Source organism: Castanea sativa, chromosome 5, assembly GCF_040712315.1.
Source record: "Castanea sativa cultivar Marrone di Chiusa Pesio chromosome 5, ASM4071231v1".
Taxonomy (NCBI): domain Eukaryota; kingdom Viridiplantae; phylum Streptophyta; class Magnoliopsida; order Fagales; family Fagaceae; genus Castanea; species Castanea sativa.
The window spans coordinates 19,866,280-19,938,368 of NC_134017.1; the positions used below are offsets into that span (position 1 = coordinate 19,866,280).

A 72,089-nucleotide genomic window follows, 5' to 3' on the forward strand; every position below is an offset into this window, starting at 1 on the left:
TTTTATCAATTTTTAGAATTAACAATTCTTGTTTAAGATGGTCATTATCATGTTTAATAGTTTTAACATCATTTTTTAATTGAATTATTTCTTATTTAACAGTTTTTATTTCATGTTGAAGATCGTTAACAGTTATCTCTTTTGATTTATTTTTATTAAATATTTTCAGAGTTTCTTCAAAACTTATCGTAGAATTAGGTCTTTTAACCTTATCTTCTTTTGTTAAGTTTTTCAAAAACTTGTCAAGATACTCTTTCTGTAAATTGGAGTCTTCAATTTTTCTTATCATTGTTAATAGTAAATCATCATTCTCTTTACTTTTGGTTAACATTTTAACAGATTTAATCACATTACAACAAGAATCTCTACAACCAAGTTTAATATTAGGAGATTTAGAAACATCACTACGGGATTGATAATCAGAATCAGATGAGGAGGAAAAATTCTCTTCAAAGGAATCAGTTGAAGCAGCAGATTCAAGAATTTGAAATAACTCATTTTGATCATTATTATTAATGTTTAACATGTTCAACTTATTTTTCAACTTGCCAGGCTTTTGGTTACAGTCTTTACTGAAATGGCCAAATTTACCACAGTTAAAGCACTTACCTTTACCTGATCTCTGTTTATCATGTTTTCAAAAAGTAGATTTGTTTTTAGTATAAAAATCATTGGGTTTAACAAAGTGGGTTTTGTATCTTTTATGCTTTTTATGGGAATAACTTTTGTAAACCTTATCATGTTTACTTTTTCCCTTTTGCCTGGAAGGGGCAATAGGGGGTAAACCATATTGTTCACAGAAATTACCCATTTCATATTTAGCTTTCTTTTTATTTTTTAATTGTTGTTTTAACCATTTTTCATCATTGCACATATTAATTCCAATTTTCTTAATAGTGCTGAAAATATCACCATAGGTTAAATTATCAAAATCAATAGAATCATTTTTATCAATTAATTCATTTTTTACCTTATGAGCAAAAATAGGAGGCAGACCGTCAATAAACTTCTCTTTCCAATAAGGCTTCGTAGAGTCTTTTCTAAGCATGACTCTGGAAGTAAATACATCTTAGTACCATCTGTAATCAGACATAGTAGGACATCTCAAATTATTCAAATAATCAGAAATTCGAGACGAAATATTGGAAGGAGTACCAACAAAATGTTTAAGAATGGTGTAAACCAAAGTATTAACACCATCAAGAACACCACGATTAATATTTTCATAAAAAATAGGCATACCATCAGTATCTCTTTTAATAGCATGTTTAATAGATTCTCTGGATTCTTTTGTGAGATGTGAATCCCACCAACCTCGAAGACAACCAGTAAAACTAGATGCAAGCAAATCAACAATATCAGGGTGATCAAGATTGTCATGGTTATTTATGAATGCAATACCAACCATAGACATGTGAGCCATTTTGTTAATAATTTCTTGTTCAGACAAACCATCAATATTCCATTCATAATGTTTATCAGCAGAAACAGAAAATTGAGTTTGAGAAGATCTTTCTTCAAACTGTACATCAGGAGGAGTAGGTTTAGAATACCAATTTTTTTGTAAAAGACGTGGGATTGGCTTAGTTATATAAATATAACTAAGTTAGATATTAATAGGATGTGGAGATCTGACTCCTCTGTTAGCTCTAGGACTGGTTGTCCTCCTGATATTGTAAATGAAGAAGACCTCACTGTTGGAGAAAGTGAGTACCCAGATTTTAGAATATGGAATATTCCTAAGGTTTCTACTAAATCTGTTTATGATCTTAATTGGACTGAAAAATGTATTTTCTCTGAATATATATCTAGAACTGTTGAACAAACCTTTTCTATTTCCAAAACTCATGAAAAATGTTGTTTATTTTCCAAGAAAAATATTAACGAGTTTTTATCCAAGAAAAAACTTAAATATTTACACATTGGTTTGGTTCAAGTTGCTGTTAAACCCTTAACAAGAAAATGAATTGATGCTTCTGTGCTTATGTGTTTACATGATGCTAGATTTAAGAAATTTAATGATAGCATTCTTGGCATGATTACTGCTTCTTTGTATGATGGTCCTGTTTACTTTGACTGTTATCCTGATCTTGCTCTTGCTCTTGATGATCCTAATATTATTAAAGCTTTAACTTTGAATATATTGACATCTGATTATGATATGGATGATGGTAGTAGACCTTTTATTCTTATTTACTGAATTTTTTATAGATTGCTTGATTCCCAGCTAACTCCTCGGTTTAGAGGACGTGATCCTGCTGGAAAAACTATGTTGATTCAATGTTCATTTTTTTATTACGTTCAAGTAATTGGTATGAACCTCATTTCTTGAAACATAATAATTCTCAAGGTAATCAAAAAACAAAATATGTTGTTTTAACAAATTCATTTTTTCTCTCCATTTCCTTTTGATTCTGTCTTTTTCAGACTGAGCAAAAGTACTTTGGTAATACTTTCTTTTATCACGGTTTGCTTTAGAAAAGAATTCATTACTTAAAGCAACCATATCAATTTGAAAAGCAGGGGTTTCAACATCCATATCCATCAAATTTATCACACGCAGATGTTTGAAAGGAGGAGGAGTTTCAATAGGTGGAAAATCAGATCCAGAAGGAGCCTCAGATTTTGCATCTTCTTCTTCTTCTTGGTCATATTTTGGGAGAAATTCAGGTTTAGTTGAATAATAAGTATTGCTAACCTGGGAATTGTTGCTAGCAACTCCTTTTAGCTTTAAATCAAGTGGTTCAAAATTCTTTTTCAAAAACTTATGCCATCATCAAAAGCATTTTTAGAAGATTTTGAAGATAATGAGTCAGAATTTGTGTCGTCATCAGAAACAATTTCTTTCTCATTTCTTGAAATAGCACAAGCAGCGCTTCTAGAAGTAGAAGTTTGCTAAGGTTTAACTTTTAAATCAGCAAGCATTTTTTCAATCTTTTCAACAGTTGATCCTTGGGAATTAACTAAATCAAGAGTCTTACTCTGAGAAGTTTTAAAATCAATATTTTTTCTTTGACTGGGTAAATCAAACAAAGGTTTCTCAGGTTTTGAAACAGCAGGTTTTTCATCAATTTTTTCTTCAATACGGTCAAGCTGTTGACCAATAATATGCAAAGATTCATTAGTGAAATTGTTTTGTTCAATAATGGCAAAAACAGGAGTTTTATCATCAGCAATTTTGAAAGGGGAGGCTTTCACCTCAGTGCTTTCCTTATCATTTTTGCAAGTAATCAAAACAGTTTCAAGGGGTGGATGACTGGATTTAACAATAGTTTTATCATGTTTAACAAAAGCATATTTTTTTATTACGTTCAAGTAATTGGTATGAACCTCATTTCTTGAAACATAATAATTCTCAAGGTAATCAAAACACAAAATATGTTGTTTTAACAAATTCATATATATATATATATATATATATATATATATATATATATATATATTACTATGGATCGCTAACGAATGCCCTTAGGGCATTGGTTAACAATCCATTTTAGGAAAGTTTTAATACCACCTTTATGAGAAATGAAAAAAGCTGTCAAAATATTAATTACTTTATTTCATTTTCTCATAAAAACTTTCTTTAAATGGATTATTAACGAATGCCCTTAGGGCATTCGTTAGCATTTCCCTATTACTGTTTAGATAAGTGAGATAAAACCAAACAATTGTAAGCAATTGTTTCTCTTTTATCTTAAAAATATTAATACATCAACATATAATAAACATGATTATCATATATATATAACATTTTTTTTTCTAAATATTATATGATATTCATTAAAAACGATAATGATATTAATTTGTTCGCTTAATTACAATGTTATATATTTTATTATATAAAATTAATACAGAAATGTAAAAGGATTGATAGCCGCACGTTATTTTATTTTTATTATTTTAAGTAACTTAAAAAAGAAGCCAGTAATTGAAAGTTAACAAACTTGTTAAAAACATGGAAAAGTGATACAGTAGTACAGCTATTCCACACACAGCATTGAGCACACACAAAGGTTCTTGTTCATCTATCAATTCAAATGACTTTTTTTTTTTCCTTGATAAAATGAAAATTTTCCTCAAATAATGAACATTGGAAAAGCTAATACTGAATTTTTCATTAAGATTATCTCACACATTTTCCACATTTTTGTCTTAGTTTGAAGTCTTGAATGAATGAGATTATATTATGCAATTTCACATCTTGGACTACTATAAGGTAATTTCTAATACTTTTTAACTTTCAAATCCTTAGTTTATGTTCTAGATTTCTTAAAATCTAGGGTTGAGTTTATTTTGAATGGGGTTGAGGAAAACTTAATTTTTGTTCAATTTGTTGATTGGACTTAGTCCCATTTGTGTTTTTGTTGATGATGTTGGCCCTATGTGGCAATATGAACATGTATTGAGGGTGAATTTCACCATGTTCATGCATTTTATCATATATAGGACGTTAGTGTGCATGCTAGGTGTTTGATGAATTGTCTCTTAGGCATTTACTCGCTCGTTTGAACTCCAATGAGTACCAAATTTTGGGGTTTTTCATGTTTACTCATTAGGAACATGTTTGGTTCATTAGTTGTATATTTTACACACCTTGCCCCACATGTGCATTTCTCATGCCTTGTTCATGTATTGCATATAACTACCTTTTGTACAAACCTTTGCTACCCTTGCCATGTCTTGCTCAATATCTTGTTTCCACATCCTTACATGTCATTTTTACTTTATGCTTTGTAGTATTTTATTTTGTCTTTTGTTTGAGTTTCATTTCTCATTCATCTTATATCCTATATGCATCCTTATCCTTGTTCCTATATTCCTTTCTTTCCCTTATTCTTCTTGGCCCATTTGTCCATTCGTGTCAAAAAGGGGGAGAGTATACTATAGAGAGTATATCGGAGAGTAATTTGGACTCTCATGCACATTTATAGGGAGAGGAATTCTTAGGGGAGATGTATATTCCAAGCGGGAGAAGACTTTTTTTTTTATGAGAAAACCTTATTTTGTTTTATTTTTCATTGTGTTTGTTTTCTTGTTTTCTTTATGGTGTTTTGAGTTACTTTTATTATCTATACTTTGTTGTTCTTATCGCGTTGTGTTTATATGTTGGACATGCATACATCCTTTTGCTTTGTGCTTTAATGACTGCATGTTTGGTTGATCATTTGCTTTGCTAAGTGATCATTGTGATCATTTGCTTTGCTAAGTGATCATTGTGATCATTTGCTTTGCTAAGTGATCATTGTGATCATTAGACTATCATATGTTTGATCAAGTTGCTCATATGTTTCACATGTTCTCTACTTGATCGCAATTTATTTGTTACTTTATACTTGTCCTTTATTACTTGCTTTACCTTGAGAGTCTAATGTGTTTTGTGCAAGTGTTTCAAGAAACAAGTATTTTGTTTCAAGTTCTTCACAAGTTTTAGATTTAGGTGTGAGTGAGTTTTATCATTATTCTCAAACTCACGTTTAAGTACAGAGTTTTTTATAGGGTGTTTTGTCATAGAATAGCCAAATGGGGAGATTGTTAAAATATGGTTTTTCACATAAATTTTTTTTTGGCTATATTTCATGACAAAAAGTGTTGTAATTTCATTAATTTATTTCCTTGTATTTTATGGGATTTAATTGTAATGGATTTAGTCTTAAGTGGTGAAGATTTGATCAAGACATTTGAAGGTCACATGAGGAGTACATGCTGGAAGTGAAGAGTCACTGTATCTCGTGAGTAATCTCGCGACTTGGGCAACTTGTGAGATGACCTGCAAGATGCACTGACAGCTGGGATTTTAAGTGTGACTTTTATATCCTTCACTCATACTATATATACTCTCGTTACCCACAAAATTGTAAGGGAGGCTAATCGGATAGAGAAACCTAGAGAGAGGTTTCTACAACACCCTCCATTACAGAGAGAGCTACTTATCCTCAAGAGAGAAATCTTTGTAGTCTCTTCTCATTCCCCTCTCTCATTGTCATACCTTAAGAAGAGATTTGTACTCAAACACAACCCATACCCATTCAAAGTGTAGAGTGTGTTTTGGAGCTTGGGAAGTATTGGGTCTTTGCCAAAATAAGCCGGTGAGGCTTGGAGGTGCAATCGGGTGGTATTGTAGGATCTGGGAAGCTAGTGAAGATAAGACTCCTAGAAGTCCGTTGGTAGCTGGAGCTTGGAGGGCTCTTCGATAACACATCACTGTGTTATCTTGGGTTTGCTATTCTTTTACCCATTGCCCTTTCCATTTTAGCATTGCACTTATTTGTTCATCCATACAATTGTTGAATGCTTTAATTGATTAATTTTCTAATCACATATATTCCGCATTAAGTGTGTTAAACCTAAATTAATCAAGCCATAATTAAAATTGGGGCTCTAAACACGCTCTAGGCATTTACAATATCGAGCTTTCAACACAAAATATCAAAATTAATGAATTACAGATATTAAATTGTAGATTCTATCCTATACTAGCCGACAACTTATTTAAGGTGTTGATATTTTAAGAATTCCAACCATTCAAGAAATTCAATCTTAATAGGTTTTTATTTATTTATTTATTTATTTTTCAATTCAACCATTTAAGGTGTTCATCTTATTTTTTTTTTGTAAAATTTCTAAATTTCAACTATTTAAGATGTTCATTCTCAATTTTGAAATTTTTTTAACAATTTCTACCATCTACAGTGTTCGTTCTTGATATTGTATAATTTCTATGAATTTCAAGTATCTACAACGCTCGTTCTTGATATTGTAGAATTTGTATGAATTTCAAATTTTCAACCATTCAAAGTATCTACTGTTGATTTTATAAAACTCCTAAATATTACATCATTTAAGATGTTCATTCTTGATTTTGTAAAACTTATAAGAATTTCAATTATTGAATGTGTTCAAATATGCCGGTCAAAATGGCTAGGTACCATCTTTGGCGGCAATATTTGGCAATCTACCACTGTCTGCAAAATAATTAAGGATTTACCACTTTTTTGAAACTCGAGTTTGCCGTGCAACTCGAGTTCCAGATATTCGAGTTCCATGAAAAATAGCCATCAATTTTTTATGTAACTTGAGTTCCATAAATGTTAGGGTTTTATGTGCTTTCAAAGCCGTCTTAGGGTTTCTAATTGCCCTATGTTTTGTATTTACTATTGAATGCATTGTAGCCTTCAAAGACAATTTAGTTTTTAGACTATTATCAATAAACATAGACTTTTGTCAATTTTCTTCTCTGGTGGATTCCAGTTTTATTACCTTGTGTATTCAAAGAACCTCTCGTAGATTTGAGGTTTACTACCCAGGAACTAATAGTTTAGTTTCTATTCATTATAGAGAGCACTGTGTGTGTTTTATTCAGGCTTCTGCGACATTAAATTCTATCATTTTTTTGTTATTTTTTCCGAATTTTCACTCTCAAATATTTCCCTCTATATTTCTCACTTTCTCACATTCTTCTCTTCACTATTAACAATCCTTTTTTTTTTTTTTTGTGACTGTAGTTGTTAATTTGTCAATCTCTAATCTCCCTCAATCAAGATTGTTTCATACTGGCCATCATTTCTCATTGCATTTAGCCGTCAACCTTGATGGTTGTTTTGCAACATTCATCAAAACATCGGCCAAATGGGCAAATGCCCTTTTCGCGCAAAAAAAAAAAAAAATAGCATTATACCCCATTTTCCAAACTTATTAGGGAAATGCCCATCTTTCGAAACTTGATTTTCTTAAAATCGAGTTAAACCCTATAGTGGCGTTTTAAGGAGCCTATAGTGACGTAAGGACCTATAGTGGCGTTTTGTAACTCGAGCTCCATGAACTCGAGTTATAGGTAAAAAAAAAAAAAAAAAACTTGCATGGAACTCGAGTTCATGGATCTCGAGTTACAAAATGCCGTTATAGGTCCTTAAAACGTCACTATAGGCTCCTTAAAACGCCACTATAAGGCTCCGGAATTTTTTTTTTTTTTTGAAACTCGATTTTGAGAAAACCAAGTTTCAAAAGAGGGGCATTTCCCTAATTAGTTTGGGAAAGAGGGCATTTGCCCATTTTTTGCCTCAAAAACACCCGTAATTTTTGAGTTTGTTTCTACTCAAATTTATATATATATATATATATATATATATATATATATATATATATATATATATTTATTACATTTTAACTTTGTTAAGAAAAGTAGTGAAAGTTTATGTAATATAAACAATAGTTTGAAGCTTCAACTGCTCATTTATTTTATTTGTTTCAATTTGTTATATCAAATTTTATTTAGTCATATATATTATATAAAAATGACTAAAACAATGTTCGTAATTCTATATATATATATAATCAATATATGATAGTTTGTTTATAAAATTTTTTTAATACATTTTTAGACTTCATGATTTTCAAAGAGATATTAAATGATGTAATATTTATTATTCGTGACAAAAATGAGTAGTTTTGGTTATGAAAGTAGTCATGTTGCTAGGGGGAGAGTTAGTCTAGTGACAGGAGAGAGTGTTTTTCATATATTTCGTGAGGTTTTTGATGTATAGTTCTCATTGCATGTACCTTAGTCTTGTGACCTTTTTACATACATTGTACTTATGTTATATATATATATGATGTATGCTTTTCTTCTTTATCTCACATGTGTTGTTTCTTTTCTCGCTATACAAATGTTTCTTATTTTATATAACTTGTCTATATTTCACACTTGATGCCTTGGTTGATCTTGTTTAAGTGTTTCAGTTAAGATAGATTGCAAGTCTTTCATGCCACGATTTCTCTTCTTGCAAAGTTTTTCAAGAGTTCATAGTAGTAGTTAGACTTATGTACTTTTTGTGTAATAATTACGGAGATTGTTGTTTTATACTTCTCTCATAATTATGCTTGTGGTTTTGTCACAGATTGACAAACGCACTTTACATGTAATTGGGTAGATCTAAGTTGGGTTTAATGTATCAAGAAATATGTTGTTCAAACATATCAAGTGATTTCATTAAAGACATGAAAATTGATCCAATAAACAAGCGAAGAAAAACTAGTTCGTTAACTCTTGACACTAGCTCGACAAATATTGCTATCAAGGATTAATGGAGAAGCTCGACACAAGCTCGAACTATTAAGATCTATGATTTCAAAATTTCCAAATCTTAAATTCAGCCCATGATGACTTGTTTCATTAGGGTTTCTTTGCTCATAATCCTAGTCATATATAGAACTTATTTTAAAAGTTATCATACATGGAAACAGAAACTTATAACTCATATACTTTGTGCGAAATTACTGCATTTGTGCGCCCTAAGGTTTTGTAAACAAGTGCTTCCTAATCTTCATCATTTATAAAGTGAAGAACTTTGCAGTCAATAACAATCATTCAAGTTGCTGAAATTAGTCATGTATTAGGATCCCTGCAAAGGAACACAGATTGGAGATTTGTGCAACAAAAGAAAGAAGGCTACTACAAGATTAACTCCAATTGTGTATTGGAGCGAAAGTTTAACTGTAGGTTGGTATTTTTGAGATAGGCCAGGGTAGCAGTAAGATTCCTCATACTTGTAGCTGCTTGATTATTGATTAGTGGATTCTTGGGAGTAGTGACCTTAAATTCATCCGGTGGAAGATTTTTGTCTCGCAAGAGATTTTCTCCACTTGTCAACAAATCACCGTGCTAATTTGATTTCCGCTGCATTTAGTTTTTTTTTTTTTTTGATTTGTTGGTGACTTCACGATTTGCATGTAACTTGGCCTAATTAATCAACTTGAGTAATTGAATTAATTAACCGGGGTCAATCTATCTTAACCCAAAAGTGGAGATAAATAAGTCCTTAAGTAGTGCCTTTAATGATGTTGAATTGTTTTTTCCAATTTCGTAAATGCTTTTTAGTAGAATCTGACTCAAAGTAGAAAATAATAATAAACAATTAATAAGCGTTGATTGACTTCATATTAAAGAGAAAAAATATAACTACATAAACAAATTTTCCTAGTAACGAACCTACTAAAGAGGAAGAAGTCTAAGCTTTTGTTGGGCATATTCTCATAGAGCAGTATTTTTTCTTTTTCTTGAATGCGAAATCCTAAAAGTCTAACAAGATTAGTATGTTGGAGTTTGGCAATAAGAATAGTTTCATTCTTGAACTCTACTAATCCCTTCCTTGAACTTCTTGAGAGTCTCTTTATTGCTATTTTTTCCCCATTAGGTAATTAACCCTGAAAATATATTGCATTAGTCATATTTTATTGACATAATTTAAAATCAGTTTCCACTCACATTATTTAATTTTCTGTCAAGATTCTACCTCATCATTGGGCTGAATTCTAAGAGCTAATTTATTTATTTGAAGGATTGGATTATCTATCTAGGCTAGGTCTAAGTTCAAATTTTATATCAAAAACATTAAATAAATAAATAAAGAGATAGGATTGGGTTGTTTCTCAAAAAAAGAGATAGGATTGGGTTAAGTTAAGGTGGTAGATTCAATTGTTATTGATGAGCCAGTGGGAGAGAGAACTAACCTTATAAACTGGTCCAAAACCACCCTCTCTTAATTTATTTTCAGTTAAGAAATTACTTGTAGCAATAGAAATGCTTTCAAGGCTGAAAATTTGCAACTCGTGGCCATCTTGCCCATCCTTACCTTGTTTCTTCAATTTGTCACGTATAGTGGAAGGAAGTGCATTACCTCCAAGTTCTGTTATGAGCATCTCTTGTTTCTTTTTTCTCTCTTCTGATTAACATACATCGCAAATATAATTAGAAAATTTATTACTGCTTAATCATCAATAATATATCTAAAGAATTTATAGCAGCAGCATATATTACCTTCTGCTTTGATTTTTTTCACCTTTGCATAGCTTAATAAGCACAACAAGGTGATGATAATTCCCCCTACTTTCATAATGAGCCATATCCCCCAACTCTTTTTGACTGGCTAGTACGTTTCTTCTACAAAGTCTGGTAGAAAGCCATTGCCAAAGATCTCCACTAGAGGGGAAATGCCATTGAAAGACACATGATCTCATCCCTCTGAACAAAGGAATAAAGTTCATCCATCATTAATGCAATATTCTCCTCGGATCAGCTATCTTCATAATCACAAGTAGTACATGATTCAGCTGCACAACACATATGATATAGCAACCTACAGCTAAAACAGTAGTCCTCTCATACCAACACCGATCTTGCATCCAACCATGAAGCTGGAATGTTTCTTTACAATATCTCCAAATACCCTTGACGATCAATCTTTTCGAGAGCAATGACAATGAATTTTCCGCCATGAAGTAAGAGACCATAGTTAAATATCCAACGGTAACAACAAAAGAGCAAATGAACAGTATCAAAACATAATTCCTTCTAGCAGTATTAGCAATTTCAGATCATAATTGGAGATTTTTTTTTTCTAAGGAAAATCATGAAGATATGGCAGAATCACAGTTGGAACTCTTCAAAAGCAGTCTCTCCAGCCGTAACAGAATCTATAAGGCTTTCGTCAATTGCCATTATGTCTTCAACGGCAAAACCTGAAGTGAAAATGCATCAGCAGTAAATATACATGATAAGAAAGAGGGAAGGGGCATAAGATTACCGAAGTCTATATCCGTATCCTCAAATCCATCAACATACTTCCTCCGCTATGTCTTGTAATTATCACCAAGCTGCTGGAACCATAAGGGCAGAAAAATGCATGGCCATGAATGAAGACAAGGAATAGAAGAAAAAGGAAAGAAATGATGTAAGAGGATAAGGAGTTCTTAAAGAAACCTCTTCCATAGGTTCATAAATCTCCATCCTACCAGCAATGGTCTTCCCCAAAATTGCTTCATCATAACAATTGGACTTACGGAACCAATAGTTGGGTTAACAAAAGTGTCAGTTTGATCTAAATAACCATCATCGGAGGGTCTAGATTCATCATCGCTGGAATTCTCACTAGATTAGACTTGGGGGCTTCCACACCACAATATTATTCTCTTTAATCCACTCATCTGGGCATCTCCTCCATAAACCAAACAACTATTAAATTCAGCAAGCATGTCTCAAGACTCTAGCGGCGCATCAAATCACGGTTACAATCTGACAGGAGCAATATCACATCCTCAAAATATTGGCTTCGTGATGGGATATGTAAAACACTCCATTAGCAATCTCTCAACTAGATCATCCATTAATGGGCCCACAAAGACCCATAAATTGAATGGGTGCTGACAGAAGCTTTTATCGCTGGATACAAAACATTAGTAGCGGCTGGAGCTTATGTAGTTTCGTCACTTGAATATCTCTTCATAGCACCCACTTTAGAAGTGCACTAATCGGATTATCCTTCTCAATTGCTATTGAAATGCTCGTATCACCTTGCCAGCAGCTCCAATTCCACCAACAACTAAAATCTCTTTAACAACTACAAATGCAAAAGAAAAACTCAATCAAGAAGAGTTGAATCAGAAAAGGAGGATGAAAGAAGTTTGGAATGAGATAAAAGGGTTCGTTCCCTTAGTCCTAGAAAAGAGGAAGAAGCTCTATCTTTCAAGCTCACCATCTCTCTCCCTCTTTTAACCCATGCAACACAAGCTTATGGACTCATTCAAACTTACATGTGGGACCAAAGGCAGGCTGATCACACAAACTCAGGGGGCTAAAAGGTTGAGGTACAATTTTTTCACTCAAGCCAAATGCTTTAATCCTATTTAATCACTTCTATTTATTCACCAAAAATACCAAGATATCACCCATATATTATTTTGGGCCTTCATGAATATTTCTCATTGGCCCACAAATATTTCCTATCTCATTGGCCCACTTTACGCTGCCATTTTTCAAAAAAAAAAAAAAAAAAACTCGCACCTGTGATCTTAATATTTTTCTTTCAAAAATTATAGTATAATTTGATCACACGTGACTCGGGGGGCTTTTTTTTTATTTTTTTATTTTACACAATTCTATTTGAGTGCCACCTATTTATACCACTAACAAGTTATTGGGGTTTCCCAAATATTTTTGCTCTATTATTTCATTAATCACAAATATTTCATATCTCATTATCTGAATTGGGTCACGATATAAACTATCACCAAAAATCCAAAAACTCATATTTTATCCAATTTTATTATCATTATTTAGCTAAGCCCAAAACCGGCCCTATGAACCCAATACACACATCATATTCTATTCAAAACCCAAGAATACTTATGCTTGGTAATATTCGAAAAGCTAATAATTCAAATCCATGGCAAAAAAAATTTATCAATGGAATTCAAATCCATGATCAAAGCCCATGATTTAAACTCATGGCAATATCCAAATCCCAATTCTCATTGGCAACATCAAAGCCTAATTCTCATTGGCAATATCAAAGCTCAGTTCTCGCTGGCAATATTTAAAACTCAATTCTCATTGGTAACATCAAAGTCCAATTCTCCTTGGCACTATTAAAAGCCCAAGTTAACTACTTGGCACTATTCTATCAAAAGCCCAAGGTTATTAATACTTGGCAAAATACTATATCATAATTATTGGAGGTCATTATTTAAAAAGCCCCAAAGAAAATATCATTTACAAAGTAATCCATAGCAAAAATTATGAGAAACTATACAAGTTATTTAAAGCCCATGGAAACTAATGCCCAAAATCTATCATAAATATTTATTAAAGCTCATGAATTCATTTTATTTCTACTAACAACTAAAGCCCATGAGGAGTAAAAAATCCATAGCAAAGCATGTTTTTAAAGCCCATTTTGTAGGACCAAAAATCTCATGGAGTAGGGAACAAGCCCAAGCAAAGAAAGGGCCATGTGGCCCAACTAAAAGTGCTGAAATGGAGCAAAGTTCCAGCCCAAAAAAGTCCTTAGCAAGAGGCTTGAGAGAAGGCAACCAGCCCTTGTTCATCCCTAACCAAAAAACAGCTAGAGACCCCAACAAGAGAACCAAGCCTTTGAGGATGAACTATGGGCTGTCCCATCAGTTTTCTGCCACCCTTTGCCTGATGTGAATAGTACCAGAGAGCTGTCATATCAACTGAAGTCTAAAGGGTGATCAAACTCCATCATCTTCATCAAAGCTGTACCTCCAGCAGAAGGGGAAGTCAAGTTATCCAAATTTCAACAAATTGACACTATAAATGTCAAAAACGTTCAAGACATGATTCATGTACCAAGCCCATGAATCCTAAAGGGGAAAAATTGGGGACATGTGGTTTGGAGGGCATAAAGGGATCTCCAGCGGAACCTCCTGAAGTGAACTAAGAATTTGACACTTGGCTTGGGGTGTTGAATCTTACTTCTTGGGGACCAAATCTCAGTTGCAGCATTAGGATTAGCTTTTGATACACGCCATAATTATATTAATTCAGCTCAGCCCCAAAAATCATGGCATTAAATGCAAAGCACTCTAAAATCTCATCATTACCCAAAGAAGCAAGGCAGCCCCTAAAGTAAACCATCTACTTCTAACCAAAAATCCAAGGAAGATTAACCTTGGTTTCCCACCTCTGATTAACCCTACGTTTTTTTGGACTCTTGTTAATTAATGCTTCCCTAAAGCCCCATTATAAAAGGATACACACCGCAGCCCACAAAGGGGGAGGCCTCTCTAAAGATTTCTATCATTAACTACATTCTGCAGAAATTCCGTCCCTATTAAGCTTCCTTTAAGCTTCCTTTAAACTTCCCCAAGCTCTTTAGAGCTCACTCACAACCTTTCCTAGCCTATAGTCACTATAACACCAACATTCACCACCTTGCATACACCTTCCTACCCCATAAACGTCCCATAATTGACCAGAAGACAACTACCCTCTCTGAAACTCTTGGTTTGTTTACTACTTTGCTCGTGGTTTAGCTTCCCTCAAGCTCACCACTCATCATCTTCAGCCCACACTCATCTAATCTCAAATGTTCTCTTCCCCTTTTCACACAAACACAGCCCATAAATGTCTCTCAACTAGTCATAAACAGACCACTCACAAAAAGCCTTGATCTTGGTGTTAATCTCACCTCACTCACTCAAAATAGCCCACATTCACCTCATTCATGCCTAATTATTATACACTCACCAAAATCTTAGTTTAATACTTGCTGTACTGAGCTGGGGATCTTTCTCTCCCTTCATTCCATCCTATTTTTCCTCTTTTATTTGTAACAATAGAGCTTTTAATCCTTGTTTATTATTATTATAATGAAGGATATAATGTATTTGTAACAATTGAATTTTTCCCTCACATTGATGTAATAATGACTGAAAGTACTATAAATTCCCCTAACCGAGACACATAAAGACCCCCAGGACTGAATACCTTCATAAATTTATTTAATCATTAAACTCTGGACTTTTAGGTGTAATTTCACCTTTACCGCTGGAGGACTGATTTGAACTATAACACTGTAAAAAGGACTAATAATATAACAAATTAACAATAGTAACGTATTTATTGGGCTTTATTATTGTCTTCTTATTAGAGTGTGGCCTCTATCTCTTGCTTGGGCGGACTTCCACAACACCGAAAGCCTTTGGGCTCTATTTCAAGGGTCCATCGTCGAGTCTCGACTTGGCTACCTCATATTCTATTTGAGAACATCAAAATTTTCCCCTCAATACATAGACAACACAAGAACAATTGTTCAAGCACTTGGTCTCACAATCCTTACGGGTCATGTTGTCACCTTCATTAAACTTTAGGCATTAGCTGCCATCGATCACCTTTGGTTGGAGAGAGCAATAGGATCCTCATCACAACTAATTATTCAACAGAACAGTCCTTAGTACAAAAGGTCAAAAACTGTATCATTGGTCAAAAAATATATAAGATAAGGGATGGAATAAAGCTTTATTATTATTATTATTATTTTTAAAAAAAGGGCTCTCTTAGTATATCTTCTTAAAAAAAAAAAAAAAAAAAAACCCTAGAAATTATATGCAGTTAGAGCATCCACAGCAGTGGTGCTAAAAAGTTAGCTCCACCTATAGCAGTTTGGATGCTAAGTTAAATTAATTCCATTGACTCTTTCACTCGGAAGGGTTGGTCTTCGCTGAATATTAAAAAAAAATAACATTTTTGGGCTTGATTATTATTATTATTATTTTTTGAGAAAAGGGCTGGATTAAACATGAATATAAAAAGATGTAAACTCTATTAATAGTCCATGAGATTCTTTTCTTTCTTTTTGAGAAGCCATGAGGTTCTATTTGATTCCCCCCAAAAAAAGGTAAAAAGTTACTTGATATCCCAGTAATTCCCTTCTAAAAAAAATCTCAGTAATCTCTAAAAGGAATTGTTAATTATAGCTGCAAAATTGATTTTGCCAGCGTCCACTTCAAATCATGGATGCTTTGTTGGCTTGTAGCGCTTTCTTCCTTACCTTTAACAATAGTCAATAGATTTAGGCCAGATTCCCAGCCTTTCAGAAAATCTTATTACATTACTCAGGTCCTCCATGGGCTTTTCACATTAGTGTCCAATCCACCCGTAAATAGGTAAATAACCTGGCCTTTTAACAGATGGTTCTAATGGGTAAGTAAAAATTAAATTTGCAAAGTGAATAATGTCAATGTGAATTTTAACTATAGTTACATTTGCAAAGTTGCTAAAATAATTTTGTAAATTTACACAAATAAATTCATTTCGCATATAGTTTTTTTTTTTTTGGTTTCTTTATGTATTCCAGGCTAAAAGAAGGCAATGGATGGTAATTTTTTTATGTAAAAAAATAAAAAATTAAAAAAAAATTAATATTTTCTTGTAATGTAGTGTAAAATAGAAAATTTGATGTGAGGTATTTTGATAAGTAAATATGTAAAATAGAAAAAGTAAATTTTTATATTAAAATAAACCTAATTTCTTGCGCCAGGCTTGCAGAGCCATCTATTAAAAGGGCAGGTTATTTACCTATTTATGGGTGCATTGGACGCTAATGTACGTATTTGGATAAGTTGATTGTCCTTAGAAAAAGAAAAAGAAAAAGAAAAAGAAAAAGGTATTTGGATAAGTTTTGCCACCCCATAAAACGTGAAAAGCCCATTGGAGCACTTGAGCAATGTAAGATTTTGTGAAAGGCTGAGAATCTTGACTAAATCTATTGACTATTGCTGAAGGAAACATACTGTTGGATTATAGATGGGCCGGTTAACTAATTCAATTATCCAAGTTGTTTAATTAGCTCAAATTATATGCAAATCGTGGAGGCACTAATAAATTATTAAATAAACTAATATGCAGTAGAAAAAAAAATAACACGGTCATTTATTGACGAATGGGGAAAACATATTGTAATGCAAAATCCCCACAGGGTAAATTTAGGTCACCACTCCTAAGAATCTACTAATCAAGAATTAAGCAGTTACAAGTATAAGGAATCTTACCACTACTGTGGACTATCCTAAAATACCAATCTACAGTTGAACCTTTACACCAATTTCTAATTGAACTTGATTTTGTAGAAGACTTCTTCGTGTGCACAGATCCTAGTATGTGATTAATTCCAAGCAATTGAAAGATTGTTGTTGGCTGCAAAGTTTTTCACTTCAAAGTACGTTAAAGATCTAGAAGCACTTGGTTACAAAACTCTAAGGCGCGCAAAACGTAGTAGCTTCTCAGAGAGTGTATAAATTCTCTAATTGTGCCTCTATATCTTTGATGTCTTTAAAATAAGCCTTTTGTATGGTCTAGGGTTGTAGAAAGAGAAACCCTAATCATCCAAGTCATCATGGAATTTCAGTTCTGAGATTTTTGAAATTGTAGGTCTTGATAGATCAAGCTTGTGTCAAGCTTCTTCATTAAACCTCGATAGATGCTAATGTTGAGACTAGTGTCGAGCTTTACTGAATAAGCTTTTCTTCACTTGTTTCTTAGACCAATCTTCATGTCTATAATGATATCACTTGTGCTGAGTGTGCAACGCACTTCTTGAAACATTAAACCAACTTAAATATACCAAATTACAAGCAAAGTGCGTTTTGTCCAAGGATAAGTCAATACATAGAAAATATGACCCTAACACATATAATCACTGGAGTAATAATTGATCAATGACTTTATTATATGAACACACACACACACACACAAACACATTTATAGAAATAAATTGTGCTTGCTTGAAATGCAATGTGTATGTACTATGTCCCTACAATTCTATTTATGTTTTCTATTGATCCTTTTCAACCCACAAATTCTAGTCATCCCAAAGTCAGATATTTTCAAATTCATCTCCTCATCAAGTAAAATGTTGCTTGCTTATAAGTCTCGGTGAATTACTTTGAGTCTTAAATATTTGTGGAGATAAACAAGTCCTTGATCAATGATATCAAGGATATTGAAGAGTTTTTTTCCAATTTAATAAATAATTTCTAGTAGAATCTAACTCATAGTATAAAATAATATTTAGCAAATGATAAAGATTCATCGACTTCATATAAAAGAAAAAAGAAATACATAAGCAAGTTTTTCTTGATAATGAACAAATGTCTTACCAAAAGGATGAACTCTAAGATGTTGTTTGGCATGTACTCGTAGATAAGTATTTATTTTCTCTTCTTGAATGCATACACTTAAAACCCTGATGAGATTAGCGTATTGGAGTTTGACAATAACTTCATTAGAGAACTCTAGCAATTATTGTCAAGAACTTCTCAAAAGTCTCTTTATAGCTATTTCTTTTCTAGAATACCATATACCCTGAAATAGTATTGTGCTAGTAATAGTTTACTCACATGATCTTAATTGTGACTCTATTTGCATGATTTAATTTTCTCTCAAGATTATACCTTGTCCTTGGAGGTTAACGCAAGTGTTAATTTATTGAGAAAGAGAATTGTAATAAAAAAAATTTCTTTCGAAAAATCAACAAACAATTTGCTGAAACAAAACAAACATGCTAACATTAATTTAGAGATTTCACATATTGCATAAAATTAGGGTTTTGTCATTTTGATCCTTACCCTATATCAAAGCAATGGGACTTGAGAGAGAGAGAGAGAGAGAGAGAGAGAGAGAGAGAGAGAGAGAGAGAGAGGTATTCCATTAAAATAAAATAAATGAGTCGAATTAACACGGATCCAAACCCATAGGAAAATACCCTATTTGAATTAACTATTCGAATTAAAGGACTCATCATAAAGGGGTCATTCCAAAGAATAGACTTGGACCCAGTAACCTAAGCCGAACTATGTGCTTGCTATGCTTGCTTTGTGCCACCTCATGTGGGTTTTCTTACTTTTGTGTGCATTTTTGCATCCTTGTTTAGGTGTTCATGTATATGTCTTTGTGTGCTTGTTTGTGTCATCAAGCATAGTTCCTACCCACAATCTCGTGCAGTTCACACTCGTCTTTGTACATGAGATCCCGAGTCCCTTTTAGGAACTTTGCTTGATGGCACATGTGTCGTCCATACTCCAATACAATGGCATTACCCACACCAAATTCAAACCTAAATTTGTCCTTCTAAGACACCCTTTCTTGTTTGTTTGTTTGATAACATGCTTGTTTGCTCATTTGGATGCTTCCTTTCCTTTGCTTGCTTGCCTTGTTTTTTTGTGAAAGCTCGGATTTGTGTTAAAACACAAAAACTTGTTCAGACCCCGAAATAAAAATTACAGCTGGATTACTTTTACTCTAACTTAGACTAAGTGCAGAACAAAAGTAAATAAGTGCAATGAACCGATAACTCTACCCTAAGTCATATTCATCTATTATCAACAATAAAATGAAAGCTTAAAGAGTAGAGAAGAAAGATGCAAATACAAGATAACACCGAGACGTGTTATCGAAGAGAAAATCGAAGAACTTGATGAAAAACCTCTTCGCGACCCTCTAAGTTGAAATTGATCCACTAGATAATAAAGTTGGAGTACACAAATAACAAAAGACCATTCAAGCCTAGTCTACCCCATGTACTTGAGCCCTCCAAGCTCCTGCTGCCAACTAACTTCTCAGAGCCTTGTCTTCTTGAACTTTCCAAATCCTGCAATTCAGCCCAATTGCATCCACCAACGAATGGCTCTTTCCAATACTTCCTAGCAGCACCAAAATCTCACTTTACACACAATATGGGTGTGGTAAGTGTTTGGGCTAGCAACCTCTCAAAGATCTAGAGATGGAGAGGTAGGAGTTGAGAAAAACCACAAGGAAATATGTAGATGATTGTGGGTATAAGAATCTCTAACTCTCAAGTGAATTTTCTAGGGTCTTCTCTTTGAAAAACACTCCTTATAATTTATGGGTAATGGGGGTATATACAGTGTGGGTAAAGACTTAGTAAAGGAAAACACAAATTTTTGCCAAATAGATACTTTCCTGGGTCCTTCACGGGTTAGCCCTTCCCACAAGACAGTTGCAAAAATGACAGCCTAGCACGACTCTTCATCTTCTAGTCATGTGCTCTACACGTGGCTCTTTCACAGGTTATTTCTCACGCTAGTTGCAAAATCCACTTGTTCAACTTTTGAAGCTTGATTCTTCACCAATCTCTCACACTCATCTCTTACAATTAAACCTGCATATATACAAGGAAAATGATTGAAGAAATTACAATCAAATTTGGCATGGAATTAAAGCCAACACAATATAGTTAGAAATCACGACTTTACAATTTGCTTAGTGCTCTCTATACTTGTTTCTTTGTTTGTTTGTTGACTTTACAATATATGCTGGCTTTGGGTTTTCTTTGTTTGTTGCATGTACATGCTTGGAGCGCGGGCATAACTTCCAAAACGTAAGCTAAAAAAGGCAAAATGTAAGCAAAAAGAGCAAGCCCAAAAAAGTGCAACGATTAGTAGATTAGGAGGCTTAGCCTCTCTGTGTGATTTTTTCTCTCTCTCTCTCTTAGCCTTTTTCTATAGAACCATGTCTATAGATTTCTAGACTAGGGCTTTCTTTCATTGTACCTTGCTTGGGCCACATTCTTAGGGTATGACTATGTCTAATCTTTACATTTCTTGTACCTTGCTTAGGCCATACCCTTTGGATGTAGGTAATGTCTAATTTACCTTTCCTGTACCTTGCTTGAGCCGTGTTCCTTGGGTATGGTGATGTTTAACCTTTACTTTTCTTGTCCCTAACTTGGGTCATATCCTTGGAGCGTTGGCAATGTCTAGTTTATTTTCTTGAACTGTGTGCTTTCTTTGTGGATGCTTTATATATATATATATATATATATATGTTTTCTTGTTTAGAGAGATGGTCATGCACTTTGTATGATGGACTCATGCTCTTGACCTTGGAGTGTGGGTGTGCATTCAAGACTTTTGTTGTAGATACATATTCATGCTATATTGTGTGTATGATCATTGTGGTGTGATTGTTTCAATCCATGTCAACTAGTGACATTGGTTTCCCCATGTATGTTACATGCATAAATGTGTGTAATGCCCTAATGAGCCTCGACTTGCCTTAGTATGAACATACTGATGCATGTTGTATATACATGTACAAACACTGTCGGTGTTCCATAGCACACCAAACGTGAAATTTAGCCGGATTTTCCCCGTGAAAATGGGGTATCCTTTTGCCATATTCTTACAGCAAAAGCTTGATGAGAATAGTATTTTGTGTGTTATGACACTCCTGACTCGAAAGTGTTGTCAGATTTCTACCACAAAAATAAGGCGAAATGCTAATGGATTTTTGTCGTGGAAATTTGGCAACAATTCCAAATGTGCTAGCAAAGCATTGATAAATGCCACACCCCTTTCCAAAATCAAAACTCAAAGTCCAATTCTTCTAAAGCCCCAAAAGTTAATGCCAATAGCTTTTTTTTAACTACCAATGTCCAAAATTAAGATTTTACCAAAACAAATGACTATTTTTGGACAAGCGTTGTGGGGTGCCTAACACTTTCCCCACATGTAACTAGACTTTCGAACTCAAGAATCAAGATTTTTACCATTTGTATTAGATTAGGAAAAACGACTATTTTTCTTAGCCTAGAACTTGTAGTAAAATCAAATAGAATTAGGTGACTAGTCACATCTTAGAAAAAAAACCCAATGATTGGTGGCAACTTCACTACCTTTGGAATAATAGATTAAAATTGACTCAATTCAGTCACACACCAGAGGTTACCCTTTTTCTAACCCTCTTTTACAGCACCCGAGCTGTGTTGAGGTGCGAGTGTCACCGTGGTGGGTGATCGACCGCCGTGAGGCATCGACAATTGAAAAAAAAAAAAAGGAACAAAATTAGAAAAAGTTTAAGTCAAGTCAATAGCCTCATACAGGTATTAACCAATCCTACTATTGCATATTGAGATCCCTAAGGATCCCACATCCAATCTCTCTTTGGGGTTAATTAAGGTGTTAGAAATAAAAGATAACCATTTGAACTACCGTGTGGTAGACATTTTTGTTCTATTTAGAATCCATAATTGTGTGGTATAAGGATTTTTGAATGAAAATATTATTTTGCTATTTCTTTTGCAAATTATCAAGAATATCAAACATGTAAAATAGAGGATGGATTTTTTATTCTGGTAGAAAGTCACTAGAAAAAAAAAAAAAAAAAAAAAACGTGTCTCAAGAAAAAAAATCCTTAAATTCACTAGGAAATTTCCTAGGAATTTACCAGACAAATAAAGGGGAAAAGACCATGAATTTTTATTAAACTGAAATCTATTGAACTTGATTGACTAGAGAAAGATGTTAAAAGAAAAACATGACTCTAATTTGAATAGAAAAACATTAATAAACGCATTTAAAATCATGAAAATGATAACCCTAAATTTAAAATTTTAAAAATTACATAAAAAATACTAAACGTGTGGACCCATAAGTGGGGTCTTGAGTCAATTTATCTTGACGACATATGAAGTAGACGCTTTTGAAATAGTAACAGGAAAGAACACGAGAGCACATTGTGGACCAACAAAATTCTAAGGGAATACAGCGTTCAATCAAAGAATAATAGGTCTTTCTCTTCACCGGCCCCCAAAGCAGGTAACTCTTTTAAAAGGATTACAATTAAAATTAAAATTGATAATTGTATATTTGTATCATTTGATTACTTCTTCTATTATTAATTATTATTTATTTATTTTTGATGAAACAGAAATATGCACTCCCTAGTCAGTAAAGTATATTTTCAAAGATGATTCATAGCATTTGTATAATATTATTGATGATTAAGTTTTTTCACCACGAAATTATAACCCGCACAATATGCAAATATACATTATTATTAACGTATATGGTTTTTATTATTATTATTATTATTATTATTATTATTATTATTATTATTATTTATTTAACATAATAAGAACTTAACTCAGGAAAACCTTTTTTTTATTTTTTGAGAAACCGGCCCTTTAGGCTAAATTAATTAAAAGAAGAAAAATTTGATAGTTAACAGTTATACAAATTCGGAGGAACAGACTCCATCCAAGCCACCAAAGGATACGACAACCTAGTTCTCTTAGCCAAGACATCAGCTAAAGCATTACCTTGCCTATACACATGAGAGAAAGAAAAGCTCTGAAAGGAGCTAGCAAACAACAAAATGTCTTGAATAATATTACCACATGATGAATGTAAAAAAAGTCTATTACTATATGAAATCTTAAGGAAAACCTTAAGTTTAGTCGAATCAAGATCAATGATAGATCAACCGCCACATGTATTGTTTTATTTTATTTTAACTATATGAAATAATCCTCTCTCCTTTTTTTTTTTTCCCTCCCCAATTAACCTATTATTTTTTCCCTTTACATAATACAATGCACAACGGAATATTGCATAATTAACCTCTTACAATAGATAATAGATACTTTAGCAATCAATTTATCCCTTTGTGAATGGTTCATAGTTGGTTTCAATATTTAACGATACCTGTACCAACTATAGCGCAATATCAAACATCTTTGACAGGACAAAGAACAAAGGAAATTTCTGTTCTCCAATTAAATTCATCGAAATTGATAAAATTAATTAGTGAAATTAGTGTAGTAATTAAACAATATAACCTTATTGTTGATACCCGATTTTGGTCGGGGGAGATCAAGCACACGTGAAGACGACAGGTGTTAGTGTTCCTCACACAGAAATCTAATTACATGTAGCCCCTAATAAAAATTCTAATACATTTGAAATGTATAGAAAAATAAATGCTACTATGTCTATCCCTAGATAAACATACATTTGAAAATGATTAGTGCATTTATCTAGGATCCATCCCTGAAATTGTAACGTCATTGATGGAAAAGCTTTCCTTCTTCATTTTGGCTACCATTGGCTCTTCTACGACTGTCTTCATGAAAAATGCTGGTTGTTTAGGGGTAGGTAGTCGGATGGTTTCATTGAAAAGCATGCAAATAACATCTTGCATGGCGGGTCTATCTGCTGCGTTTTGTTGTACACACAAGAGACCAATTTGAATGCATCTCAATGCTTCATTTGAAGAGCATGATTCATTCAATGTTGTGTCAATTAGCTCTATACCTCTACCTTCATTCCACATTTGCCATGCCTAATAGAAGTTCAGTTAGACAAAATGCTTACAATCATGTAAGACCAGATTTCAAACAATTTACAAAGTTTTATTGTTTGGATTGCTTACATGCCCTATAAGATTGAGTGGTTGATCTGAATGGTAGAGGTTGTTATTCTTCTTGCCAGTCAAAATTTCTAATAGTAGGACTCCATAACTGAATACATCAACTTTTGTTGAGATAATACCATTCATAGCATATTCCGGAGCCATATAGCCGCTGAAATGAGAAATGAAAAAAGAGCTTAATGTTTCTAAAAAGAGATTTAAATTCACCCATAATTAAACTAAATTATGTTAGGTTGAAATGTATTCTTACAATGTTCCAATAGGTCTATTTGTCCTTTGTTCTGATTCCTTTAAACCAAATTTTATAGCTAGGCCAAAATCAGATATTTTTGGATTCATCTCATCATCAAGTAAAATGTTGCTTGCTTTTAAGTCCCGGTGAATTACTTTAAGCCTTGAATATTTATGAAGATAAACAAGCCCTTGAGCAATGCCTTCAATGATGTTGATGCGTTTCTCCCAATTTAAATACCTCCTTTTTGTAGAGTCTGTTTCAAAGAATTATGTAATAAGTAAATAAGCAATTGATAAGCGATGACCTTATAAAAATGATAATAGCAATAATTACATATGCAATTATGCTAAACCTTGAGCATACCAAAAAGGAAGAAATCTAAACTCTTGTTGGCCATGTATTCATAAATTAATATTTTTTCTTCTTCTTGAATACAAAACCCTAAAAGTGTCACGAGATTAGTGTGCTGGAGTTTGGCGATGAGTATAACTTCATTTTTGAGTTCCATCAAACCTTGTCGAGAATTTCTGGAAAGTCTTTTTATGGCAATTTCTTTCTCATTGACCAATTTTCCCTGAAAATATTTCCCATTAGTTATATTTTAATGTGGTCTCAATTTACCTGTCAAAATTTTACCAAGCCCTTGGCTTGAGCTCAATCTTATTTCAAATTGTTCCAAAAAATGGAAAAAAAAAAAAAAAAAAAAAAAAAAAAAAAAAAAAAAAAAAGAAAGAAGAGAAGAGAAGGAAAGAAAGAGAAAGAAGCTTCATGATTTTACCTTATAAACTAGTCCAAAACCACCCATTCCTAGCCTATTTTCAGTTGAGAAATTGTTTGTAGCAGCTGTGATGCTTTCAAAGCTAAAGATTTTCAAATCAGTCGAAGTCATTGCATGTCCAAATTCTTGTACTAGCATATTTTGTTTCATCTTTTTCTTCCCTGATTAACATACATACTGTTACTATATTTGTTCGAGTAAAATTAAGAGAAATATTGTTACTCATTGATCTTTAGTAATAAAATACCTTTAAAATATAGAGTAGGAGATTACCTTTTGCTTTGTATATTTTCCATAATATAGCGATGCAAAACAGGGTGATAATAGTTCCAACTTCCGCAACGATTAGCCATATCCACCACCTGCTTGCTGTAATATTGACAATTTATACAATTCTAAACATGTTGTCTTCATATAAGCATGTAATGCATCAGTTAAATACATTTTTTAACAAGTAGACTTACGTACCTTTGGATTCAGGGCCGCATAACTCTCGCAAACCATCTGAACGATTACTTATAGAACTTGTATCTCTGCGCCAAATCTCACCCATGCCGGCGCGAGTGTCAAATGCATATCCAAAGTCAACCCAGGAACAATTGTTGTCACTGAAGTATGTTTTATTCTCATTTGAAATGAAGCCAAAATTAAAATACTTTTGGTTTGATAAACCATATGATGACCAGTTGGAACGCCCATTGAACCAAGGCCCAGTACTACAATGGATGTTACCTAGCCACAAGATGACCAGTTGGTTACTATTGTTAAGAGTATAGGATCCAAAGTCAGGGACATCACGGTTTCTCTTTGGTGTCGTAGGCCAAGAATGCGTGTCAGTAGTGTTTGGCCGCAAATCTCGCTTCACAGACCCATTTGAATTCCCTTCGTACAGTACAAAATTGCCAGCATCCACTAGAATAGCACTAGTATTACTTTCACCTTGAACTGAACATAGTATCTTAGACTGATACCCAATGTATGAAATTCTCAAGTGCCCATACTCATCTATAGTAAGAACACTACACTTGTCAGCAATTGGAGTGCTTCGATTAGCATCCCAAACTGGCTTCTCATTGTTTCTGTTGTACCATATTCCTAGGTAAGCTATTCCTGCAAGCTTGAAGAATCGTATTATAAAGTTTTCATTAGCTGAAACTAGTTCATCCCCGTCTTTGAGCTCTTTCCCATGGACTAATTTATCAGCTAGCTTTGAATAAGATGGACCCAACAAAGGTAGCAAACAGGAAAACACAAGGAAAAGGTTTCGTGCTCTGCTCGCCATTATCAAAAAAGTCTTCGATCATGTAGGAATGGAGTTAGGATTCAAGAATAGTACATCTGTATTGGGGCCTTTTTCCTTTTGTATTCTGGCAACTGAAGTGTTACTTGAGAGAAAGCGTCAGGCTGACTGTGGCGGAAAAAATATCTCCTTGTCCTTTCTATGAGCGGACCTCTAAAAACGCGGGTCACACATTTTGGATAAGCAGCGTTATCTAACGTCTGCGTTCTTCTTCTTCTTCTTTTTTTTTTTTTTTTTTTAATCGTGAATATTGACTTTTTTTCGTACCCACAAACATCACCATTTATGCCGCAAGTTGCTGTGTATTTTCTCTGCAAGAGACGGGAAGGCGAGGCTGACTAGTTTGCCAAGGAAATGTGAGATGATTAAGGATTTTGTCTTCTGCCAAAATTCCCACGCCAGCCAAGGAAAATTCTTGGGCATGGGCTTGGGCTTTACAACAAAATATTATGGACTTAAGCTTTGAACATACCCAACTAATTTTAAAACATACCCAACAACACATTTGTGTGAGGCTGATATGTCATATGCTCTGGTTTGATACATGGAGGAGTTGGCCTCGTTTTTCATGAATTCATATGCGAGTCAAGTGGAGTTGTTGAGTCTGAGTTTTTTTTTTAATCTTTTTTTTCCTGTAATGGTAGGAGTAGTTAGCTAAAGTTTGAATCTTTTGTTTAATTGTGTGAGGCTGATATGTCATATGCTCTGGAAGTCATATGCGAGTCAAGTGGAGTAGTTGACTCTGCGATTTTTTTTTTTTGGTTTAATGATCTGTAATGGTAGGACTGGAAGTTTGAATCTTTTGTTTAGTTGGGATAAGCCTTAGCTCCAATGTATTGGAGCGGACAAAATGTAGACACGTGGTAAAAACTACTAGTGACTTTGAATTATCAAGTTGACTTGTATATTCCGTTGATGAGTTACAAGTTTGAAAATAAAACTAAAAGACTCAAGTATTTAAAATATTTGTTTGGCATGGAATATTTCAAATCTTCACTATCAACTTGAGGACGAGTTTTTTTTTTTTTTTTTTTTTTTTTTTTTTTTTTTTTTTTTTTTTTTTTTTTAAGTGGAAGGGTATGATGTAGAACATAATTGACAATTAGATTGCATTTATTTATTAATTTTGGAATTTAATTTTTAATTTTCAGAATTTAGGCTTAGGGTATTTATTTCCTTGTCTTTAGGCGCTTTTAATGATTAAATTTGGTTCTTATTATGTTTAGGTATTAATTAAGATTAATTTTAGAATTTTTTTTTGTCTTCAAGTTTTACGGAGTCTTTAAATAGGTTTTCCTATTTTATGATGGGTTTTAGACCATTTTTCTTAGGGGTGTCAATTCGGATTAGCTTGTCGGGTTCGTGTCGTGTCGAGTTAAGAGTATTCGACTAAATGACTCAACTCTAACCTGACTCATTTAATAATTGTGTCATGATCCTTCAACCCTAACCCGACCTGTTTATAAGGCGGGTTGACCTAACCCAATTTATTTGACACGCTTAGTAAACGAGTCATATTGGGTTGGCACGAATATAACACAACCCATTTCAACCTACATAATATTAAATATAACATCCATCTAGAAATAAAATTTTTTACATCCCAAAAGCAGCGCATACACTTCAAGTCTTCAACCCACATTTAAAATAATATAGTTCAACAAAATTATAACATTCATCTAGAAGTAAGTTCTTTACACTCTAAAAGAAGTGCATGCACTTCAATCCAAATTCAAAATAACATAGTTTAACAAAAATATAATATCCTTGAAACTCACCAAACGCTAAGTATCAATATTGAAAGAATTTGAGCAAACAGTAGACTAATCCTGACTATGACTACGATTATCATCCATAAATTTTTTGTTGATGTCCAAATTCATAACATCTTCCACAAGCTCATCCAATTTTATTTGTGCAAGTTCTATGCGAAAAAAAGAAGAAGTATTAGTAGTTACAAAATATGATCATGCCTCAACAGTTTTAAAAGCAATACCCATCACATCTAGTTTATGAAGTATCTCAATAAACCCACTTGCAAGATATGCAGACGATGTCCAACACTAATACAAACACAAAAAGTAACACACGACACAAGACAAAAGTTACAACTATGGCCTTAATCAACAATTAATATATCTCATATATTAATAACAATACATGACTCTAAAGTTTATAGAACAAAAACATTATGCAGAAAAAATTATTGCAAAATTTTGAAATACCAAGAAAACAGTTTTCTTTAATTCTAAAACTCACTAAAAACATGAGAGAGAGAGAGAGAGAGAGAGAGAGACCAATAACCAGTTTGAGAATTGGGTGTGAGTGCATAAGATAGTAGAGTGAATAGTACAACTGAAAAAAAAAATTAGATACTTATAAGAAGGTTTAGAGATCTAAGATTTGTAAAATTTCAATTTCCAATTATATCTCTTATAAGTTTTTGTAATTACTCACTTTTTTTTAAAAAAAAATTATAATATATGTTGGATATAAAAGGTATTTGACAAATCTAAAATAAAATGAATATATATTTGTTATATGAGTTAAATGGGTTGTGTTAAGTTGATCATTTCGGATTGACACAAATAAATTAGCGTGTCAAATGTGTCTATTGCGGGTTATGCGGGTTGACCCGCTTATGACACATTTCTTACTATGTTGCTTTTGGGTCGACCCATTTATGACTCAAACCCATTAAGGCCCAACCCTAACCCACAAAAACCCGTGTCGGATTTGTGTCGTGTTCGCGGGTTGGGTCAAACATTGACACCTCTAATTTTTCCTTATGGATTCAACAACTTGTGTGAATTCGAGGAAACCTTACGCATTCAAGATTATTTTTTAGAAGGAAATGTGTTTTGTTTCTAATTTTGTAAAAGTTAATGTATTCTTCTTCTGGTCACTTTTACACCGGCATCATTCATGAAGTGGTTTGTGAAAAGATTCATTAGCAATCCGGCCCATTGCTCTTTACAGTCACATGATTCTCGACGCTCAACTATACCCACTATCTCTAATCAATCAAAAGGCCCTAACAAAGTCTAGGGGCGACGCAACTTATAAGTACAGCATAAAGGCCTACATTTTTTAAAATTCGGCATCTATGGCTAGCTAGCTAAGAGCATCTTTCGCCCTCATATGCTCTTACTCCTTTTACGGACCTTGTTTAATCTCACGCTTGGCCCTGCGTCTCTACAAGTGAGTTACTTGTAGAAATATATAAATTTATTCTCATGTGTCATGTGTTTACCTTGTTAGTTGTTACCATCAAAGGCGATAAAAAATGAGAAGTTACTACTTATGTGAAGTAGTTATTGTCTCTGTGTATAGTTGTTATTATTTGACGTGATTAAAAAGGTAAAAAAAAACAGCCTAAATTGATATTATTTTTAACTTTTGCAAGTAGTAATGTAATACATAATTTTTTTTTTAATCCAAATAGTAAAGGCATAACTAATTAAACCAAGGAAGTCAATACCGTACCGGAGGCTGTATCGGTTTGGCCAACGGTACGATATATTTCGGGTACCGGTCAATACCTGTGTATTGTTTCGGGTTTACTGCTTATATATATAAACGCACACTCATTAGGACCATAATAATTTATATATATATATATATATATATATATATATATTAGCAAAGAAAATTTATAAGTTTAAAGTTAAAAAAAAATTATCTAGCAAAGATATAAATTATAAATTATATATATATTAGCAAAGATAATCTATAAATTATCTTTGATATATATATATATATAAAAGCCCAATTCATCATTAGCTTTATACTTCTACAATGGCCAATCCATCACATATAAAATCTAAATTATTTAATCATTACATCAAAAAAATAAAAAAGAAACTCGGAACAATTGTAAAAGGGTCAAACTGTAAGGAGCCCACCAAACTCACGTGAATTCTGAATTGAATTCATTGCCTTAGTTTAACTCTTACCACAACCACACGTTATTTACAAAACGAATAAAGACAGCCACATGTTTTGAAATAGCATTGAGAAGCCAAACGCATTGAGAAGCCAAACGGTCAGGGACGAGAAGCCTGGTGTTAAGCGAAGAAGAAGAAAAAAAAAAAAAAGAGTAAGAACAAGAGATGCAGCTGTAGGCTCTGCCGGAACTTCGTCATTGTCTCAGTGTCACGGATCTACGGGTTTTCACAAGCAAAAATGATTTCAGACGGAAAATAATATTTCGGCCAGAATGACCGGAACTCCCCGAAACAGCCGAAATCACCCGAAACAGTCCGGCATAAAAGGCGGTACAAAATGGAGGGGTCACTTGTACCAATTTGGTTGCCGGAATGATATATTTCGGCCGTACCGTCCGGTATGGTACGGAATCAACTTCACTGAATTAAACAGGTAACCGGTTATGTGGCTTGTGCCTATTATAGATGATGACAAAAATTTTGCAACTAGGTACCTTAAAAAATTTGCATACTGTGGGTTCTAGTTAACTTAACTGGTAAAATCTCTGATGGTGTATAAGAGATCTCTGGTTCTGTTAGGTTCTAAATGTTTAGGATTAAATATTTAGATTTATATTTTTTATATATGTTGGCAAACCAGGATTAAAACATGTCTAGATTATGTATTAGACATTGCTTATGATAGTACAAATCAGGATTCAAAAACTTACAAGCTGTAGAAAAGAGAAGTTAATTTCAGTGAGATTCAACCAATAGAAATTAAGCTCCGACCGATCGAAAATCGCAGTTAGGATTTTTCAGCAAAATTCTATTTCAGTCTAAAAACTACAAAAGCGTTTAGGGTTTTAAGTGAAAATCTTCTTGGTATAGGATAACCCTAACTACGTTTTAAAACTTCTTGTAAGTCTTGTGAGTTACTCCTGTGAGATCTGAGAGATTCTATGCCTTCTAACTCAACAAGCATCTGCCAGATCAAAAGATCTATAATCAAGAACTGGTAGAATCAAGTTGTTACTACAAGATCAACAATGACTAGTGATCTGAAACCTTTGAGTGAGATCTCAAAGTCATAAGCGTTGGAGATTATGCTCTACAAATTCAAGAGAGAAGAGTCCATGGAGTCGGAGCTGCACATGGTCGGTTAATAAGTTCTACTAGAGGTAGCATTAGGTTTAGGAGTTCTATCTAGTGGATTTATTTATCTTGAGAATAGTTAAGCCAAATCCTTCTCAGGTTTTTATCTTGAAATTATTGGTTTCATTGGTTTTCCTAGGTAATCATTTTGTTGTTTTATTTAGTTTTCTGCACTGCATGATATGATTTATTACTATTTAACCTAGATCTCATAATTAACCTAAGTAACTATTTGGCTAATTCATTAGGTTAAACAATCTGTTTTTAAGGGGTCTAAATAGACAAATAGGTTCAATCTCCACCTACACAAAAAACTAATCGCTGTCTTGATCTGATGATAAAGAACTATCACCAAGAGTGGACATCATAGGTTGAGGTAGACAGCCTACATAAGAAACTAATTAGTGTTTTGATCTGGTAATAAAGAGCTATTAGAGTGGAACTATCTCAAAAAATCTGTACACTGTAGAACGACCCAAAAATTACAACCATGCAATGTTGCATAAGAAGGGTTCTAACCTAAAAAATTATCTATTGTAATTGTAGGATCTTGTCCCCTGTTGCCCCGAAAGGAATAAAACGAAAAGGAAGAGAAGACAAGGAAGAGAAGACAGAGCTGATTTTATTTTTAAAGAAGAATATGGATGTATTTGCTTGGAACGCGTATGAGGCCCCTGGGGTTGATCCGAACTTCATATGTCATCATTTAAAGGTCAATCCAACTGTAGTACCGAGGAGGCAACCACCTCGGAGGTCCTCCAAAGAACATTCCGAAGCCGTAAAAGAGGAAGTGCTCAAACTCAAAGAGGCAGGTGCTATCAAAGAGGTGTTTTATCCTGAATGGTTAGCCCATACGGTGGTGGTGAAAAAGAAAAATGGGAAGTGGAGAGTTTGTGTAGACTTCACAGATTTAAACAAAGCTTGCCCGAAGGACTCATTCCCAATGCCTCGGATTGATCAATTGGTTGACGCTACTGTTGGACATCCTCGGATGAGTTTTCTTGATGCTTTCCAAGGTTACCACCAGATACCCTTAGCCGTTGAGGACCAGGAGAAGACTGCATTCGTCACTCCTACAGGAAATTATCATTATAAGGTAATGCCCTTTGGTTTGAAAAACGCAGGGGCTACCTACCAAAGGATGATGACGAGAATGTTTGAGGCCCAGCTAGGAAAAACTATTGAGGTATACGTGAATGATATGGTGGTAAAGATTAAAGAAGTTTCTGCACATCTGGAAGATCTGAGCAACACTTTTCAGAAGCTAAGAGAGTATAAATTGCGGCTCAACGCCTCTAAATGCTCTTTTGGTGTGGGATCGGGCAAGTTTCTAGGATATATGGTAACTCACCGGGGGATTGAAGTGAATCCTGCTCAGGTTAAGGCAATAAACAGCTTACACCCACCTCGGAATCCTAAAGAAGTGCAAAGACTAACAGGTATGACTACTGCTCTCAACCGATTTATATCTCGGTCCGCGGACAGATGCAGACCTTTCTTTCAATTACTGAATAAATGGAAGGGTTTTGAATGGACCGAGGAATGCGCGGTGGCTTTCCAACAGCTAAAGGAATATCTCTCGCGACCGCCAGTTATGTCTCGATCGGAAGTTGATGAAGTTCTGTTTGCATATATTGCAGTGGCTAACCATGCAGTTAGTTTGGTTCTTATCCGAGATGACAATAACATCCAGAGACCGGTTTATTATGTAAGCAAATCTCTGCATGAGGCCGAGCTGAGTTATTTGCCAATGGAGAAAGCTATCTTGGCGGTGGTACATGCTACACGAAGACTACCCCATTACTTCCAGTCTCATACGGTTGTTGTTCTTACACAACTCCCTCTTAAATCAATTCTGCGAAGTGCAGATTATATGGGAAGAATTGCCAAATGGGGAACTGTCCTAGGAGCTTTCGATATCAAGTATATGCCTCGCACCTCTATAAAGGGACAGGTCATCGCGGACCTTGTGGCGGAATTTGCTGAGCCTTCGTTAGAAGACTATCAAGAAGGCATGGGTAAAAAGTCGGTAGGCATGATTTCGTGTGAAGGGCCTCCATTATGGAAAGTCCATGTTGATGGAGCAGCAAATCAGAGGGGATCGGGTATAGGGCTAGTCTTGATATCTCTAAAGGGAATTACTTTTGAGAAATCTTTGAGACTAGGATTCTCGGCCACCAACAACGAAGCAGAGTATGAGGCCGTCCTCGCAGGGATGAACATGGTTCATAAAATGGGAGGAAAGACGGTGCAAATGTTCTCAGATTCACTGTTGGTGGTAGGCCAAGTGGAAGGGAAACTAGAAGCAAGGGATTCCAGAATGCGAGAATACCTAACCCATGTCAGGTATATGCAGTCTAAATTTGAGTCTTTTTTACTATTACATGTATCCAGATGTGGCAATACCCATGCCGACTCATTAGCCACGCTCGTAACGTCCTCGGCACAAAGTCTACCACGAGTTATCCTTGTCGAAGATCTGTTGAAACCCACTGGGACGGACGGTAACTCCACTCAAATTCTCCAAATTAGGACTGGGCCTAGTTGGATGGATCAAATAGTAACATTTCTCAGAAATGACATCCTACCTGGAGAAAAGGCTGAAGCAGATAAAGTTCGCAGGAAAGCCACTCGTTTTTGGTTATCCGAGGACCAGAAATTGTACAAACGTTCCTTTTTCGGACCATATTTGTTATGTATACACCCCGAGGCAACGGAGCTACTTTTGGAAGAGTTACACGAAGGGATTTGTGGAAGTCACACAGGGGGAAGGTCTTTAGCTCACAGAGCCCTTACTCAGGGCTATTGGTGGCCAAATATGCAGAGAGAAGCGCAAGATTATGCAAAGAAGTGTGACCAATGTCAAAGGTTCGCTCCAAATATACATCAACCAGGGGGAGTCCTAAATCCTCTATCTAGCCCATGGCCTTTTGCTCAATGGGGCTTGGACATTGTTGGACCCTTCCCCAAAGCAACAGGAAACAGACGGTGGCTTCTCGTGGGAACAGATTATTTCACCAAATGGGTTGAAGCTGAGCCATTATCAAATATCAGAGACATGGAAGCAAAAAAGTTTGTATGGAAGAATATCGTTACCAGGTTCGGCATCCCTCATACTCTCATTTCAGATAACGGTTTACAATTTGATAGCAAAGCCTTTCGGAAATACTGCTGTGATCTGGGCATTACGAATAGATATTCCACTCCGGCTTATCCCCAAGGAAATGGGCAAGCCGAGGCTGTCAACAAAGTAATAGTGAGCGGACTCAAAAAGAGGTTGGGTGACGCCAAGGGGAGGTGGGTGGAAGAACTGCCACATGTCTTGTAGACGTATCGAACTACACCACGAAGATCCACAGGTGAAACACCCTTCGCTATGACTTATGGAGCCGAGGCAGTAATACCCTTAGAAACTGGGTTCCCAACCCTAAAGAAAAGCTCCTTCATTCCAGATAGCAATGATGATCTATTAATGAGAAACTTAGACTTAGTTGAGGAACGACGAGAAAACGCCATGGTTCAACTAGCTTATTATCAACATAAGCTCAAGCAGGGGTATGATTCTCATGTGAAACTTCGACCTCTTGGACCGGGTGACTTAGTATTAAGGAAAGTCTTGGGCACGACGAAGAATCCTGCGTGGGGAAAATTGGGGCCCAACTGGGAAGGACCTTATCGTATTACTTCGGTCGCAGGAATAGGGGCCTACAATCTGGAAGATTTGGACGAACGTGTTGTACAACGTCCCTGGAATGTAAATAATCTACGAAGGTACTATTACTAAATAAAAAGGCACTTCGGCCGTTTTTTGTTGTAAACTGCATTACGTTCATTATCTTCGCTCATCTAAATTAATATTCTTTACCAAGTGTTAAACAGAACCTAAGTTACGTCTGGTCCTCGGATCATCTACTTTGGGAAAATTAACATTTCAATTTATTCCTCTAAATATCAAACTGAAACTTGTTATGCCTAGATCCTCGGACCACATACCTCGTCTAAATTGATATTCTTTACTAAGTGTTAAACAGAACCTAAGTTACGTCTGGTCCTCGGATCATCTACTTTGGGAAAATTAACATTTCAATTTATTCCTCTAAATATCAAACTGAAACTTGTTATGCCTGGATCCTCGGACCACATACCTCGTCTAAATTGATATTCTTTACTAAGTGTTAAACAGAACCTAAGTTACGTATGGTCCTCGGATCATCTACTTTGGGAAAATTAACATTTCAATTTATTCGTCTAAGTATCAAGCTGAAGCTTGGTATGCCTGGATCCTCGGACCACATACCTCGTCTAAATTGATATTCTTCACTAAGTGTTAAACAGAACCTAAGTTACGTCTGGTCTTAGGATCATCTACTTTGGGAAAATTAACATTTCAATTTATTCGTCTAAGTATCAAGCTGAAGCTTGGTATGCCTGGATCCTCGGACCACATACCTCGTCTAAATTGATATTCTTTACTAAGTGTTAAACAGAACCTAAGTTACGTCTGGTCCTCGGATCATCTACTTTGGGAAAATTAACATTTCAATTTATTCCTCTAAATATCAACCTGAAGCTTGGTATGCCTGGATCCTCGGACCACATACCTCGTCTAAATTGATATTCTTCACTAAGTGTTAAACAGAACCTAAGTTACGTCTGGTCTTAGGATCATCTACTTTGGGAAAATTAACATTTCAATTTATTCGTCTAAGTATCAAGCTGAAGCTTGGTATGCCTGGATCCTCGGACCACATACCTCGTCTAAATTGATATTCTTTACTAAGTGTTAAATAGAACCTAAGTTACGTCTGGTCTTAGGATCATCTACTTTGGGAAAATTAACATTTCAATTTATTCGTCTAAGTATCAAGCTGAGCTTGGTATGCCTGGATTCTCGGACCACATACCTCGTCTAAATTGATATTCTTTACTAAGTGTTAAACAGAACCTAAGTTACGTCTGGTCCTCGGATCATCTACTTTGGAAAAATTAACATTTCAATTTATCCCTCTAAATATCAACCTGAAACTTGGTATGCCTGGATCCTCGGATCACATACCTCGTCTAAATTGATATTCTTTACTAAGTGTTAAACAGAACCTAAGTTACGTCTGGTCTTAGGATCATCTACTTTGGGAAAATTAACATTTCAATTTATTCGTCTAAGTATCAAGCTGAAGCTTGGTATGCCTGGATCCTCGGATCACATACCTCGTCTAAATTGATATTCTTTACCAAGTGTTAAACAAAACCTAAGTTAGGCCTGGTCCTCGGATCATTTACTTGGGAAGAATTAACATTTCTTTTCTTTTTTGTCAAGACATGAAATCTTTACATACCTAAAGTTAAAAGACCATATGCCTTATTTTTACATAGTTCAAATAGAGATCCAAAGTGAAGAATCAATTACTTAAATGCATCACTTAGATGCAGTTCCCGGCATAATTAAACCTTCCTGGAGTATCAATTTCAATCCAGGTTGTTGCTATTAAGTTAGGTAAAAAGCAAAAGGATGGTACTTTTTGAACAATATGATCAAAATAAAGCAAAAAAGTAAGAATCATCTAAAAAAAAAAAAAAAAAGAAAGAGAAAAAACAACATTCATTCTTATATTAGATTCCAAAATAGTACTTTTGCACCTATACTTAGATATTACACTTAGAGACAAAATAAATTAAAAATAAAGAAAGGAAAGACAACAAGCAGTCACTGTTTCAGCTTAATCTTCAGAGGGCCTTTGGGGTCTTGAGGAGATGGAAGCTGAGCCGAGGACTCAACGGCAATTCCTTTGCCTTTAGGATCATCTATCAAAGTTATTGGATTAGCTTGATCACCCAACTCATCCTTTGAAGATTCCTGAAGGTCACTTGAGGGCTGTACGTCTTCAAGTGCCTTTTCTTGTGCTGGATCAACTTGTTTAGGAGCATCTTCAGGAAGAGTTGAGTCTTCAGCCAAATCACCCCCCTTATCCTCAGATGATCCCTGGGCAGCTTCTTGGGCAGCGTCAAGAATGGAAGAAGCGCGAATTGCGGGAGGATAGTAGACACTCTCTGCTTTCCAAAGAGTGGAAGAGGCATCAACCCCAGCTTGGGAAAGTGCCTCATTCCACACTTGGAGGCAGTAGTGCCTACATACCTCGGGAACCTGAGCCTTGAAGGTTTCGGTGACCTCCTTCACGCCTATATCATAACCGTCTTGTTCGGCTTGGTCCCTTGAGATCTCGGCCTCTTCCTTTGCTTTCTCAGCCTTTTTCTTCTCCTCAATGGCTTCCTCTTTGCCCTTGATGGCTTCCTCTTTGCCCTTCTCAGACTCGTTCAGATCTTTCTTGAGATCCTCTACGAGCCTTCGTGCTGCTGAGAGGTTATTGTCGGCTTCACGGAGCTTTAGGCGCTGATCCTCGGCTTGATTAGTCGTTGTCTTCAGATCAGCCTCTAAGCCTGCCTTATCACTCTCTGCCTTGGCCAACTTTGCTGTGACCTCCTGCAGTTTCTTCTTGTGAAGGTCCGAGATCTTTTGGGCGGTTTCACGCCTAGCTTTCTCGGCCCTCAGAGATTTGTAGGAGTTGATGGCAATCTCCTCTGCCCTATGGGCAGATTGAACGGCCTACGAATAAAACATATAAAACTTAGACATATATTTATATATAGGAAATAAAAACAAAAGCCAAGGTTTTAGAGAAAGAAAACTCACCATTGCAAGCTCCTTCTTCAAAGTCATGAAGACGGTGTGGTCCCTTTTCTTTCTAAGCTCAACCATATCCTCGGGGAGTAACAGGGCCTGCTCCAATGCATCTGCGACGCATGCAGCTGTCCCTTCATCGAAATTTCTAATGGACGCATCCACGGTAATGACCTCGTCGTCCATAGACATGTCAGGAAGCCATACAGGGGCGCGCACGGCCACCTGTTGGTCGGTTCTTCTTTCCGACCTAGTCTGCATAGTGCGGGCCTGCTTTCCACCCTTTTCCACCCGGGCTCCTTGGAAACAAATCCCTTTCCTACCTCCACCACTTCCTTTCCTTTCGGCTGATCCCTTTTTCTTTGAGATCAGCTATGTTGGTGCGTTGAGTTTGGGAGGATGGGGGAGGAGGAGGAAGCCTAGCTTCAGGGCCTTTATCGGCACCCTTTTCTTGAGTCCGAGGGCGCACCTCTTTTGGAGGTTCTTGGACTCTAGGGCCCTTGTCAGCGCCCTCAAGGACATCCTTTAGGCTGGGCTTAATCTTTCGTTGAATGCCCATATTGTCAAGTTCTTCAGTAGTAGCCTTTGAGATTTGGGTAGAGGTGCCGAGGATGGAAGTTGAATCTTCAGGAGAGTAGGGTTGATTAAAAACCTCAAACTCGTCCTCGGAATCTGATACCTCAACTATTTCTTCTTCTTCTTCCTTTACAGTAGAGTGGGAAGACGCGGCTTCACCAAATGTTAATTTTGTGGAGAAAGGAACTGTGAGAATCCCAACTGGAACGAATTGTGGTGGTTGGATTGGTTGGGTGACCAAAGTACCTTGAGGAATGGTAGTCCCCTCCGGTAGCAAGAAACCCTCAACGGCAACGCTAATCCGAGGAAGACGAGGATCGTGGGCTTTAATCACGCACTTCGGCGCCTGAAAAGCTTTAGATATCGGAGTGTAGCCGAGGATCAGATGAGCCGCACGGAGTTGGCCGTCAGTATGCACGAAGATCTCAGCTTGTAGGATCCTATCCAACCGCCCGAAATCAACAAGATTAGGATGACGATCCGCTGCGTGTGGATCTGCAGAGTTATCCAAGTAAAAGTGGGTAAGAATAAGTAAAAAGACAAAATATAATAGTATGTAAAAGAAACTTCACCTGGAGTCTCTTCCCTTGTCGGACAGGGGAGGTCGTCGTGCCAATTTCCTGATACGATCAGGAAGTCATTTTTTAGGCCCTTATTTGATTCAGGCAGACATTGAATTAGCCCAACTTCAGGGTATCTAGACTTTAGGTAATATTCGTCTTTTTTGCTTAGGTAGTGGAGGTTATAAACCCAGTTCACGTCGTGGTGAGTGAGCCCTAGGTTCATCTTCTCATTTAAGGCATCTATGGAACCTAGGATCCTAAAGACATTTGGGGCGCACTGGGTGGGAGCCAATCTAAAGGCCCTAAGATAATCCCTAGTCACAGTTCCCATGGGGATTTTCATTCCCCCTTCAATGAACGCAATCATCGGGATTACAACTTCCCCCGTTTTTCTTTTTGTATAATATTCTTCCTCGTTACAGTACCTAATGGATACATCCGAGGGAATTTTGTACTTAACCTTAAACTGCTCTATTTTTTCGTTTGAATCGACCAGGGACGCAAATCTACCCATTTTCTTTGAAAAAAGGGGGGTGTAAAGAAAACTAACTACGCCGAGGATGAAAGACACAGTGAAAAAGAGAAGATGGGAAGGAAAAGAAACAAAAGAAACAAAAAGCTGATAAGGAGGGGAAAGAGTATTGAAGAACTTACTTTTAAAAAAGAAGAAAGCACGTCACCTCGGACAGGGTACTTGATAGAAAGAGAGAGTACGGGGAGATGGAAGGTGTGGCAGGTACGTTATGAGGCTTCTGTAGTGTGAAGAATTTTGAAGAAAATTAGTATTTATATGTCAAAAGGTTTTTTGAAGCGGGCGAATTCCCGCCTCAACACAGGAATTGCTCTCGACCGTTGGATATGTGTCATATCAATGAAACGTGGGGGACATAGAAGCGCCAATAATTAATTCGGGGGCGTTTCGCATACCGAAGCATCGGGAACACGCGATGGGTAATTCAGAAGTTATTTCCGTTAGTAGTATTCCAGGATTCTGCAGGGTAAAAAGGTCTTTTAAGTCGAGATCCTATTTTCCTCCCGAGGTGAAAAAAATAAAGAATCTCGAGGGGCTATTGTAGGGTATTGGGCCCAGTAATTTATGAAGGACGGCCCAACGAAGTCTTTTGGGCTAGAGACCCAAATCCGAAAACATCAAAATGATCGTGGAGTATTTAAATGTCCCAAAACGTCCGAGGAGTAGATTTGTCCTCGGAATGTTAAGCCGAGGATACACAGTATACGTGGAGGACAATAGAAAGAGCGGTGGAATGTCTAAAGTAAAGCTGCTACCACCGCCCATATATTAAAAGCTCTGTAAATTGAAACGCTGACTGTATAGATGGAAGGATGGGACCTGAGCATAGAGCTTGGAACTTGGTCCCTAATCCCAGCGGGCTTTAGGGAAGAATGGATGGGACAAGTATCCAAAAATCAGGATTGCAACCAGAAAGTGGAAGATGATGAAGAGAAGGAGAGGAGTATAAATAGAAGGGAAGGCATACGAAGCAAGGAGAGGCTTTTTGAGAAAGAAAAAGTGTATGATAATCAATATTTGTATCCAAACTTGAGAAATACTATTATAAACTATCCTCGGAAACAGTCCGAGGAGGAATTCTCAGTCTTACTCTTTGCAAACGATTCTTTGTTTTGTTCATTTGGGCCCAAAGCCCGTTCTTTTTATAATTGTCTAAGCCATCCTTGAAATCTAGATTATAAACCCATCCTCTACAAATTCATTGTGAAGAAAGGCCTTTCAAGCCCATTTCCTCCCAGTCGTGGTTTGGGAATTTGAATTGTGTCCTTACAGGTTTTGTTGGAGATTATGGATGCCACATTTATTTTGAAATTAAATTAAATTGTATGGTTGGCTTTACCTATCACACCTTCACAGCTGCACTAAGAAACTTTTTCCCAAAATAAAAATATTGAACTCGCAAAAGCGTCAATAATTCTTCTAATTCTTACAACAAAGACGAAAGCTAAACTAGGTATAGGCATATTCCCTTAATATAAATCCTAATAAGTCATTAAACGCAAGAAAACCGGCTTGATTTTTTTTTTTTCCAAATAAAAAACAGGCTTGCTTAGTCACAATTGGGATAACATAATCAAATAGGCATGTATTGCATACTACGTTCATTCATAATTAGTGTATTTTCACCCCTTGACCTAATAATCTGTCTCCTATGTTGCTGTTATATAGGCTTTCACTCTACAGTGAGGGCTTTTGTACTAGATAGAACGTGGTTGGTTCATTTAGATCATATAGGAGGACTTCATATAATGTTTTGAGAGCTTTTAATGACTGGTCTATAAATAAGAAGTGAAGCTATTAACACCCATGTTAAATAAGTAGAAAACTTCATATTTTTGTTTGCTTGGGTAAAATAAATGTTGCTTTTTGCATAAATGATGAAAAGACTTGGCCAAATGTGATTGGTTGCTCTTCACTAGCCAATTCAACTCCTTGGGAAGCTACCCTTAATTGGTAATATGTACCCCAATGTCAGCCAAGAATTTAACCATTCTTAGGGACTAAAAATGGTTCGATTGAAGGTTTTAGTCACATACAATGAGAGCTACAAGTCTTTCTCCAAAACTTTGTACATATGACGTTCTCTATGAGTACTAGTTCATGCAAGCATCCCTAGCCTATATAGCATGATATATGTTATGGGCTCATGTAAAAAGTCTATTTGCACCATCCAAACAACATTCCCTTAAATCTCCCATTAGACACATGAGCTTGGGTCATGCAAAAAATAATAAAATAAAATAAATGAATTAGACCCAAGAATAAATAGGGCCTGTCACGTACTAGGCTTATGAAACTTCTTTGCAAAAATGACTCTCAAGAATTGTCATATCATATTTTCTTTATAGTTTCAAATACATACACAATCATAATAAATATAATATATTAATAATTATCATAATAAATATCTACTAATATTATGATAAATATCTTTTATTAATTAAAATTATTATTATAATAATAATTAAAAAAAAAAAAACACAATCATAAAAAATAACTTTTAATAATTAACATAATTGTCAAATTTTATACATAATATTTCATATATAGGCACAATCGAAATAAATGTCTATTATAATAATTATCGTAATTTTCAATTTTCAATTTTCAAATACAAAATAAAGGAGGAAGAATTTCTTTTTAAAATAAAATATTATTTGTTTTCTAAAAAATATTTTTTTATTCAATTTTCTTATGCATTACATGATTTGTTGATTAGTTATTTAGTACATGGATATTGATTTGTTCATATGTAATTGATTAATGATAATATATTAGATGATTGTACGTACACGTATTCCATTCCATAAGATATATGCTCCTATTTTTAGGATTTTGAGAATTATGGTCTATTTTTTTACAATAAGCAATTCGCTCATACGAATATCCAATTTGATTGTGGCCAATGGTGATGATATTGTAAAGATAGAGGTAAAGAAAAGAAGGTGATATTATAGATAGATTAGGAGTCAAATGGTTTGGGATTTAATTTTTCATTTGAAGCAGGTTGTTCAAAAGATTTTCAACCTTCTTTTAGATAGATTAGGAGTCAAAAGATTTTTCACTTATCTGTAATTTTTTAATAATGAGAAAGTTGTCAAATCACTTAAAAAATAAAACAACATTATTACGTTAGATACATAGATAAGGAAACTAACAGACGTTAAACCATAGAACGAAAACTTATGAAGCTCAATAGGTCTTGAAAAGCCATAGACCGAAATAGGAAGATTAACTTGATAAGCTCTATACTTGTTTTTTTTTTTTTAAAAAGTAATAACAAACAAGTTATGCATTCCATGCATGCGGAATTTAATGACAAATTATATCAGTGCTAACTCTAAATTTTTTATAAAAAGCACATATCATAATATAATAGAATATTTAATTCAATATAGGCATGTGAAAATGAAATTGATAATAATTAAAATATAATAATTTAGCTCAATGATATCAAAATAAATGGGTAGAGAATCTAAACTCTAAACTTCATACATAATTTAAAAGCTACTTGATTAACAAATATATCAAAGTAAATAAAAAAAAACATGTATTTATGACCACAATAGGCTAACTCTCTCTTTAGCCTTTTTTTTTTTTTTGTTGGAGAAAAAATTTCTCTTTAGCTAAATAAGTCAACAACATGAAAAAAAAAAATGTAATTTACGCCTATAATATCCAACTCTCTTTAAATTATCGTTTTTTATTTTTTTCGCGATTAATATCATCAAAATCTAGAAAGAAAAACTTATCACAAAATTCAGCTTATTTATTTATTTTTTATGGGAAACAAAAATCAACTTTGATTTCACGTCAAATACTACTGATTTTAAAATATATATATATATACTAATAAAAAAAATTTAGTGAGCTAGAAAATTATCATTTATTTCAGTTTTAAAATTTTAATAATAATGGGCCCAATTAAAATGAGCATAGGTCCATTGGAATGAGCATACTGTTGAGCATAGCTAAAATGGGCATACTGTTGAGCAGATCCAAGTCCAACTCTCCCATTTTGAATTTCAAACAATGTTACCGTTGAGTTGAGCAACAGGCAAAATTTCCAGGCCACGCCCCTGCCCTGCTTTCCCCTTATAGTTTATAAATTGGAATCCCTCACATAAGCCAGTCTCTGTTTTAGATCTTAGACTTGGAAATCACAGAGAGAGAGAGAGAGAGAGAGAGAGATCAGCAATGGAGGCGTTATTATGTTAAAAGAAAAAAAAGAGAGGAAGACAGAGAAATGAAAGAGGAAACCTGGAGGGGCTGCTCAGCTTGAGAGAGGAGATCCGAAGAGTGATGGGGCAAAAGGGTTTTGCTTTTTGCCATGGTCATGGTCATGGATTCTTGCACAGGTAATTTCCTCTTAATTCAGCGTTTCTTAATTTTTGTTACTTCTACACATCTTATTAAGCTTGCGTCATTGATTACTGAAAATAGTTTTGGTTTCTTGACTTTGCCGGCTTATCAACCCAGAACAATATGAAAAGTTATTGGGTTTGCGATTTATTAGTTTATTGAATTCACATATCTATTATCTTTCGCATCTCTCACTCTGCATATTAGTTTGGTACATAAACTCGGCAATGATATTGTCTCCTGGTCCCTTTTTTCTTGGGTTAAAAAATATCGTTTTTTACTTATTGATTGGCTTTGTGTGATTGGAATTAGCTAATTTGTGATTAGAATACGATATGATTGGGGAACTTTGCAAAATTGGTTTTCTTTTTGACATGGGAAATTAGAAGGTTTGCTTTTGTTTTATTAACTAATGGGTTTTTTTTTTAATCTATATAATGTAGTAAGTTTTGTAGTGAAAATGAATATATATATATATATATATATATATATATATATATATATATATATATATATATAGTTAATTTGCTTTTCTGTATAGGAATTAGTTGGGGTTTGATTGGGTCTTGTTCACTAGCTTGGATTCTTTTTTATTGTTTAATCAATTCAGTTGAGTACTTGATTTTGCAAAGAAAAGTAGGGATTGATAGGATTCTATGATATGAAGTTCCTCAAGAAATCTAAGATTGATGCGGGGTTTGGTATTTGATTGGGCTTTACGATATCAGTAATTTTATCATTCATTTTTTTTATTCTTGTACTTTATTTTGAAATGTAATTTCTGTTTATTTCGTTTAAGATGTAGGTGAGGAATCTTTAATCCCCATTGTTATGGAATTCAAAATTGAACTGTTGTTTCAATTCTTTTACTGATAAAATTAGTTTTTTCCCACCACCAGGGCCTCTTTATATTGATGATTTAGAAGCTACTTGACGACTTTTTTTTTCAAGTCTCTTAATGTTGAGGATGGCAGCATTGAGGAGGTATGCTCTCTCTAAATTATTCAGCCTTGAATTGGCAGAGTCCATAATTGTATGTGATGATAGAGTTTTGTTAGTACATCCAATTAGTATATCATGTTTTATAATTTTTCAGGATTTTTTTCTCCATATTATTCAATTTGACTTCAGATGTGTGTCTTGTTATAGTGTCTACAAAATGGTAAAGAAACTATGTTTTCTAAGACCTTAGTCAGGTTGGTGCAGCACTCAATCTTTTCCCTTTTTTTTGCTGGCCGTGATATTAGGAGATCACCATAGTCGATGGTTATTAAGCTTTTCTCAGTTGGTCAAGATTTCTGTAATTTTAATGTCATTCACCTGAATTCTTCTTTGTGGATGGATATTTTTGGTGATGGTCATTTTTATCACCATATATTTTTGGTGATGGTCAAGATTAAGTTATGCAGGTAAGCTCTAGAGAATTACAGAGAGAAAGAGATTGAGTGAGAAACTCTAGAAATTTATAGAGAGAGGCAATGTTGATTTTTAACAGCATTGCCTTCAATTAGTCTAAGAAGCATGAAAACAGACACGGACATGACATGGATACTCAGTTACTAGTGGTTGGCCTGTAGACCTTTCAAAACATGGGTACTCTGAAGAAAGTAAATTAGATCTTCTATTGGTTGAGCATATCAACACAAAGTTGGGCTTTGAGCTCAATGTAAAAACTTATGAACTTTTAGTGGTAGATTTCACTTTGGTATTTTTTGATTAATGAGAACAAATTATGCATGCTTATATCAATTTTGTTATGGTTAGGGGACGTGTAAGATGGGATGAAGCTAATCATGTTGAAAATGAGGTAAATAAACCTGTATGGAAAAATATGTCTGAACCTAAGACACCGTTTCACTGAATGATAGGAAGATGGTAAGGACTAGTGATTTTTGTTCTTCACTTAAAGCTCTGTTTTGAGAATATGTTGAACATTATAATGCTAATAATATAATTATAACGGTTGATTCTTGTAGACACACCATCCGCTATACTGGATTCTGTTGCAAGCGTACGTTGCTTATGTTGCATATGCTAAAGCTATAAGAAATGCTTTAAATGTGGTTTCGACTCAAAAGCATTCTGCACCTTTAGAGGGATGTGAGGATGACGTTGATGCTGTGGAACAAGATGAAGGTACTTGATTAATCTTAATTACGAAAGGTCTAATGATTATGAGTGAAATATTATGCTAGTGACTTTTTTTTTTTTTTTGCTTTTTCTCTACCCATTTACTATTTTCATGTTGCTGTTTTTGAATTCAGCATATAGCTCATTGTCTTTTGTACCATTCATTCTGTTGCAACTTTTATTCATCAAAACTTAATCTCAGAAAGCCAAATGATTCTCAGGAAAATATAAATTTCCCTTCACCTAAACAAGCAGTTGGGTTCAATGCCTATATTTATTAGAGGTTTTTGTCTTCTAAGGTCATGAACAATGTAGTCTTAGAATTTTCCCTATGCTATCTCAGCAAGACATAGGCTTGTTAAGAATCGCAAACAAATTAAAGTAAAGCTTACTTGTCCACATTGCACAGCATCAGTTTTCATCATTGTCTCTTCAACTTGTTCCTGCACACACAATGACACCAAGAAAGACAAAAAAAAAAAAAAAAGTATAAAATTTTCAAATGGGGTTCTAATAAACTTTGCAAATACTGAATAACATGAGAGAAAACTCAAATGGGTTTTTGATAATTGAGGTAAAAAGTTGAAAAGAAAGAGGAACAGAAGCAAACCATTGCTTTTCATGCATAAATGGTCAAATTTTTTAGCTTGTTTCATGGGTTTGGTTCTAACTAGATCTTAAGTCAATTATTTGCTTGCCCACATAATTGTATTTCGCTCAGTTGAGTGATGGTTTGTGTTATGTGTTTTGGTATTGAAATATGGATCTTAGGTATGATGTTTTATGATGACGAGTTTGCGGTGGGGTTTTGAATTGACATTGGTTTGGTTGGTTACAATTTTATCAATACCAGTTGGTGGGGAGAGGTCTGCCTTCTGAAACCGATGAGCATCCAAAGATTTATCGGATGAAACTTTGGGCTACAAATGAGGTCCATGCCAAGTCGAAGCTCTGGTTAGTAATCAATATTATCTGTGTGTATTATTCTTGCAATTGAAATTGGAATTAAAGTTAATGAATTTCATATGAAGAAACCCCAATTTTACTACTACTAGTGCTAGGTGGAGTGTAGGGTTGTGGGGTTCAACATCCATTGGATCCATAACTTACCGATAAAAAAATAATAAGACTAAATTTTAAATAGGATTGACTCTTATATTATGTTTCTGCAAGGCATGTTGAATGCAAAGTAGCCTTGCACTAACAAATCACAACTTTGTACTGTCATCAGCTGTTAAGATTACTTATTAACTAAATGCTGGTGCCTCTGTGTCTAACATTTTGGCACATGTGCTAGAGCACCGAAATGGAATTTCTTTTTATTGCCATGTTACAACTTGCACATGAGGCACAAGTAGTTTCGAAACCATACCTCGCCTTCCACCCATTCTTGTGCGATAGGAAGTGCCATTTTAGCCAGCACTCATTGGCTTTTCTTGGGATTTTGTAGTCCTGGGAAAATACTAGGTTTTTAATCCACCATCTAATATTGCTAATGATCTAGTCAAATTCCTGATTTGTCTCTATAATCATGATGATTCCTAATTTATCCTTGCACAAAAATATGCTAATTTGAAGGATATAAAAAACTTATTAGAGATTTAAGTTTTTAAATCATATATACCAAAGTAATCAATGAATCAATCTATGCCACTGATTAAAGATCTTTGATGTTGTTATTGTAGCAATTGGAAGACAAATTTAAATGGTTCAGCTTGTGCTTAAATCATTGTTAAAAAAGGTATCCTTTTTTTTTTTTTAGAGAAAAAAAAAAAAAGGTATCCTTTAATGAGGTGTATTGTGAACCATGATGGACACTTCACATTATTTATCTTTTCCAAAAATTGAAAAGATAAATATATATTTTAATATTGAGCTCAATTTAGGAATTTGGTATCTATGACAACTTATTACTAAAGTCATAATTATGAACTATACTTGGAAACTGATTTCCGTCTAGAGAGGACATTCAGGCTATAAGTGTTAAGGTTATTAGTATCATACTCTGAAAAGTCTATAGTTATTGGTTATAACTTACAAACTTACATTTTTTCCCTCGAAGTATTTCTTATTCCATTCTTTACCTGATGAAAGTTTTTGGTGACTTTTTATTTTTATTTTTTAATTTTTTTAATGTAGAGTTTAATGTGGGTTTTGCCTTGGGTCATGGAATCTTGCACAGGTAATTTTTTTGAAACTACTCGCCTTTTTTCTATTTCTTATGATGATTGATATTCCTCCAAGTAGGGGTTGGCTTATGGTCTAGGCAACTTAAACCTTGGCCTAAGGTCCAGTAGAAGTGAATTTGTCTTTCAAATTATGACGATGAGGCTGCTCAATCAATTCATGTGTTTCTGTTAGGAGATTTGTCGCTTTAACCTCATTTGTTGCTGATTCTTGTGGAGTTTTAGAAGAATTTTTATCCTCTAGATGTGTTTTTTATTGGTGATTCTAATGAACTGCTTATTTCTGCCATTTCTTATTATCATTTTCTTCTAGTGTAGTAGGTTTTCACATATACTTTTATTATATTTCTAGTTGTGGAAGTATAAAAGACTCTTGCAGACAAAATAAGAAATAGTTTCTATTATTTAAATTATTAATATATTTCCTTTATTTATATATTTAGCTATTCAAAGGCTAATATCTCTACCAGGTAAGTTGCTCATCGACACTCTAGCCAAGATTAATAGTTTTTATTTCAATGATTCATAGGAACAAAAAATATTTTTGCAGACAAAATCAAAGAGATCTTTTTCATTATTTATAGATTTATTTTACTATTATATTTAGCACTTCAAAAGCTAATAGAGGAGTCGGGTAAGTTACTCATCGACCCTCTAGCTAAGATTAACATTTTTTATCTATGCTTCATAGGAACAAAAAAGAAATGCTCGGCAAGGTCCTGACAAGGCTAGGCTATGGAAGTGGAAGTAAAAAAAGCTCACGGCTCCTCTATTATCCTTTGAGCGGCTAAATATATAAATGAAATAAGTATATTAGTAAAAATAATAATAGAAAATATATCTTTTATTTTGTCTACACGAGCTTTTATATTTTCTATTATTTATTTTACTAATATACTTATTTTACTTATATATTTAGCCGCTCAAAGGATAATAGAGGAGCCGGGAAGTTGTTCATTGACCCTCAAAGGATTAACATTTTTTCTATGACTCATATGAACAAAAAAGAAAGGCTTAGCGAGATCCTGACTAGGCTGGGATATGAAAGTAAAAAAAATACTTGCAGACAAAATCAAAAAGATAACTTCTATTATTTATTTTATTTATAAATTTAGCCGTTCAAATGTTGATAGAGGAGCTGAATAAGTTGTTCATCAACCCTTTAGCTAAGATTAACATTTTTTTCTATGCTTCATAGGAATAAAAAATAAAGGCCTAGTGAGGTCCTAACAAGGTTGGGTTGTGGAAGTAAAAATAGCTCCTGCAAACAAAATCAAAGGTATCTTTTCTATTATTTATTTTATTTGTATATTCAGCCATTCAAAGGTCAATAAAGGAGCAAGGTAAGTTCTTCATCGACCCTCTAGCCAAGATTAACATTTTTCCTATGACTCATAGGAACAAAAAAGAAAGGTTCGGCGAGGTCCTGACTAGGATGGGATGTGAAAGAGATCTTTTCTGCTATTTTTTTTTATCAATATTTAACCCTTTGAAGGCTAAGATTAACATTTTTTTCAACAATTTGTAGGAACAAAAAATAAAGGCTCGGTAAGGTCCCGAGTAGGTAGGGGTTACGGAAGTAAAAGAGGTTCTTGCAAACACAAACAAAGATATCTTTTTTATTATTTATTTCATTTATATAATAGGGGAGCCGGGTAACTTGCTCATCGACCCTCTAAACAAGATTCACATTTTTTTCTATGATAAATAGGAACTAAAAAGAAAGTTTTTGCAAGGTTCTAACTAGGTTGGGCTGTGGAAGAAAAAGGTTGTTGCAGACAAAATCAAAGAGCTTTGATCTAATACTTATTTCACTAATATATTTATTTTATTTATATATTAAGTCGTTCAACCCTCTAGATATAGTAAGTTGCTCATCAACCCTCTAGATAAGATTAACATTTTTTTTTCTATGATTCATAGGACAAAAAGAGAAAAGGCTCAGTGAGGTCTTGACTAGGCTGGGTTATGGGAGTAAAAAATGCTCTTGAAGAAAAAACCAAAGAGATATTTTTTATTATTTATTTTATTGATATATTTAATCGTTCAAAGGCTAATAGAGGAGCTAGGTAAGTTGTTTATCAAACCTCTAGCCATGATTAACATTTTTTCTATGACTCATAGGTACAAAAAAAAAAAAAAAAGGCTTAGCGAGGTCCTAAGTAGGCTGGGATGTGAAAGTAAAAAAGACACATGCAGTCAAAATCAAAGAGATATTCTCTGTTATTTATTTTTTCAATATATTTATTTTATTTTTATATTTAACTCTTCGAAGGCTAGTAGAGGAGTTGAGTAATTTCCTAATCGACCCTTCAGCCAAGTTTAGCATTTTTTCCTACAATTCGTAGGAACAAAAAAGAAAGGCTCGGTGAGGTCCTATGTAGGTGGGGCTATTATTTATTTTATTTATATATTTAACTATTGAAAGGCTAATAAGGGAGTAGGGTAACTTGCTCATCGACCCTCTAAACAAGATTAACAATTTTTTCTATAATTAATTGGAACAAAAAAGAAAGTCTTTGAGAGGTCCTAACTAGGATGGCTCGTGGAAGAAAAAAGGTTTTCCAGACAAAATCAAATAGCTTTGATCTAATACTTATTTTACTAATATATTTATTTTATTTATATATTAAGCCATTCCACGGGTAATGGAGGAGTCGGGTAAGTTTCTCATCGACCCTTTAGATAAGATTAACATTTTTTTTCTATGATTCATTGGACAAAAATAAAAAAAGGCTCAACGAAGTCCTAACTAGACTAGGTTGTGGAAGTAAAGGCCCTTGAAGACAAACCCAAAGACATCTTTTCTAATATTTATTTTATTAATATATTTAGCCGTTCAAAGGCTAATAGAGGAGCTGGGTAAGTTGATCGTCGACCTTTTAGCTAAAATAAACATTTTTTTTTTCTATCATTCATAGGAACAAAAAAGAAAGGCTCTACGAGATCCAGATAAGGCTGAGTTTTGGAAGTAAATAAATCTCCTGCAGACAAAATCAAAGAAATCTTTTATATTAATTATTTCATTAATATATTTATTTTATTTGTATAACCATTTGAAGGCTAATAGTGGAGCTGAGTAAGTTGCTCATCAACCCTTTAGCCAAAATTGACATTTTTATTAATAATTCTTTGGAACAAAAAAGAAAGGCTTGGCGTGGTTCTGACATGGTTGAGTTGTGGAAGTAAAGAAGCCTCTTTTAGACAAATTCATAGAGATATTTTCTATCATTTATTTTATTTATGTATGTAGGCGATCAGAGGCTAATCGAGGAGCTCATTGACCCTCTTTCCAAGATTAACATTTTTTTTAAAAGATTCATAAGAAGAAAAAAGATAAACTTGGTTGGTCTTGACCAGGTTGGGCTGTGGAAATATAAAAGGCTCTTGCAGACAAAATTATTTATTTTATATATGTATTTAACCATTTAAAGGAGTCGGGTAACTTGCTTATTGACCCCCTAACCAAGATTAAAAGTTGTTTCTATGATTCATAGGAACAAAAAGGAAAGTCTCTACGAGGTCCTAACTAGGTTGGTTTGTGGAAGAGAAAAAGGCTCTTGTAGACAAAATAAAATAGATCTTTTCTTACTTTTAAATTATTAATATATTTAGCCATTCAAAGGCTAATAGAGGAGCTGGGTAAGTTTTTGATTGACCCTCAAGCAAATATTAACATTTTTTTTCTATTATTCAAAGGAACAAAAATTAAAGGTTTGGTGAGCTCCTAATTAGGCCCTATGTTATGGAAGTAAAAAAAGGTTCTTACAAACATAACCAAAGAAATATTTTCTGTTATTTATATATTTTTTTTTATTTAGCCGTACAAACGCCAATAGAGAATTCGGGTAAGTTGCTCATCGACCCCCTAGCCAAGATTATCATTTTTTTTCTATGATTCGTAGGAACAAAAATGAAATGCTCAGTGAGGTCTTGACTAGGCTGGCACTTGCTTACAAAATCAAACAGACATTTTCTATTATTTGTTTTATTTATATATGTAGTCGTTCAGAGGCTAATAGAGGAGCTAGGAAAATTGCTCATCGACCATCTTGCCAAGACTAACATTTTTTTACTATGATTCATGGGAACAAAAAAGGAAGGCTCGACAAGGTCCTAACTAGGCTGAGTTGTAAAGGTAAAAATAGCTCCTGCACAAAAAATCAAAAAAATCTTTTCTAGTATTTTTTTTATTAATATATATTTTTTATTTCTCTATCAAGTCATTCAGAAGCTAATAAAGAATCTAGGTAAGTTGCTCATTGACCCTCTAGACAAGATTTACATTTTTTTTTCTATAATTATTAGGATAAAAAAAATAAAAAAAGACTTGGCAAGGTCCTAATTAGGCTGGGTTCTGGAAGTAAAAAAGGCTATTGTAGTCAAAATCAAAGAGACCTTTTCTATTATTTATTTTACTTATATATTTAGCCATTCATGGGATAATAGAGGAGCTAGGTAACTTGCTCATCGACCCTCTAACCAAGATTAACATTTGTTTCTACAATTCATAGGAACAAAAAAAAAAAGATTGTCTCTACAAGGTCCTGAATAGGTTAGGTTGTGGAAGTGAAAAAGGCTCTTGCAGACAAAATAAAAGATTTCTTTTCTTATTTTTAATTTATTAATATATTTAGCTGTTCAAAGGCTAATAGAGGAGCCGGGTAAGTTTCTCATCAACCCATTAGCCAAGATTAAAACTTTTTTAATGATTCACAGGACCAAAAATTAAAGGCTCAAGAGCTCTAGATTAGGCTGTGTTGTGGAAGTAAAAAAGGCTATGGCAAACATAATCAAAAAATTATTTTCTATTATTTATTATATATATATATAATATATATATATATAGTCATTCGAAGGCTAATAGAGGGGCCAGATAAGTTGCTCATCGACCCTTTAGCCAAGATTATCATTTTTTTTTTCTATTATTCATAGGAACAAATGAAATGCAGCTGACGAGGCTAGGTTGTGAAAGTTGAAAGCTCAATAGTAAAATTACTAGAGCTAATTAAGACTCCCAATTTTAAAATTATGGCTTAATTGCTTTTAATCTACTCAACTAGATGCGGAATAAGAGTAATTAATTTGCAATTAACCGAGACTACTACCTAGTGCATGGGATTTACATAATTAACAATTAAGTATAAAACACAAGGATTAAGGGAAGAAAGATGCAAGCACAAGATAACACCGTGATGTATTATAGAAAAACCGAAGTGCCCTACATAAAAACCTCTTTCTAGCCCTCCAAGCCGAGTCATTCAACTTGTGAATAAGTTGGAGTACAATTTAGGCCCTCCAAGTCCTTGCTACCAGTGGGCTTCATCGAACCTTATCTTCACTAGCTTTCCGGATCTCACAATTATCACCAATTGCATCCACCATAGAATGACATGACCTAATGCTTCCCAAGAGCTCCAAAACAACTCACAACACTCAGAATGGGTGAGGTTTGTTTTTGGGCTAAAAACCTCTCCAAGTATATGGAATTAGAGAGGGAAGGGTATGAGGAAAACTAAGAAAGACGTGTAAAGGATTGTAGGTAAGCAATCTCTAACTCTTAAATGGATTTCTAGGGTTTTTTCTTTTAAACTCTCCTTACAATTTCATGAGTAATGTGGGCTTTTATAGTGTAGGTAAATAAATGAGGGAAGACACATAAGAAAGGCTGGCAATGCATCTCACGAGTTAGGTCATGAGTTTGCCAAGTCGCGAGCCACTCGTGAGATGCCATCCATCACTTAGACCTTTGAACTTCCAACATGTGCTCCTCACGGGACCTTTCACAAGTTGTACCACTCGCAAGCCAAGTCACGAGATGCTTTGTCTTCACAGTTCTACACCAATTTCACACATTGAACCCATTACATTGAATCCCACAAAAAAAATAGGGAAATGATTGAAAAATTACAATAAAATTTGACATGAAATTAAAGCCAACAAATGTTATTTAAAATCACAACTTTACAGAAATAAAAAAGGCTGCAAACAATATAAAAGAGATCTTTTCAATTATTTGTTTTTATTAGTATGTTTATTTATTTATTTATATATGTCGTCATTCAGAGGCCAATAGAGGAGCTAAGTAAATTGATCGTCGACCTCTAGCCAAGATTAAATTTTTTTTCCTATGATTTGTAGGAACAAAAAAGGAAGGCTTGGTGATGTCTTGACTAGGTTGAGTTGTAGAAGTAAAAAAGGCTTTTACAGAAAAAATCAAAGAGATCTTTTCTATTATTTTTTATTAATATTTTTATTTTTATTTCTATATTTAGCCATTTGAAGGCAAATAGAGGAGCGATTAACATTTTTTTTATAAATAATTCTTTGGAATAAAAAAGAAAAACTTGGCAAGGTCCTGACTAGGCTGGGTTGTGGAAGTAAAAAAGGCTTTTGCAGATAAAATAAAAAATGAGCTTATCATGGGCCGCCGTATCCTTATACACATCTATGATGGGAATGATAAAATGAGAGGGAAAATCAATGGTAAGATGCTCAACGAGGGACAACAAAAATTGAGCACGAGGCTCTGTAATAGAGTTATAGTGAGAAAGAGGATGCAAAACAAATGTCATAACCATGTTAATAAACCTAGGACCTTTAGCAAAAGGAGATCAAGAAGTGAACTGACGATCACTCCACTCTGAAGGTTGCTCACAAAAAGTAGAAATAAGCTTGTCTTTAGACACAATTTTAAGATGCTCACAACCAGGGTAGTCAAGATGCGCTACCCTAAGGACATGGAGCATGTCAGTGACAAGAGCCGGAGTGACCATGATGTGCGTACCTCGAACGTGAGTAGAAAACTGAGGCACTGAAGAATCTAATCCATGCATGTTGGAGTAGAACTCTTGGATCAGCATGGATGGACATGTGACCGAGACGTCACATAGTGACTCCCAAGCCCTACTGTGAATGATAGTGGGTAGGTCAGTGTCAGATTAGTCTGACAGAATGACGTGGCGTTCCGAACGAATGCCTCTTCTAGAGAAGTTCTCAAAGAAGTCCGATTTGGCCTCCTCATCACAGAACCAGATGTGATAGGGAGTAGAATCGGAAGAAGAAGATGCCCCGGAATGAAGAGGGTTCCGGGACAGAACAGACTTATGTTTAGGTGCTATAGAAGCAGACTAACGTAAACAGAAGAGAGAGAGGGAGAAAGAAACACTCAGAAAAGTCCCAAGCAATTAAAATATATCAAAATATATTGAAAAGAAAGAACGTATGCATAGGAATGTATGAACATGTGACATGCAATAGAAAATACATCATGGGCTCAGCCCAATCCAATCCTACCAACACACAATCAGTTAACACAAATATCACACAACTAAAATGCATGATAATATAGTTATAATGCAAATAAGATGCAATGCATGAAGTTTAAGATCAAAAATACAAAACCAATCCCAAAAATTTGGCGAAAACCTATTTGATTTTGAAAAACCCTAAAATTTTCAAAAATCCCAAAAACTTAGGTTAAAAAAAATGAAATGCATAAATAAGAGGGATTAGGACACTTACCAAGTGTAGAAAAACTCGATGAAGGCCAAAAAATCTTTGGAAAAGAGGTTTGAAGTGAGTGAGAGAGGTTTGGGAGGTGAAAAGGTTGAGAGAGATCGAGAGAAATAGAGAGAAACGAGGTCTGAATCGCGATTTCCCCTTATATAGCCCTTCAGTAATTCTCGACAGATCGAGAGGTGTCAAGAGGTGTTGAGCTTTAAAGAGTTCGACAGATGCAGCTATCGAGCAGATGTCTACAACAAAGAAAAATTTGATCGATCAAGGAGCAATCGAGTAGGTGTCGAGGAGATAGAAACTTTCTTGATGGATCGAGGAGCTATCGAGAAGGTGTTGAGATTGCGATAAGAAAAAGGTGAGGAGCTCGATAGATAAGCTAGGTGTCGAGAGGTGTCGAGGAGTTATCGAGATTGCTTTAAAAACACTTTTTTAAAAAGAGAAAAACACAGACATAAATGCAATCAAGAATGCAACTCAACCAAAGATCCAAACAACATTTTAATCTCTCAAAATCATCTCTCAACAAGAAAAGTGTCATGCATTTTGATCCAAAACACACACACACACACACAACAAGTCTAACCAATTTTATATTTCAAAAATAAGTCAAGATAGTTTAGTAAGCATACATTAACGCATGTAAACCTTGTGATGGCCGAATCACATTGTACGTGCACATGTATCAAAAATAGTAAAGAATTTTGTGTGTTGTGTGTGAAAACATCGCGAGATTGCATAAGTGTCTCTATGTTATGACGGTTTGAGGTATGAGTAAATCAATTTAACTCACACACGATCATAACTGTTTGATGGGGACTATCGCCTTCGAGGTACATCCTATAACTCCCACATCTCCTAGAATACACGCTGGCAATCATGTTTTAAAACATTTTGTTTTTTTTGTCTTTTATTTTCTTTGCATATTTTTTTTTATTAAGCATATCATGTATGGGTATAAAAAGAGAGAAAAGAAATACCCAATTTTGTTAAACTTTTTGATATTGCACTTTTACTATGCCGAAGCATATTGATGTCATTTCATGATTGGCGGGTAACAATGGTGAGATGGTTATTTATGCCTTTTTCTTAGGATTTTCTAGTCCTTCCCGTCAAAATATGTGATACGAGTGTTAAGTACAAGAGATCACTTAACCTTACTCATCACAAACAAAGAGCCACAAAGCTCACTTACTTAGTTATGCATAGAGATGCTCATCTAAGTTACAAGAGATACAAAGTTTAGAGAACTTTGTTTCAATGGCCATTTTAAGATTCACAAGAACCAATGTACATACACTCACACACACACACACACACACACACACTATTTTTGTATTTTTCAATTTTTTTTATTTTTATGAAAAAAATAAAATAAAACAAATTGAAACTAAACAACAAAAACATGTTCAACAAAGCAAAGCAATGCATAAAACTAGATTGACTCAAAACTTAAACACACAAGAAATGCACACAAAAAGAGAAAAAGTGATAGAATCACTTGGAGCCCTTTTCCTTCCACACTTCGGAAGAACCCTTCTTTTGAGCAAAGCCTTGAACCGGTGGTGAAGGGGAAAAATTGAAACCACTCAAGTTCGAAAGGAACATGAGGGCTTTGATGAGATCTACAAGAGGAGCAAAAGAGGATGGAAGTTGATTCTGGTTTCCCGATGTGACCATACCATTGCTTTGTTGAGTGGCTAGCCACTTATAGCAATTTGGTCAAGTATGACCGGCTGTGCAATAGTGATGACAAAGATGCTGCTTCTTTTCTTTGAACTTTTGAACATTACTCTTCTTAGCCCTAGGATTTTTTGTTCTTTTCTTAGCAAGCTTAGGGGGTGCTCCTAAGATAGATTTATCATTGTCTAGGTTCTCACTAGCTATTACATTGTTAACATCATCGTTTTTAGAATTGATATCGTTAGCAGGAGAAACAAACACAGTAGTACTAGAAAAAGCAATATTAGAAGAAGAAAAATCATACCCTAAATCGGTTCAATCGGAGGCATATTTTTGCATGCTGAGCATCTCATCAAGCTTTGCACTTAAGGTCCTCTCCAACTGAGCTCTCACTTGGAACAATTTTGCCTCAAGCTTCTTGGTCTTCTCAGCTAAGAAATTGTTTTCAAACCTTAATGCTCCAATAGTCTGATTAGCTTCATCAAATTTTGTGGAAAGTTGTTCTCGTTCAATCTCCACATCATTGAGCTTCTTGGTGGCCAACCTATACAATTTCTCATGCTTTTCTAAGACCTTGTATAACTTTGCATAGGCAGTGTGGATGTCATTTTGTTTATCCATCTTTGCAAACTAGGACTCCACCAATTCCTCTTCTTCATCCACATCTTCAACAATCTCTTTAGTAGGATTGACAGTAGCAGCGAAGGCATTCAGAATTCTATCATCCTCATTGTCGGAATCATTCTCAAGTTCGGTGTTGCTCAAAGTAGCAGCAAGTGCCTTGCTTTTCCCAATAGTCTTGAGATAAGTGGGGCATTATTGTTTCATGTGACTGGAGCTTTGACACCCAAAGCACTTTGGTCCTGAGGGCATAGTATACTGATCGCCATCCTTAGCATCCTTCTTCCCTTTGTCTTGACTTTTAGACTGTAGAGAATTTGATTACCTACGGTCCTTGTTGAAATCCTTTGCATTGGTATTCTTCATGAACTTCTTGAACTTCCGGGTGATATAGGGCTTCATTTTTCAATCTTCATCATCGGAAGACTCATCAGTATCGCTGCTCTTGGCCTTCAGTGCCATGCTCTTGCTCTTACTTGACTTCCCGAGCCTAGACAAACCCAACTCATAGGTCTGCAGATTTCCAACAAGCTCTGTCAAAGGAATTTTATCAATGTCCTTTGATACCTCAATCGCTATGATCTTAGCATGGAATCTCTCGGTAGAGATCTAAGAACTTTTCTCACAATCTTGGGTTCGGGAATGGTTTCCCCAAGATTGAAAACTGAGTTTACTATGTCCTTGACCCTGACATAGAACTTATCAAATGACTCATCCTCCTCCATCTTGATTTCTTCGAAGCTAGTAGTAAGCCTTTAAAGCTTCGAATTCTTGACAGCCTTCATTCCTTCATAGCTTGTTTGGAGAATAGTCCACGCCTCCTTTGTAGTTTCAGTAGAGGAAATCTTCTTGAACTCCTCATTTGTGACCACACTGAATAAAGCATTCAATACTTTGCTGTTGAAGTTAGCTGCCTTGATCTTTGCATCATCCCAATCGGCCGGTGCTTCCTTCGGCTTGGTCCAGCCTATCTCCACAGCTTGCCACACCTTTTCATCTAAGGACTGCAAGAAAGCTCTCATGCGTACTTTCCAATATGCATAGTTAGTTCCATTAAATAAATGAGGTACAATAAGAGATTGTCCTTTATCCATGACAAACAGGGGTTAATGGATCTCACAACAAAGATTAAACCCTAATTAGAGTGTGCCCGCTCTGATCCCACTTGATAGGCCAAAAATGTATTGACCCTTTGTGATGAATTAACCAATTAATTAGCCAAGTGAATTAATTAGGTTCAATTACATGCAATGAGCGTGGTAGCACAAACAAATCACCAAATAACTAAATGTAGCGGAAATTAAATTGACACGGTAATTTGTTTACAAATGGGGAAAACTTATACGGTAAAAACCCTATTGGGTGATTTTAAGGTTATCACTCCTGAGAATTCACTATTATCAAAACGAACGGTTACAAGTAAAGAAATCACAGTACCTTATACCAACCTACAGTTGAACCCTTAGCCTAATACCCAATTGGACTTGTTCTGTAGTGACAATCTCTCCTTGTATTGCACAGCTCCTAGTACGTGACTAACCAATTACGCAGATCCCAGTACGTGACTTCAATCACCAACTTGAGAAGGATGTTGGCTGCAAAATTCTTCTACTCTTCAACAGATGAAGATCGTGAAGTTGCTTGGTCACAAAACCCTATGGTATACAAAACACAGCAGCTTCTTCAAGAATTAGGGCAAACTAGGTTTCTGGTCACACTTCTAGAATTATGCTCTTGTGCAATTGTGCTCTCAACTGTGTAACTATATACAACCCTTAAAATAATCCTTATATATGTTTAGAGTTGTGAGAAAAGAAAACCCAAACACATAATCACAGATTGGATGAAAAACAGTCTAGAAAAAATTGAGTTTCATAAACCTCGATAGATACCCTAACTGTTGAGCTACAGGCTAAAACAACTCTTTAAATCTCGATAGATGCTAACTGTTGAGCAAGCTGTCGAGCTATAATGAATAACACTTTTCACACTTGAATCTTGGACAGACTTGCATGGCTTCAATACTTGGACTTGAACTCTTGTTCCTTGAAGTATAAGACACATTCTAGATCTACCCAATTATAAGTAAAGTGCGTTTTGTCAAAAGATTAGCCAATTACGTAAAATGTTGACATATGTTCCTAACATCCAATCACATATGTCCTAACAACCCAGAAATAAAAAATTCAACCTCCTAAAATAAATCAAGTACAGAGATAAATCAACATAACAATCATCCATATCACAGCATGATAGAGGTAGTAACAAAGTTTAAAAAGAAAAAGAAAACTTCAATGAAAAGAAACATCAATTAATCCTTACATTGAATTAATATGTGGGGTAGTCACAAGAATAGAGCACAAGAGAAATTGGGATTTAGAAATATTTGAACTGAATCATTCAGCTTCTATGAGTTTTATATTACTATGAGAAGAGGAAGAGAGGAAGGAGGGAAGACAGAGGCATTACTGTTAGCAAAAGCTGAAGGGTTGCCATTAAGGAATTGAAACTGTTGAAAATTTGAAACGTTGATGAAGGGTTGTCATTTAAAAGGTGGGGAGAGAGATTGCCATGAAACAGAGTAAACCTAAAGGTGGGGAGAAACCGTGAAACATGAAGAGTTTCTGTTGAAAATTTGAAGACTTGGGCTTGGGCTTTATTGTGGAATTAAAGCTATAAAGATTGAGTGTTATGGTGGAGATAAGGCTGAGAATTATTTTCATTTTTTAGTATTTTAAAATTTAGGAAAACTATTTTAAAATTGTAGGAGAAATTCAAGAAAAATGATAATAATAACATAGCTGCTGACATGACTCATTATGAGCATAGTAGCATTAAATGCTATGCTTCAGCTTTTAGATTTATATAGATATAGATTATGCTTACTTGAAATGCAATGAATACTTACTATGTTCTGACAATTCTATTTGTGTTTTCTTTTGATCCTTTCAACCCAAATATTCTAGTCATGCCAAATTCAGAAATTTTTGGATTCATCTTCTTGTCGACCAAAATGTTGCTTGCTTTTAAGTCTTGGTGAATTACTCTTAGTCTTGAATATTTGTGAAGATAAACAAGTACTTGAGTAATGCCTTTAATGATATTGAAGCGTTTTTTCCAATTTAATAAAGAGAATCTGACTCAGAAGAGAAAATAATTGCAAGCAAATAATAAGTATTGTTTGATTTCATTCAAAAGAAAAAAAAACTGTCACACGAAAGAATTTTCCTTGTAATGAAAATATGTCCTACCAAATAGGAAGAAGTCTAAGCTTTTGTTGGGCATATACTCATAGATTAATATTTTTTCTTCTTGTTAATGCAAAACCCTAAATGTGTCACGAGATTTTTGTATTGAATTTTGGCAATGAAAATAGCTTCATTGTTGAACTCTACCAATCCTTGTCTAGAACTTCTTGAGAGTATCTTTATTGCTATTTCTTGCCCATCAGATATTTTACCCTGAAAGTATATTATGTTAGTCAATTTTTATTCACATTATCTTAAATCAGTTTCAACTTTCATTATTTAAATTTCTATCAAGACTCTACCTAGCCCTCAAGTAGAGCTCAAGTCCATAGAATAATGAAAAAAAAAAAAAAAAGTATTACACAAGCTGGGGACTTGGCAATGATTTTAATTTAGTTAGTGGCTTATGGGGAATATAATACAGTAGAAGGACCAATATATGAAATTATAAGTCAATGAACATTATATGTAATTCTCTAATCTTTAAGGGTCAATTGCAATGTGTTTCTGGACATTATTACAATTTGTAAAAGTCCAAAATATTTTCATGACATGATTGAGCAAATAAAGAAATAAAATTATAGAGAGTTTCAAGTCAAATCAATAGCCTCCTAAAGGTATTAACCAATCACACTACAGAAGATTGAGATCCCAAAGATTCCTGCGTCCAATATTCTCTCTCCAAAGTTTACTAAGGTGTTAGAAATAAGATATATAATGTTCATGATTAACCATCAAAACTACTGTATGGTAGGTATTTTTGTTCTATTTGGAATCCATGATTGTTTGGAATAAGGAAATTGGAATGAAAATATTAAAAAAAAAAAAAAAATTCTATTGCTTCTGCAAAACTATCAAGAATAGCAAACATATAAAAAAAAAAAAAATGAAGGATAAATTTTTAATGCAGGTAGAAAGCCACAATTAACAAAATATGTTTGTCTTTTAAAAAAATTAATAAGAAAAAAAAACTCTTAAATCCACAATGAGAATTCCTAGAATCCACCAAAAAATAAAGGATAAAAGTCTCTGAATTTTTATTAAACTTAAATATGTTTTAAAATTTCGTTTACAATTTTGGATGAAAATTTAAAGGCTCCAAAAAACTTGATTGGTGAGAAAAAAAAAATGCTAAAATAGATCATAATTAATACCATACCACAACATGACTCTAATTTGAGTCATTTGACTAGAAAAGCATTAAATACACTTGAAATCATGAAACAAATAATCCTAAACATAAAATTTTGAAAATTACATAAGAATAAAAAAAATTCATAAATTAAAAAATTAAATTAAAAATTGTCTGACATGATAAATTTTCGCACTTTGTTTGTCATAAGAAAGTCTTTTTACAGTAAGCTGTTGTAGAGGAAGGGATCAATTCATGTTTTAAGTGAAAATATGGAAGACAAAGCAAACGCACCTGTAACTAAGGGTGTGGACCGTGGACCCATTAGTGGGCCTAGTGACGCCTTTGAAATAATTGGACAGAGTTAGGGAAAATAGTGGACCATCAGAATTCAATGGTCCAGACTCCATAGTTGATACAGCTTTCCATAAAAGAATGATAGGTCTTCAGCCCCAAAGCACGTAACTCTGAGTTATCCAATTGAGAAGAAACTCTTTAAAAGGATTACGATCAAAGTTAATTTTATCATTTTTCTATTTATTTTTTTTTTAAAATATGGACGTTATAGTCATTGTCTCATTGATGTATAATGCGATTATGCAGCAAGCTACTCCTTCTCCTACTTAACCTTCACCATTATCATTCTCCTCAACCAGTTATCTTATTGATGATGCCGAAGAAAACACCAGTAAGCTGCGAACACTCTCCAGATCGAAGCAACACCTGCGAAGAGAAAATAGAAGACCGAACAGAGAGCACCGGTGTGGTGCCGGCCAAAAACTCTCTGACGATCAAGTTAGAGTCTTTTAAGCAACCCTAGAGTGCCAGAGTTGAGATAACTGTGCGTACCTTTGGGTCATGAGGGTTTTGGGGTATATATAGTGGTATGGAACCGAAATAAACGCCTTGGTGAAGAAGTACTTTCCTTTTAGGAGAGTAGTTTGTGGATCTTTGCATATCGTATAGAGCCTTTTTCCTTATAGGAATCTTCTTGACTAAGGTCGAACATGTAGCACAAGAATTTTCCTTATATTCACGTATGTAGAAGTCAAGATAGGCTAAGAATGAAGGTTGGATTACTTCTTCAGCTTTTACCTGCTAAGATTGTCAGCCCACGTGTGCCTCCTACACTGTCGTCAACCTATGTACGTTTCCAAAAAGGCCGTCAGCTAAGGACCTTCACTATCAAGGTCGTCAGCCTTGACTTCGTCAGCTTGATACTTCAGCCTAACGCCGCCACGTAAGGGGTGTGGCCTCGAACGCCAAAAGAAGGCGTCCTAATGACAATGACTGACGGGTTCTATATTCCCGTCAGCCTTCTTAATGTACTGACAACTTGTAAAAAACATCACTATCACCTATCACATTCACCAAAATTAAGCAAAATCTTAACCACCAAACAAAACAAAAATCCAGCAGCAGATAAGGAATATTAAACAAATCATCAAAAAAATACAGCACAAGCATAAAAAATCACTCCTTTTGACCAAAAAATAAAAAATCTGGTTTATTTCCCGGGAAAATTTATGAGAATTATAAAGCTACTAACTTTATGTTTGCTTCGTTTCAACTACACCTTCTTTAGTCTGATTTCGAAATTTGACTTCCTCAAGGGTCAAATCGTTCAAAACCTAGAATCTAAAGCTTAATTCAGTCTCATTATTTAACATTTTCTAAGGAACCAAACAGAGCAAACCAACAAAAAATATTTTTTATAAAAAAAACCATCAACAAGTAAAGGGCAGAGTAGTGAACAGAAAAAAAAAATGATCATGCATAAAAGGAAGCGAACCACAAATTAAGAAAAAGCTTGGAGGGTTTGTAAGAGCGTTACTCGTTCTCTCTCTTAAAAATGAGACTCTGGAAGTGTAACCGCTGAGATAGCAATAAGACCAATATATAAAAGTAGTAAAAAAAAACAAAAACAAAAAAGAAGAAAAAGAAAAAGGATGAATTATATTACTATAAAGGAGCGACGTCGTTTGAGGAAAACAATAGCTTGCGAGGGAAGGTATTGCTATTAGCGGAGAGTGAGATAGTATAGAGCTATTATATGTATGGGACTGGAAGAAAGTGTGTGTGTGTGTGTGTGTTTGAGGAAGAAGTGGGGCTTTTTTAAATGCTGTTTGTAGATTGTAAAGACTAAAGAGAAAAATATTGTTCTAGTAATGTTGTTTGTATTTTTTAGAAATATATATGTGTGAAAAAGTGTGTAAAATTACAAGTAACGTTATTTAAATACTAAAAACTGTTGCTCAAAATACCGTAATAAACAGTCTCTAGCTTAAGTTGGAAGTCAAAAAACAAAAGGGGCTGACTAATAAAGTGTACTCACACTCACTACTCAATGGGATCAAAATCTAGCGGTGGGGGTTATGTCACGGCCAGTGTCATAAACAGTTTTGAGAAAAAAAAAAAAAAAAATCTTGTTTAGTACGTGCGTTTAAACAACAGTTTTTAATTTTTAATTTTTTAAATACATGTGGGTAAAAAAGCGTGTGAAAATACGTATAATTTTGTTTAAAAACTAAAAACATGTGTTTAAACACATACACCAAAATGCCCAAAAAGTTTTTATTTACTTATTTAAGAATCACTTTTTGGTTGTTTACGAAAATCACCTCTGGTTTTTGTTTTATTTACGCATATGGACTAGGGCCTGCGTGATGACACTTCCACAGTCTGGTGTTGGTTAGGCCCATCATCAACTGAAACATTTTGAGAATATGATTTTTGGGCCTAGCTAGGATGATAACAGGAAGATTGCCTTGAACTTGATTGGGTTTGATTGATTTTGAATAATGGAATCGATGGGAAAAATAATAATATTCAATGTTTAAATGATAGAAAAATAAATAAAAATTATATATATATATATTTGGCAAAATAAGTAAGAAAGAAGAGTTGATAAAGCTTATAGGTAAGTCAACCAAAAATTAGTACACTCACTCTAAAATGAAATCTAACAATAAACTCTTGTATATTTGCTCATTCTCAATCATAAGCAATGTGGTGCTAAATCAATGGGACGCGAAAATTGCTTATGATTGAGAGTGACATATATATATAATTTAACATAGAGACTTAGGGCTGTGCATGAGTTAGGTTGGATCGGGTTGATAAGATTTTTTGACCCAACCCACCATGGTGGGTTAAAAAAAATTAGCCTAGCCCAACTCGTCACGTAAGTCCAACCTAACTCAGCCCAATTTTCATGGGTTGGGTTGTACAATTTTTGTTATTACTATTATTATTGAATTGAGCAGAAAAAAATATACCACACCTGCCATCTAAGTTGATAAACAAAATATATGTTAATATATAAACTAATATTCCAACTTCGTTGTAAACAAAATATGTCTAAGTATCCAACTGAGTTGATAAACAAAATATAAATGAATTAGCAGCCTAATTCACTTATAAACAAAATATACATGAGTTCTTAACTCAATTATAAACAAAATATATCTAACTGAGTTGATGAACAATATATATATATATATATATATATATATATATATATATATATATATATATATATGAACTATTGAACTAGTGTCCTAAGTTCTTGACTCAGTTATAAACAAAATATATGTAATTGAGTTGGTAAACAAAATATACAGAACTAGTATCCTAAGTTCCTAACTTAGTTATAAACAAAATATATCAAACTGGGTTTATAAACAAAATATACAAAACTAGTTCTATGAGTGGATTTCAAAAGAGTTCTATACTAGTCCCACTAAGAACCAAAATATCCAAGCTATCCAGCATTCCAATTTCCAACTAATCTTCCTCTTCCACTGTTATGGTGCTTTGAGATGCAAACTCTGAGACAAATAAAAAAAAAGGCAATAAATTATACAATGGAATTTCAAAACCCAAAAGGCTTATATAACAATTAAAAAATTACAATAATAAAAAATTACTTTGTTGAAAAATTACCTGACTCAAGACCCTCATTGGATTCAACTTCTTCCATTGATTCTTGAAGAATAATTATATCAGTAGCTCTTAACCAATTCTGAGCACAAATCAGCATTTCAACTATGTTAAGCAACAAAGAGCTTTGAAATGGATCCAACACACAACCCCCAGTACTAAATACGGACTTATAGGCAACTGTAATGAGAGGAATGACTAACACATCACGAGCTACTTTTGAGAGAAGCCGATATTTTGAGGAATTCACCTTCCACCAATTCAAAATACAAAATTTGGAGAATCTTCTTCCACACAACATCTTATAAATAGATTTCACCAATGCATGGGATCTTGCACGGGTCTAGTCTCAACATTGTTTGAAGAAGAGCCATCTTGACCTTGCCCAATTGAATACCCAATATAGTCACAATAGTGCTCATACATACGAACAAGAGCCATTTTCACCTTTTTTGTCATGTTTTCTACCACTACTCCTGGATTCCATTTGGTAAACCAAAAATTTTCAAACCTCAACTTGTACCTTTGGTCTAGTACAATAGCAACAAACATCATCAAATTAAGCTTCTCAATGTCCCCCCAATACTTATCAAATTTCTCATGCATATCCCTTCCCATCATACTCAAAAGAGGATCTTCACTTTCACACAAGTTTGTCAATTCAGTCTTCATCACACAAAGTTCATAAAGAAATACATTAGATGTGACATATAGAGAACCAAAAAATCTTAATGTAACTTCATAAAACAACTTCAAAAATTTCACAAACACCTTCACATTATCCCAATGCTCAAAATCAGGTGGTCCCAATATTTTTTTTCCCATTTCCATCATCCAAGAAGTAACGAATATATTGTGCATCATTAACACGTAATCTTCAAATGCCCTTTGAAATTTTTTTGCATTCTCTAGCATCATGTAGGTCGAGTTCCATTTAGTTGGAACATCAAGACATACACAACCCTTGCTAGCAATCTTTACTTTTTCCACACATGCTTTAAACTTATCATACCTAGATGGAGAGGACTTCACATACCTTATCGCATTACGGATTTTGACAATTGACTCATGAAGGCTTTTCAAACCTTCCATCACAATAAGGTTCATAACGTGTGCACAACATCTCATGTGCATAAATTCACCACCCAAGACAAAAGCACCCCACTCTTTAGTTATCCTATTTAAGTAGGTTACGGTCCCACTATTAGAGGCTGCAAATTTTATCAATGCCCCAACTAAGCAACAATGACTCCACCACCTTTCAAATGGTTTCAACTTTATGATTAGGGACTTAACAAAAATTCAAAATCCTTTTGTGATATCGCCGATCGTCATCAATGAAATGTAGGAGTGTCAATTTGGGTTAACGTGTCGAGTTCGTGTCGTGTTGAGGTAGGGGTATTCAACTAAATGGCTCAACCATAACCTGACACATTTAATAATTGTGTCATGATTCTTTAATCCTAACGCTACCCGTTAATAAGGTGGGTTGACCTGACCCAACCCATTTGACATACTTAATAAATGAGTCGTGCTGGGTTGACACGAGTGTAACATAACTCATTTTAACCTGCATAATATAATATAACATCCATCTAGAAATAATTTTTTTTACATCCCAAAAGCAGTGTAGACACTTCAAGTCTTCAACTCACATTCAAAATAATATAGTTCAACAAAAATATAATATTCATCTAGAAATAAGTTCTTTACAATCTTAAAGAAGTGCATACACTTCAACCCAAATTCAAAACTACATAGTTTAACAAAAATAACATAATTCAACAAAAATATAATATCCTTGGAACTCGCTAAATGCTAAGTATCAATATTGAAAGAATTGGAGCAAACAGTAGACTAATCTTGACTATGACTACGCTTATCATCTATAGAGAGAGAGAGAGAGAGAGAGAGAGAGAGAGAGAGAGAGAGATAACAATAACTAGTTTGAGACTTTGAGTTTGAGAATTGGGCAGAGATTATAAAGATAGTAGAGTGAGTAGTACGGCTGAAAAAAAAAACAGATATTTATAAAATGGTTTAGAGATTTAGGGTTTGTAGGGTTTAGAGATCTAGGGTTTGTAAAGTTTCAATTTTCAATTTCCAATTATATCACTTGTAAATTTTTGTAATTACTCACTTTTCTTTTTAAATTTAAAATATTTAAAATATATGTTGGATATAGAAAGTATATGACAAATCTAAAATAAAATGAATATTTATTTGTTATATGAGTTAAACAGGTTGTATTAAATGAGTCATTTCGGGTTGACACAAATAAATTGACGTGTCAAACGTGTTTATTGCGAGTTATGCGGGTTGACCTACTTATGACATGTTTCTTATCGTGTCGCTTTCGGGTCGACCCATTTATGATCCAAACCCATTAAGGCACAACCCTAACCCGCAAAAACCCGTGTCGGGTTCATGTCGTGCTCACAGGTTGGATTGAACATTGACACCCCTAATGAAATGAGTAGTAAGACACATGTTTTTAATATTTTGGATTGAAGTCCAAGTGTCAGTGGTGAGGGAAATCCTTTGAGTAGATTTTTCCAAAAATATTTTCAACTTATCCCTCTCTATTGAATAAAGTCTTATGCAATCTCTCGCAACAGTAGTGCGAGTTGGGGCAGTGAACCTAGGCTGCAACATACTACTTTAGTTCCTAAACCCTTCATGCTCAAAAAATTTAAATGGCAATTCATCCACAATAATCATCCTAGTGAGTGCTTCCCTACACATGTTCTCATTGTAGCTTACAGCAATAAGACTATTACTATTAGCACCCTCCACATCATCACTCTTTTTAGGTCTAAAAGCTAGAGTCATTTGAGTCTTATTATCCTTCTTATTCCTACCACAAGGATATTTTTTACACTGAGCTTCCAAATGAGTTCTGAAGTTAGTATTGCCATAAGTTTTTGACCCAGCAACATAAGTTTTGCCACAATACTTACACTCAACTCTCTCACCTTCTAATAAGATGAAGTGACCCCATACATATGATGTTTGGTTAGGTTTTTTTATACCTTCTATGGGAGGGAGATTTGAGGTAGCAGCACAAGTATTTTTTTCCGCCGTTTGAGGAGCCTCATTTGTTGGAGTGGGTGCCACAGGAACCTCATTTGTGCTGCATTGAGTTTCGGATGCCATTTATAAATATAAATATATTAAAAAAAATTCAAAGATTAATATCAATGTAACTCCTTAAAGGCAAACAACACTAATGGCTAAACAACAATAGTAAAAACAATAGGGAAGGGGCCAGATAGAGACAAACTTGCAAAGTAAGATAAAGAGAAAGGGACACAGCAAGTCAGCAAGAGAAAATATTGTAGAGTAAGAAATACACTTGCAGGTTGAGACAAAGCAAAAACATTTAAAAATCAACCAAAAGAAAACTAAGAAATCAACAAAGCAAAAGCTAAACATTGATCCACCACGGCAAGAGAGACAAACAAACAGAATGAGTGAGAAAGAGAGAACATTGAGAAACTTTACCTAACACTGGAAGAGAGAGCTACCACCATAAAGATAGAACCACCGCTGAGGCGGTGATGATAGCTGATAGATGGTAGTGGCTCAGGAGAGGGAGAGTGTTAGAGTTCAAAAGGGAGTGAAGTGTGAGAAACTGAGAGGGGAGGGGGAGAGGGAGGCGGCACATTAAGAGAGGGGAGGGTTAGGGTTAGGGTTTATGTGGTTATGAACTAATAGGATTTTATATATGATAGGAGGAAATCGAGGAAGTGCTGGATAGCTAGTTTTTAATTTTTTATTATTAATTATATAATATATTTAAATATATATTAAAAGAACTAATAGGATTTTATATTATGTATGACAATAGGAGCTGAGGAAGTGCTGGACAACTGGTTTTTAAAAAACTTTTATTAAATATATAATATATTTTAAATATATATTAAAATATGGGTGGGTTGAGTCGAGTTTGGCAGTTATGACCCAAATTCAACTCGATCCGCTATAAAAAAAAAATTCTGCAACCCAGCCCAACCCAACCCACTAAGCCCTAAAAACAGACTCAACCCGGTGGGTTGGGTTGGGTCTGGTTTGACTGGTTGGCGGGTTTTTTGCACACCCCTACATAGAGTTACAGTTATGCTACAATTTTATCTCTCTATCTCTCTTTGATGTTCATCTGTTTCTTTTGGAATATTGAACTAAGGAAAGGATAGGAACACTAGCTATTTGAAAGAAAAAGGTTATCTACTAATCCTATGTTTGGATCAGTGTGGCCGATACCGTACCGGTACCGGCCGTACCGGCCGGTACATACCGTACCGGCCAGTGCACCGGTACCGGTACACTTTTATATTGTACCGAAAAAAATACCGGCCGTACCGGCCGCGTACCGGCCATACCGGCCAATTTCGGGCAATACCGGCCGGTACCGGGCGTACCGGCCGGTACAGAAAAAAGCTTTTTTTTTTTTTTTTTAGTTTTGTAATTTTTGAATTTTTGTAAAGGCATAATGGTAACTTATTTACATTAACTTCTTAGTATTATTTGTTTTCTTAGTATGCAATGAACAACTAAGTTTTCTATTTTTTATATTGTGTTTTTTTTATTTTATTTGATATTAAAGTCTAAAACTATGAATAATTTGTTTTGAATTGAGGTAATGTTTTATAATAAACTTTTATATTTACTATAATATAAGTGAAATATTATATATTTATAAACATGCTTCTAGAGATTTTGGTATGTGTGTGTGTGTGTGTGTGTATATATATATATATATAAAATAGCGGTAAACCCGAAACGGTACACCGGTATTGACCGGTATCCGAAATATATCGTACCGGTGGCCAAACCGGTACAGCCTCCGGTACGGTATTGACTTCCTTGGTTTGGATGGAGGGAGAGGAGGAGAAGCCACCTCTCCTCTACTCCTCTCCATTCCAAACAGACCCTAAATAAATTTATCATTTCAGCTAGCTAGCATGTCATGATTCATATCTATGTTGATTAATTAATGA

The 72,089-nt window shown here is 34.6% G+C and overlaps 2 protein-coding genes across 2 annotated transcripts; both read right to left on the reverse strand.

Annotated features, from left to right (window-relative positions):
• Positions 1-23,911: 23,911 nt before the first annotated feature.
• Positions 23,912-26,969, reverse strand: LOC142634347 (G-type lectin S-receptor-like serine/threonine-protein kinase At1g67520). The gene is made up of 7 exons (XM_075808645.1): positions 26,008-26,969; positions 25,813-25,908; positions 25,540-25,700; positions 25,125-25,335; positions 24,777-25,014; positions 24,527-24,677; positions 23,912-24,436 (listed from the first exon to the last, which is right to left on the reverse strand). Exons 1-7 carry the CDS (start codon positions 26,819-26,821, stop codon positions 24,128-24,130), a joined length of 1,980 nt encoding a protein of 659 aa, XP_075664760.1. The 5' UTR covers positions 26,822-26,969; the 3' UTR covers positions 23,912-24,127.
• Positions 26,970-66,933: 39,964 nt separating this feature from the next.
• Positions 66,934-68,196, reverse strand: LOC142634876 (zinc finger BED domain-containing protein RICESLEEPER 2-like). Its single transcript, XM_075809123.1, has 3 exons — positions 67,429-68,196; positions 67,093-67,339; positions 66,934-66,977 (listed from the first exon to the last, which is right to left on the reverse strand). The coding sequence occupies exons 1-3, from the start codon at positions 68,194-68,196 to the stop codon at positions 66,934-66,936; spliced, it is 1,059 nt and encodes a 352-aa protein (XP_075665238.1).
• Positions 68,197-72,089: the final 3,893 nt, after the last annotated feature.

Bases quoted from the DNA above. Each gene is read 5' to 3' on its own strand.
- LOC142634876 (XM_075809123.1), bottom strand. From the start codon at position 68,196: ATGAACCTTATTGTGATGGAAGGTTTGAAAAGCCTTCATGAGTCAATT. The intron at 67,340-67,428 runs GTGCAAGATCCC...AATTGGTGGAAG, and splicing joins ACAATGTTGAGACTAGACCC to GTGAATTCCTCAAAATATCG. The intron at 66,978-67,092 runs GTAATTTTTCAA...TATTTGTCTCAG, and splicing joins CAATGAGGGTCTTGAGTCAG to AGTTTGCATCTCAAAGCACC.
- LOC142634347 (XM_075808645.1), bottom strand. From the start codon at position 26,821: ATGGCGAGCAGAGCACGAAACCTTTTCCTTGTGTTTTCCTGTTTGCTA. The intron at 25,015-25,124 runs GTATGCTCAAGG...TCTTTGAAACAG, and splicing joins TTTAGATTTCTTCCTTTTTG to ACTCTACAAAAAGGAGGTAT. The intron at 24,437-24,526 runs GTAAGCAATCCA...AACTTCTATTAG, and splicing joins CACTCAATCTTATAGGGCAT to GCATGGCAAATGTGGAATGA.